The 72,089-nt window shown below is 34.9% G+C and overlaps 1 protein-coding gene and 1 long non-coding RNA gene across 9 annotated transcripts; one reads left to right on the top strand and one right to left on the bottom strand.

Annotated features, from left to right (window-relative positions):
• Nucleotides 1–20,186: 20,186 nt before the first annotated feature.
• On the top strand, nucleotides 20,187–44,312 carry LOC120091797 (uncharacterized). 8 transcript variants are annotated; one of them, XM_090318364.1, is made up of 7 exons: nucleotides 20,211–20,423; nucleotides 20,866–20,931; nucleotides 23,589–24,502; nucleotides 25,028–25,065; nucleotides 25,166–25,358; nucleotides 26,592–26,677; nucleotides 44,027–44,312. In XM_090318364.1, the coding sequence occupies exons 3-7, from the start codon at nucleotides 23,594–23,596 to the stop codon at nucleotides 44,109–44,111; spliced, it is 1,311 nt and encodes a 436-aa protein (XP_090174490.1). In that variant the 5' UTR covers nucleotides 20,211–20,423; nucleotides 20,866–20,931; nucleotides 23,589–23,593; the 3' UTR covers nucleotides 44,112–44,312. The 8 variants fall into 8 exon arrangements, 5 of the variants coding, with proteins under 5 accessions (XP_038905854.1, XP_090174490.1, XP_090174469.1 ...); XR_016532589.1 differs by lacking the exon at nucleotides 44,027–44,312 and adding an exon at nucleotides 25,673–25,762 and having other exon boundaries at nucleotides 20,213–20,423; nucleotides 26,592–26,836; XR_016532576.1 differs by lacking the exon at nucleotides 20,866–20,931 and adding an exon at nucleotides 25,673–25,762 and having other exon boundaries at nucleotides 20,214–20,423.
• A 1,653-nt stretch (nucleotides 44,313–45,965) lies between these two features.
• Nucleotides 45,966–47,834, bottom strand: LOC120070269 (uncharacterized). The gene is made up of 2 exons (XR_005479829.2): nucleotides 46,985–47,834; nucleotides 45,966–46,194 (listed from the first exon to the last, which is right to left on the bottom strand). It is a non-coding gene; the product is annotated as an uncharacterized LOC120070269 (long non-coding RNA).
• Between the last annotated feature and the right edge of the window lie 24,255 nt (nucleotides 47,835–72,089).

The following is a 72,089-nucleotide window of genomic DNA, read 5'->3' on the forward strand; positions in this document are numbered from 1 at the left end:
TTTATCCATAGAAAGTTACAATTTACCACGCATTATTCACGGAGTAAATTTCTAACTTATTAAACACTTAAATTTTAGTGATATACTATCGCTTATTACAACTTAATAAACTTTGTGAACCTTGAAACTCTAGTGACAATTATTAATTTATTATTATTTTTTTCAATAGAAAGGATATATTTTATTACGCCACAAAGGTAGATGAAGAAACATTCTTCACACTCCTAACCCGAATGGAAAAGGGATCGTTTACCTCACATTATTCACACAGTAAATTTCTAACTTATTAAACATTTAAATTTTAACAACCTACTAGACACTTATTAAACGTTAATAAATTTGTGAACCTTCAAACTTTAGTGACCAATTAATTAATTAATAGTAGAAAATAATTTTTGTTATGCGACGAGGGTAGATGAACTCCTAACCCAAATGATCAAACCAAAATAGGATCATACTAACAATTATTAACAATCACAAACTTAAGTATAACTGAATTAATTAAAAATATCATATGAATATCCTTCATATCGAACCAAAATATGATCATGCTAACAATTATTAACAATATCGATGTCAATGTATTACAAAATAAAATGTCATAGAAAAATTTTAGGAAAAAAAAAACATAAAAGCATTTAAAAACTAACGCATGAATATTTTGACATATTAAATAAATTAAAATTCATTTTTATTAATATTTATGTCTATTGTGGATATTCAAATCGACCTTTTTTAGTTAGATGTAACTAGTCTCGTCCAAACTGCACCTAATATAAAATTATTAAATGATAATTTGATTCTTTTTAAAAAATAAATTTTCTTAATTTTTGCACTCCATCATTGTCGTAATGAAAAAGGTTGATTCATCGTCTGTACATCTCCCAATTGTTTAACAAAAAAACTTTAAAAATATTATTTAAAATTATATATTTAGCTGTAAAGATGAAAAGAAACTAATAAATAATTTTTTTTTCTTTCTTCTTTCTTGAAAAAAAAAATGTGCCGTTAAGTAAGGGGGTGTAAAGGAAAAAGACCGTTGGGGGAACGTTGATGAATGCGTGAAACGGAAGGAAGAAAAAGGGGGGGGCCGGCAAGATGAGGAGCTTTTTTTTATGCCCCTCAACGGCCATATAATACTTATATTAACGGGGTTCTGACACGTGTCATCATTTCAACTACGTCAGTTAACTGCTGCTTTCCAAAATTGCCGTTGCTTTATTTAATTTCTCGCTTCCATTGTCATATCATACTTGTTTAAAGTATTGACGACAATAAACGTCTATCTTCTGAAGTCAAATAGTCAACTACAAAATAGTTACCCTTTTTTCCCTTTTTGAGTTTTGAATAATTCTATTTTCGCACAATTTTTTTCAATAATTTGCGTGTTTTGAATACAATAATTAAATTCTAAACTAAATTCCAAATTTTAAAAACATGTTTTGCTTAAAAAATTAACTTGTTTTTTAAAAATTGGTAAAAAGTAAATAACAAATCAAAGAGGTGGAGGGTGTTTATAGACTTAAGTTTTAAATCAAAAACAAAAATCTAAGGCCTCATGTGTTAACCGTTTTTTTTTTTTAAAAAAAAAAATAAGCATATTTTCTCACTTTTTCTTACGACCCTTTGCATTTTTCTTAACTACAAGAGTAGCCAAATTTCAAAAATAAAAATAAGTTTTTAAAAACTTTTTTTTTCTCAAATTTTGGTTTGATTTTTTAAAACACATGTGAAAAGTAGACGACAAAAGAAGTAGAGGTGTTGATTAAAAATTAAGCCTACGAATACCTCTTATACTTCTAGATTCATTACTTTGTTATATATTTGATAGTTTTTAAAAACTAATCCAAATTTTGAAAATTAAAATAGTAGTTTTTAAGAATTTGTTTTTGTTTTTAGAATTTAGCTAAGAATTCGACTTTTTACTTAATAAATATACATATGATTGTGAAGAAAATAAGGGAAAATATACTTAATTTACAAAAAAAAAAAAAAAAAAAAAAAAGATATCAAACGAAGCATAAATGGTTGTCAGATGGGACCTTGGTAAATAAAATCACTAATTATCATTTTAGATTATTCCATCTTCTAATTTGTAATTGTCAAGCTTACAAAATCAACGGTAATCTTTCTAGATCAAGACTTATCATTGTAATAACATCCCACTAATCAATGAAAGTGGAAAATTGAGGTCTCATTTGGTAACCATTTTGTTTTTTGTTTTTGTTTTTGAAAATGAAGCCTATGAACACTATTTCTACTCCTAAATTTCTTCATTTGTTGTTTACTTTTCACCCATGATTTGAAAAACCAAGCCAATTTTGATAACTAAAAAAAGTAGCTTTCAAAAAGTTATTTTTGCTTTTGTAATTTGGCTGAAAATTCAACCATTGTCTTAAGAATGAAACAAATCATGGTAAGAAATGTGAATGATATAGGTTTAATTTTGAAAAACAAAATGGCTACCAAACAAGACCTGAACTATTTGACTATTGAAATAATAATCGGCTTAGCGACGTGTTCGAACTGGCTAAGTTTTTTTTTTTATTTTTATTTTTATTTTTTATTTTTACTGTCACATTATCAATAATTATATAAGAATACTATAAGTTCATCTACCAACCTGAATACAACTCAATTAATTAAAACATATATTTTCGATTTTTTTTCTTAAAAAAAAAAACACATACCTAAAAATATTATAGGGAACAACTATTCACTCAACTTCTCGTTAAATAAGTCATAATTAGTTTGAGAATAATTAATTTTCTATAAAGTTATTGCACATTATTATTATTATTATTCATACAATAAAAATAAGAGTATGTATAAGTTATTGCTGAATAGTTTTTTTTTTTTTTTTTTTTTGGAAACAAATTGCTGAATGGTGTGTTATGGGCTATTATTGATTAGTTTATGTCAAATTAAGAGAACTATTCAAACTTGGAAGTAGTCAATTAATTAATACTAAAAACTATAGATTATTACTACAATGGTAATATTGACATTACAATTAGTTCATTAGAAAGAGTTAAACTAGTTTTATCTTGAAATAAAAAGGAAGTGATAATCGAATCAGATAATCTTTCTACTATTAATCACATGAACGAAAATCTCAATAAACAAAAAAAGAGTGTAGATTGAAGAAATCTGGAGACTCTCATTGCTGTTGGAATCAATTTTCTTTCAATTTGCTAAAAACATAATAGATTTGCTGATTATGTAATAATTTAAAAAAAAAAAAAAAAAAAAATACACTAGATTGGAAGCCACTTCTGTTGAGTGGTTGAATGATTTCCCTCCATGGATTTATAATTTGATTCAAATTTTTCCCTTGAGGCGTTTTAATGTATTTTTTATCTTAAAAAAAAAGTATTTGTTAACATGCAACTCACTAGTGTTCTTTAATATATATATTTTTTATACAACTCACAAAGAGAGAGTCACCAATCAGAAAAAATATTATTTAATTTACGAATAATTTTGAGTCTTCGAATTTTGAAAAATAGATGTATTTGGTTTTTAAATTTCAAAATTTATGTTTTTAATCCTCAAATTTTAAAAACTAAGCTTAAAAGGTCCCTTGAATAATTATTTATTACTATTTTAATAATTATATGACATTTTAAATTAGAAAACCATTTTTATAAAACAACATCTTCTCTCTAAAATTACTTCAAAAAAAGTATTTTTTTTCTTTCTAATTTTAAATATCACATATTAGTTTTAAAATTAAAAGATAACTCAATAACTTATTCTAAAAACTCAGAAACTTAAAAAAAGTATATTTTAAAAATTTAGGGATCAAATGCACGTATTTTTAAAACCCTAAGTATTAAAAAGATATATTTTTCATTTAAAAAAATGTACATTTTTAAAATTTAGAGACGAAACAAACCTATTCTTCAAAACTCAAAAACAAGAAATATAATTTTTCCATTAATTTATTTTACATGATAAAAAAATCTTTATTCGATGACGTAATAAAATAAAAAAAAAAGTTTTAAAATACATGAATTATATTTATCATTTGAGCAATAATTAGCTACACCTAATTTCATGCTCTCCTTCTTTTACATAAATAGAAAAAAAATCATCTTTAAAATAAATAAAAGAATACTACATGATAGTTTTTTATTTAATAGATGTCTGTGGACTGTCATAATTACAGCCGATGCAACATCTAAATATTTTTCTTATTTTTTAGGTTCAAATTTTATTTTATATCTCAACTTCAATGTTTGTTTTAATTTTCTTAAAAACTTTAAAATACTTATACTTTTGTTTGAGTCTCGTGGACAAATTTTCAAAAGCGACACGAGGTTACATACACACACATATTGATACAAATGGAAGGTAACACATTTATTAGGTTTTAAAATGGACTTGAATATTGAAATAGTTGTTTTTACACAAATGAATGAGACAATCAATCAATTAAAAGTTTTAAAAAGTGCAAACACTAAAAAATTTGTTGATTACATCAATATTGCAACTATATATATTGCATATGTTAGCATAAATGAGACAGATCCATATTTGGTTCACCTGCATATGCGTTATTGTTTTTCAGTTCAATCCTTGTTATGTTTTTTTTTAAGCATATCTGTTTCATTTTCAAATCAGCAGTTTGTGGATTCTATTTTAAATCTCTCTATGAGAATCTCTGTTTTCAGCCCAAAAGATCTTTGTATTTTAGTTCTTCATGGGTTTTATCTCTAACCCAAAAGTTCTTTGTGTTTTAGTTATTTCTGGGTTCTGTCTCTAACCCATATGTGCTGTGATTTGATTCGGAGTTTTATTCAGTTTCTATCGTTAGCTTTAGTCAATCGCTTCACAAACTCAAATTGTTTACACTGCCCTGAGGTTGAGGGAAGGTGTTAGCATAATTTATATTTTTTTTTTTCATAGTTTATATTTTTCCTTATAGTATTTTTACTTTCTTCCTTTTGTTGGATTTATTCGTGTCAATTTATTTGCCTTGACGTTGTATTCTAGTAAAGTTGATTATTCCATATAATATACAAAATTAATAGCATAACTTTTTTCATATTACATTTAACACCTCTAATGAACAATATAGACCATTTAAGTCAATAAATAAAAGTACATACGGAAATTTAAATCGATGCAATGGGCTAGAGGTATCAAGCCAAATCCATAATTAAATAAGAGAAATTCATATCTAAATTGAGAGAATATGTACCTCCAATAATAAAGAAAATGATAATAAAGTTCCCTATTACAACCTTAGAGTAGCTATTTAATCATAGCCTAACAAGGAAATAAAATAATTAATAAAGACCTATTACTATTTCGTTTATTATTTTTTGTTTTGAAAATTAATCTTATAAACACTACTTCTACCTCTAAAATTCTTCTTTTATTTATTTTTTTATTTTTTTTTTTATTTTTTACCAATGATTTAAAAAACGAATCCAAACTTTGAAAACTAAAAAACAAAGTAGCTTTTGATTTTTTTTTTCTTTTTTGGATTTTGACTAAAAATTCAACCACTATACTTAAGAAAGTGGCAAATGATTGTAAGAAATGAGGATGACATAGGCTTCATTTTCAAAAACCAAAAACAAAAAAACGAAATGATTAACAAATGGAGTCTAATTAATTTGAATATTGATTTAGCTACTTAATTATAACCTTACTACGAAATAAAATAATTAACTAATTAATTCTAAAATAACCCCTAAGCAATATGAAAAACTAAATTATACCAATTATCTTCTAATTTTCTTCATCTCACACAAACACATCATTAGATGCACGGTGATATTTTTTTATAGACACGTGTTGATATTTCAATTGATATTTGTACATTCTCATAAATCTTATGTTGACTTGAAGGATGAATTGACATTTTTATGATATCATACAAAATTCATGGAACATAAAAAAATGAAGAGAAAAAAATCACCTTTTTAGTCCATAGGCTTTGGTCCCTTAAGTTTTAAAATGTTACATATTTTTAGTTCTTAAATTTTAAGTTCGGTTTCAATTTAGTCGATAAGTTTCAAAATGTTGCAGTTTTACCTTTGAGATTTGAGTTCTGTTTCAATTTGGTCCATAGGTTTCAACATTTTACACTTTTGTCATCAATTTTTCATTACATTTTCAATTATTGACGTTAACGTTTCTTAATTAATTTTAAATAATTATGAAGTGGAATTTTAAATTTAATTTTAAAAGTGATGAAAAATAGTGAAATTTAATCTATTATAATTATTATAATAATTTTAGATTTATTAACATACAATAACACTAAAGACTGAAATGAGTATTTAGTAAAAAGTCGATGTTAAAAGTATAAATCTTGAAATCTAGGAACCAACTTGCAACAAAACTCAAATGTCAATGGTAAAATCGTAACATTTTGAAATGTAAGAACTAAATTGAAACCAAACTCAGAATTTAAGAATTAAGTACGTAAAATTTTGAAACTTAAAAGATTAAATATAAACTAGACAAAAAAATCTAAGGACCAAAAATATATTTTCTAAAAAAACAAAAATGTAACTAATTCGAATATAATAGAAATAATAAATAATATTTATTTACTAATTTAAATTTTTATTGGCATTTTTCCTAATACAAAATTGTGTATTCAACATTTTAAACCTTAGGTCTATATAATTTAATTTTGGTTCAAAAGAATAAATGCTAGAAAAATTTGTTATTTAAAGGAAGAAACAAACAAAAAGGCTCCACAATTTGTGGGGATAATAGAGAGATTGTTTGTATATATATTACGTGGGAAATAGCTGGTGCCTTGCAATATGTAAGAAATTTAGAAATTATAAAGTGATTGTTGAAATGGAAATGACAAAGCAAAAGTAACATGAGCTCCACCACCTTTTTTATTTTCATAAGACTTAAACAAACAACTTTGTTAAAAGGTCAAATTGTTGTTCATATACATTATCTAATTTATTCATGCCAGCTTTCTTCTTCTTCTTATTATTATTTTTATTTTATTTATTTCCTTTGACACTTCCCATTCAACATATTGGTTAAAATTTGTAGTTAAAAAGAAATAAAATTTACAGCAAAAATGTTAATATATAATCAAAGTGAAAAAGCTCGACTAAATTGAGTGTTAGGATTAAAATAAGTAAGAGATTAAATAAGAATAAAACTCACAGGCCAAAATGGTATTTTAACACAATTTTATCGTAGATTAATAAAAAATATCATATAAATTAATTCTATGTCTATTGATTTTTTTGTGTCCTTCTATTGAACTTGTTTTTTAAATAATTGAACAAGATCTGTTTTTTAATCAAATAGAAGAAAGTTTAATTTTAATGAATGAGGATTATAGGAACTATGACTTAATTAATCAATAAGATTCAGATTAATTTGGCTTAGATTAAACAAAATCTATTTTTAAAATAATTGAACAAAAAATTTATTGAAATCCAACCGAATCACCTAACCAAATAAAATTAGAAAATCCAATAATACAATGTTTCAAATATCTTTTTTTTTTGGCCCTCGCAAGTATCATATTTTTCTACTATATTCCAAAATAACTATATGTCCAACTTTTTAAACAAATTTCAAAATCTTCTATATTGTACAAAGGATCAATGTATACACTGTACATTGTGTAGTAGATTACGTTGATATATGATTTGGTTAGTGATCTAGGTTCGATGAGCCCCATCATTCTAGTTAGTTACTTTGATCGTTCACTCCGAGCTCACTTGCAAGATAGATCGAATGTCATACAAGCAGTTGCTATGTTTAACATGCTCCAATGTTAAGTAAGTATTATCTAGAATATGTCAAGTTGAGTACGATAGAATTACAATACTTTTGGTGGTGGGAGTGTCCCTTTATTTATATTACACTGCCTAACCTTCACGTTATTGGATCTCATATTTGAGACTTTACAATATCTATAAGTGGAGGGTGCTTGAGGTAGGTTTGACAAATTGTCAGTCGATTTGGAACTTATTTACCCCATTTATATAGTCAAAGGGCTACCTTGACTCAACCGTCACGACTCATGAGGCATCCTAACTTTTTTTCCCCCGAAAAATGCAAGTGTGACACGCCTTAAGATGATTGTCACCATGATAGATTTAAAAGTGTCACGGTAGTCAAAATGTGAAATTCTTTGAATACAAGTTATTAAGAATATGATGTCAACATGAGCACGACCCAACACTAATTAACATGTATTCCATTTTTTAAGATCGGAGATTCAAATATCCTGAAAAATAGAACCACCAATTAACTTCACTCGTCCATAATGTCAACTAAAGTCAATTACTAAGATTTTTAAGAAGTGTGACATTTTTCATTTTGGGCCTCCAAAATGGGTCACCTAGACAATTTTCTCACATTCGTATTACTAAGGAAAGTTACATTAATGTATTTTATAGGATAGCTATATATTTTAAATCATTATATAGTTATACTGATTATTTATCTAGCAGTAACAAAACCATATATCTCATCCCTCCTCTCTCATAAAAAGGTTTCTCGAGTCTCTCAACTTCAACAAAAAAATTTATCAAAGTACAATAAAGTTGATCTCCTCTTATGTCCAATCTACTCAAGGTTGTCTTGAAAGAACAATATTACAGGTACATTTAAAGAGAAAGTTGAACTAAATCATTTTGTTATACAATTTTTAAAAAACTAAACGATTAAAGCAAATTTGTCTTCTTTTTTCAAATTTAACTTAGATTTTTAAAAGAATGATAATAAAGTAGTGTTCTTAATAATAATAATAATAAATACTCCAAATAGAACCTAAATTTTACAAACGTAACCGATACAATCAACACAAAATCATTAGAAAAAGAAAAAGAAAAAAAAGGACTTAAAGCAAACTTAAAAAACCAAGAAAAGATGTCCAAAGTGAGTTCTTCATTTGACTTGAAATGAATTTCCCTTATTTCTATGTCTCCACAAAATGCAAGTTGAAGGGAACATGAAAGTAAGATATGTAGGTTTAGTTTTATGCATAATAATTGGGTTTTGACAAAGACATTTAAAAAAAAATCAATAATGTATATTCCAAAGATGAGGGAAAAAAAAGAGAGAATAACAACTGCTGTCAGATGCTAAAGTGACAGCTGGGTGACCACTAGATTTTCCTTTTTTCTTTTTTTTCTTTTTTCTTTTTTTCTTAAAAGAAGTTGGCAATTCCAGAAGATGATGAGCTGTTTAGTTTTTATTGATTCATTTTGAATCCCAACATGGACACCCATTATTTGATTCCTCAATCAAAGCCTTCATTTCTCCTCTAAATATTTAAAATTCTCATGCCATTATTTTGGCTATATAATAAATTACATCAAAATGTAATTAATTATTTCCTCTTTAGTTTTTCATTTTTGAAAATTCTCTCTTTTTTTTTCTTCCTCATTTCATAACCATTTAATTTTTTTTATTAGTTTTTTAAAATAAAGTATATTTCTTCTCTAGTTTTAATTTCTTATAATGGTTTGTTTCTAATTCGTAACCAAATATCAAAAATAAAATAAAATTTTTAAAAATTACTTTTTTAGTTTTTCAAAAATTGACTTGATTTTTTAAAATATCGGTAAGAAGTAGATAACAAAGTAAGATAAAGTTGGAAGAAGTGTTTATAGACTTAATTTTGAAAAAACTGAAAACCAATAACTCATATGGTTAACAAACACGATCTTAATTTTTAGAACTTTGCTTGAATTTAAAAAATATTTTTAAAATATAGATAACAAAATAAAGAAAGTCGTGGAGGGAAGTAATACTTATAAACTTAATTTTCAAAAAATAAAAAAATTTAAATGGTAAGCAAATTATGATGTTGCAATGAATGGATGGTCAGAAGTTTGGATAGTTTCTGGTTATGTGTCTTGTTAAAGTAGATTTTGTCGTCCCTTGAACATACATTAGATTAATATACTTTGATGAGTTAAGATTAAATCAAGAGTTATTACATTAGAAACTAAATTGGATAAATTGAGGTTGAGTCGAGAGTTATATCATAAACTCTAAAACCTAGCGCTATTTAGAGTGTTAGCGAGAGAGAGAAAAAAAAAAAAAGAACTAGGATAGAACATGCTCTTTACATAGTTGTGCAGAATTGTTGATCACATTAAACAGAATAAATATATCATTTTAAGTTAGTTTTCATTGTTTAAAAGTTTAGTTATTTTGCCAATATGAATATATTCAACTGATATATAATATATGCTCTTGACCAAAATATCTAAAGTTCAAATTTTCACCTCACTTATTATAACAAAAACTTCAATCATAATTCTTTATTTTATTACTTCTCAAAATTGGCTAATAATAAACTTCAATGATCGTATGATAAATTTTAACGAGTAGAGAGTCGACACTTGGCAAAAAAAAGGGATGAATTAAGACCCATCTAAAAGAGAGAAATTTTGATTAACTTTTTGCCTCGCAATTTTTAAGAAATTTGATGACAAGTATAGTTGAATTCTTCCTCAATTTTTGCTATAAACTCATTGAATAATACATGAACTTATGATCAACTATTAAATGAGAGAGTATATGAGAAATGTTAAAATGGAGGGGACGAAGGCTCCATTGGAGATAACAACGTTAAAAGTGATTACAAGAGAGTTCATCTTAATAACATCAAAAATGATTATAAGGACGATCCATGGATTCAGTTTACTCTAATTTGGTCCAATTCAAAGGTAAAAACTAGAAGACCCTAGATTGACCTTATATAAATGAAATATTATAACCTTAATACAGGTAAGCCTATTCTAGACCTGTTGCCTTCTATTTTTCATATTTAATTTCTTAATTTTATAAGTCGTTACATCTCAAAAAGGAGGATTTTCAAAAATAGAAAAATAAGGGAAACTATTTGCAAAATAACATAATCTAATCTTATTTGATAGAGGCTCATAGAAGTCTATCAGTGTCTATCAGTGATAGAACCTGATATAAGTCTATCATTGATACTATATGATATACGTTGATAGAAATCTATAAGTGTCTATCGACGATTTTTTTTGGTTATTTCTGTAAATTTTGACATTTTTCTATCTATAAAAGTCTTCCTGTCAAGAATTCGATTAACACAGATAAATTAGACTAATTTAATTTATCTAAGCCAAATATGTAAACCAATATTATGTATTGTATTTTTACTACAACATGGAGTTCGACATGCTTGATAAAGCACAAATGGGTGACTTTCTAGGACCAAAGGTCTTCATATTGGGTCAACACAACTAGGTCTTGTTCCCTTTGATTCCAACAATCTTGTCCCTTTGTTGGTATGAGTTCATTTTAGTTGTCTTCTTTGGTTACTGTAACTCTCTGGAAAGTTGAGTTTCCATGAAAATTGACATAAAAATTGGACTGAAACTCAATGTTCCTCTTGGAAGGCTCTTTAAATTAGAAGAGATCTTGTATATCCACCCCTTTAATCAATTACCTTCAATCATTCAAGTTCATAACCTTGCCTACACAAGTTCATAATCACACCAAAAATCAATTAGCAACGAGAAGCTTCGAACAATTATAACCAAGATTTTAAATGTGGCAAATTAATTGAAATGTCGAAGTCTCAATTTTATAGATATATCAACAAGATTAAAATACCACTTTGATCAATGCACTATATGTTTCATTCAATTTTAGCCCATTTTAAATCTTCATCTTCCAATTATGTATTTTTAATAAATCTTAAAATGGATCATTTAATTTGATGTCATTTGGTTAATCATGAGAATATTTTTTATGTAACATGTTGATGCCAAAAAATGGATCAACCGTGAATTTGTTTATTCGGGAGAGATTCCTTTGAGTACCTACAAGACAGAAGAAAATTAACACCGGTGTAATGTCTAGCCACGCACACTCCAACTCTCTAGTTAGTCTTATGTTTCTGATTAAGTTGACAAATAGGAAAATAATAGGGTATATTGGCCGACCTTCGACCAATAGTCTCAGTCATTTTTATAAGGTAGTAGGATGTAATTGATGTTGAGGGTCATAATGATCCTATTTAATCCTTGAAATCATCAAGTTAATTATTTGAGTGGTTACATCATTATTGCTGCAACGAATGTATCACTTACATTCTCAATGTCTTATTAAAGACCCATCTATTATAAATATGGATAACTTCATCCACAATTTCTCAACCGAGTTCGACTCTCCTAAGCTTTCTTCTAGGTTTAGGCTCCTCTGAGCTCTCCTTAGTTGAACTATTCTAGGCTCGAGCTCGACTCTCTTAAGCCTTCTTCTAGGCTTAGGCTCTTTTGAGCTCTCTTAGGTTCTTCCCCTAAGCTCAACGCATACTCTCCTAAGCTCTCTTTTAGGCTTAGACTCATCTGACTTACACTATGCTTACCTCACGGGTCCCATTAAGCTTTCTTTAAGCTCTTTTAGGCTCTCTTATAGGTCCTCTTTGTTGGGGTCGATGTCCTAAATCTCATAGGGTTCTGTAGTTTGTAAACACCTATATGAACAAAAGCTTGTGATGTAATAATATGAGATATTTTCTTCACTGTTGTCTATGAAATATGAGATATTTTATTTACATTTACCACAAACCAATAAACTAAGATCCCTGGTTATCGTTGTAACTTAAGCATGTATGTGGAGACATATAAGTGGATCATGCCTTAAGTGATAGCCTAAATGGTCTGTAGTATATGGATATAGGAGGGAAACCTTATCCTGTAACACTACGGATACGACTCGCTTTGTAGATGTTACAAGTGTTGTAAAGTGCTACAGATGGTTTGATCCTGATCATTCATGTGGAGACATGCGAGCGGGGGTCCTATACAAAGGAATTTGTATAAGACCGGACCACGAAATATTTAGTCTCGTTATATAACGCCGTTCATGACAAAGACTTTTATTTCACTAGGAAGACCATAGGTAACATGACCTTAATCTTGAGTGAGTTGGGAACCATTGCCTATGAGGGCGGTCCTTTGATTTGTATGTGTGTGAGTGGCCAGATTGCCGACTCAAACCTACCACTTTAGGGATTCATCTTATTGGGATGCTGGAAACTCAGCTACACAAGATGGAATCGATTCCTTCCCCGAAGTAGGGGTAAGTAGATAGATTGCTCCCTTAAGGGTTGATTCTGAGGCTTGAACGATGTGGCGCCACACACTTTCTCATGGCCTGAGAGGTGTTCACTCATAGTAGGACTATGATGTATTGTTCATTAGAGGAATCAGTGGTACTTAAAGAGTTAGATGTAACTAAAGGGGCAAAATGGTAAATTAGCCCAGCTGTACTTACGAGCAATCTGTGAAGGGTTATCGTGCTATTGACTGGTTATATCCAATGGACACAGAAATATATATGTAGTAAGAAAAGTGCAGCTATCGATCTTTAGTGGAGTGTCCGGCGGTTAACGGATGGCAGATTTCGTGATTAAAGAGTTTAGTCAGTTATTTACGTACCGTTGAAGCTTCAAGCTACAGGTTCATAAGGTCCCCTTCGTAGCTCAATGGATTCAAGTTGAGAATCAGTTTTTGGGTTAGTTTGAAGTGTTCAAATTAACAAGAGGGAGTTTGATTATATATCACATATAATTGATATGATGTACGAGATACATTAATGGGAGGATTTTGATATAAATATGATTTATATTAAATTAAGGAGAAAATAACTAAGGCTTAAATATTACATATGATATGATATTAAAACTATAAGTTATAAATATAATATGATAAGTTAGTTATTATATTTATTTATAATTAAACAATTATATGATAATTGTGGTTGGTTATTTTCTCCATTAATCGTGAAAGTGAGAGGTTATTTTCAGTAATTGAAGGATAAAATGATAAGAGTTTTTATTTTGGAAAAAAGATCGCTTCATTAGTTGCATTACTAACCGTTTAGCTCACGTGAGACTACACGATAGCCTTCAAGCGAGAGACTAAACAGTCGTGTAAAGCGACACTTACTAAATGATCGTGTAAACGATCCAGTGGTAGAGCGACTTTTACTAAACGATTGTGTAGGTGATCCAACATGTTTTACTAAACGATCGTGTACTAACCGAGTTTTACTAAACGATCAAGCATCTCAGTCTATGCGATAGACGATACCTTCTCCCACTTGCTCGATCGTGTAGTTCGATCGTTGCCTTCCTCCATTCCTCTACCAAATTCATACAGAGCCCACACCTCTTGGATTCTCACTCCGAGAATACCAAGGTTGCCGAAAGGTAGTGTTTAAGGGTGCTTGTTCGTGGAGAAGACTGTTAGTGATTATTAGGCGATTGGTTAGGCAGTCAGAACGAGATCAAGAGGTTGTTGTCCAATTCTTCACAAGAGCGAGAAATATTCAGAAGAAACGTTCTTCAAAGGTTTGTTTCTCATTTCTTTTGTATTTAATTACTAAAGCATGTTGTAATTTGTTCTAAGATGCATAACTATTCTGTATATTAGTGAAGCCTTTATTCTATCACAATGGACTTGAAAAGATCTTGCTTCTGCTCACTGGTTCTCTTGAATAAGAGTTCCTTCACTCTTGAGCGCTCTCCTAGGATCATTTGAGATACACTAAGCTAACCTCAAGGGCCCTACTGAGCTCTCTCTAAGCTTTCTTAAGCTTTCTCGTGGGTCTTCTTGAGCTCTCTCCTAGCCTCCTCTGAGCTACACTAAGCTTACCTCACGGGTCCTACTGAGCTCTCTCTAAGCTCTCTCATGAGTTCTCTTGAGATCTTTCCTAGGCTCTTTTAAGCTACAATAAGCTTACCTCACGGGTCCCCATTGAGCTCTTTCTAAGCTCTCTTAGGCTCTGGTTCTCTTGAGCTTCACTAAGCTTAGGCTCTCCCACGGGTTCTCTTGAGCTTCACTAACTAAGCTTACCTCATAGGTCCCATTGAGCTTGGGCTCTCCCATGGGTTCTCTTGAGCTTTACTAAGCTACTTCATAGGTCCAACTGAGCTTGGGCTCTCTCATGGGTTCTCTTGAGCTTTACTAAGCTACCTCTGAAGGAATCGAATTCCTCAGTAGAAGCACATGAACGTGTGTGCTCTCGAAATTCGTTTTGAGAATGGTGAAAAAACATAGAAAACATACAAAAATAGGATAAACATAAAAACAAATAAGCATGCTTTTACAAGGGAAGAAAATAAAAAGAAAACTAACCCTTGAAGACAACCTTTAATGCTTTCCTTTCCCTATCGTGAATACCTTGTTTCACAAGAAATTTCTTTGAATTCAACGTACAGGAACACCACCACTGGGCCTTCCTTACTATTCTCTAGAATAAGCATTGAAGAAGTCGTGGGTTCTTCGATTTTGGTAAGGGATGATTTTTTTTAGAGAGGGATTGCTTGAGAGAAATTTTTCAAGAACTTTTCTTCTTTTTTCATGAATCTCATAAAAAGACACATTCTTCTGTAAATTATAGGTGAGAGCAGAAGGAGAGATAACTCACCTCAATCGTACTTAACTCCCTTGCTAACTGTAGGGGAGTTAACTTTTATATTTAATTTAATATTTAATTATATATTATTTAATTTAATTAATATTAATTAAGCCAATTAATTATTATCAATTAATTAAATATTATTTAATTAATGTCACATTTGAATCATATCCATATGTATTTCCTCTCGTATACTATAGTTTTAATATGAATCTCATTCACATTAAATTTAACATATAGTTTTAATATAAATCTCATTCATATTAAATTTAACCTATAATTATAATATGAATCTCATTCATATTATTCGATACTTGAATCTTATTCAAATACCTTATTCTCTCATATAACCTATAGTTTTAATCTGAATCATATTCATATTAATTTTAACTTATAGTTTTATACGAATTTCATTCATATAAATAATATTTGAATCATATTCAAATATTTACTGCCCTCGTATAGAGTATTAATTATAAATCATATTGATAATTAACTATATATTAAAATGTATCTATATACATTATATTGACCGTAACTTATACAATTAATTCCCTTATTTAATTTGAACAATTCAAATTAATCTAAAATTAACTAATTCCTATTTACCCTTAGTGAGCTAGCAAAGGAACTTTATGGACATACACATTAGAAGCTTCATTGATTCGAGTTTAATTAATTAAACTCTTTAATTAAATTAATCAACATTCATTAACTGTGGGTCACTCCACTAAAGACCCACAACTGCACTCTTCGCATTGTAGATATATTTATGTGTCCATGAATATAACTAATCAACAATAATTTGACCCTTCACGAATTGCTTGTGACTATAGCTGGGTCAAGTTACCATTTTACCCCTATAATTATTTCTAACTCCTTAAATGTCACTGATCTCTCTAATGAACGAACAATTTATAGTCCAACTTTAAATTAATCTCTCTCAAGCTAGTGAGAGGGTGAGACTTCATCACTACAAGAAATTAGGTTCTTAGCGACGAATTACTAGCGATTATTCTACAATCGTCGCATGATTAGCGACAAAATATTATTTTTGTCTCTAAACATGCAATGAAACAAATAAAAGTTGTAGTAATACGACGATTAACACCAATAGTCGCCGTTGATGATGCTGGATGCGACGAAACATACATTCAGTGCAAATGCCTTTGCCACTAATTGAGCTTTAGTCGCAAGCCCAATTAATGGGTGGGAGGTTTGACACTTTAGGACATGTGACGAAAACCCCTATCGTCAAATTATGGGACGAATCATCCTTTTGTCGCTAGTCTTTTTACGTTCGATGAAAGGCTTTTTACATTTTTTTTACTAATTGGGCTTTGAGACTAATTGGGCTTTAGTCGCAGGCCCAATTAATGGGTGGGAGGTTTGTTGTTTTAGGGCATGCGATGAAATCCCTAATCGTCGCATGATGCAACAAATCATCCATTTGTCGCAAGGCTTTTTACTTTTCTCTTATTTCTTTCACCCAAGAGCGAGGGTTTTCATTTTAGTTTTCCCCTTTGTTCGACCGTTCGTCTGAAAGAAAATAAATCTGTTGTTCGTTGTTCATCCAACATTCATTGAGAGCTCATTCATCGTCCATCTAGCGTTTGTTTGAAAGCGGGGAGCTCTTTCATCGTTTGTCAGAAAGTGGAAGGTTCTTTGTCCATTCACCGTTCGTCTGAAACTAGGGAGTTCGTCCGTCGTTCGCCATTGCATGTGTCAAAAAGGTTGGTATTTGTCTGCCGTTCACCTTTAATTTCTTCTCTATTTCTTAAATGTAGTTAATGGAAGTGGAATTTCTATGAGTTTATTGCCCAAAATTTATCTATTTGATATCATAGATAAACCTTTTTATTGTTTATTGTTTGGCTTTAATTATGAACATTGTTGATATATATATATATATATATATATATATATATATATATATATATAGCTTTAACCTAATTTTTTTTTTTTAATTTCATCAATTTAAATTTCAAATTTAACCCTGAAACTTTTAGTTTCATGAATTTAAACTTTATAAACATTCAAATTTGTGGTTTAACTTGATGAAAATGAAAATTTAGGGTTAAAATTGTTATAATATGTAAAATTTAAGATTTAAATTGATGAAATTGAAATAATAGATTTAAAATTGATATAACGTGTCAATGTTTAGGCTAATGAGAATCGAGTCCCTCATCTAAAGACTACGAGAGATTATCTAAACTCCGATGAACTCATTTCTTTGATAGCCATCTCATGATCATGAAGGAACTCTTTTGACAGAGATCCTATGAGCGGAAGTGGATCATCCAAATCTCATTTAGATCGAACGCATACATTTACAGTAAACAGAACAGATTATGCATAAAACTAAATTACAACATGCTTTTTGAAATAAAAGCAGAGGGTTGAGAGACTATACTTTGAAAAACCGTTCTTCAAGTTAATCCCTCAAACTAACTCGTTCACGAACGCGTCGGACAAGTCACGAACACTCTTCGAACAATAATGAGAAACTCAAACCAAAGAAGGACACTACCACTTGGTAACCTTGGTATTCTCGGTGTGAGAATCCGGGAGTAGTGGGCTCTGACTAATTTTGGTTAGAGGGGAATTTAGAGTTGGAGGAGGAAGATGATCGAGGAATGAACAAAGTTATCGTGTAGGCGATCAAGTCTATCGCATAGACTTTCTTACTCGATCGTATAGTCTCACAAAGCGTGAATGCTTATCTCTGGAATAATAAAAATCAAATTTTCATTTATCCCAACTTTGCCATAAAACCAATTAACTTCCCACTAAGGGTGGTTAGAGAGAAAAATAGTTTAATTAACAAATAATTAATAATTATAAATAAATATGATAACCAACTTATCATATTATATTTATGATATTTAGTTTTAATATTGCATCATATACAATATATAAACCATAGTTATTTTTCTCTATTTTATGGCATTTAATATAAACCATATTTATATTAAATTTAATAACTATGAATCTCATTCATAGAAAATATATTTAAATCATATTCAAATATTTGTTCATCCAATTAAACAATAATGTATCAAATAAATTATATTAATTATATCATATATAATTGAATTATATCATATATAATTAAATCCCCTCTTATTAATTTGAACATTTCAAATTAACCCAAAAACTAATTCTCAACTAAATCTATCGAGCTACCAAGAGGACTTTATGGACAGGTAGCTTGAAGCTCCAATGGTACGTGAATAACTTATTAAACTCTTTAATCACATTATTCACCATCTGTTAACTGTCGGGTACTCCACTAAAGACCGACAACTGCACTCTTCGCACTACGGATATATTTTTGTGTCCATTGGATATACCAATCAACGGTACGATGATCCTTCACAAATCGCTCGTAGGTACAACTGAGCCAAATTACCGTTTTGGCCATGTAGTTACATCTAACTCCTTAAGTACCACTGACCCCTCTAATGAACAATAGATTATAGTCCCACTATGATTAACCCCTCTCTGGTCAAGAGAAAGTGTGGTGCCACATTGTTCAAGACTCGGAATCAGGCCTTAAGGAAGCAATTTATATATATAACAAGGTGGTTGTTATATAATTATATATTGATTAAATTAAAATTGTTTTAATTTAATTATATTATATTTTTTTGAATTTAATTAAAGAAGGAGATACTTAACTCCCTCCCTTTATATCTCTCTGAAATAATCGTTGGAAGTTAAGAAATACGTAGGATCTTCTTCTTGGTTGATTCTCCCTGCATTTTGTGGGTGAAAAAACACAAAACTTCTTACCTGAAAAATTCTCTCTCAAAGAAAAGCTCTCTCTCTTCCAAATTAATTATAGAGTCCACACACTATTGTAATTCTCAATCCTAAAGAGAATATAGCGGAAAATCTTGTGGTGGTGGCCATTTTGATTTTTCTGTTCGTGGAAAGGAGATCGTGAAGAATTATTGATTTCAAGGGTAAGTGTGACTGAACCCTAATTTCTTCTCTAATATTATTATTTTGCATGTTGTAAATTTTATTAAATATGCATAATTTTATTCTCTGTAATTTTTGTGTTATTTGAAGTTTAAAATTGGGATTGATCCTTGCTTATGCATTGGCCCTCACAATCCTTCAGGGTGACCTCCTTGGAATTTTCATAGGAAACATGTGAGTGAAGACAAAACATGCTAAAAGGACCCGTATTGATTTTGAGGGTAATTTTCACTTTTAGGAGCATGCAAGACAAGCAAGAATGATGTTGCCAGGTCATAGAGGAATGCCACGGTCGAATCCAGATTCCAAATCTTGGGCCTGGGACATTATAGAGACGATTGACAAGAGGTGACTCGAGATGAGGTAACTTGTTAAAAGAGAAAGAGGTGCACACTATTATCATGCTTATGCTAGTTAGCTTCCATGCTGAAGTTAGACAAGAGAACAATGATGTAGCAACCTCATAGGTAATTAGAATGAACCTACCTACAATGGAACTATTTTTAGGTTTAGATCACCATAAAACCTAACCTATTAAAAAAAATTAAAAATCAAATGATCTAACCGATATGAATTTTGTGCTAATTTGACCATAGTTTTTCAATTTTGTATCCAGTGTGTATGAGATTTTTTTTAAAAAACATTAGATAGTAAAAAAATCTATTAAATACAAAATAAAGAATGTAGGGACTCAAAATTAAAAATCTTAAAATTTATACACTTTAAAATACAAAATTAAAAGTCGAAAACTAAATTGGCAATTTAACCATTTTTTTACTAAAGAAAATAACCATTGGCCATGATACTAGTTTTCAGCAGCCAATGAGAACGAAGCTCACTGTTCGGATATTATTCCGAAGAAAAACTGAAAATAGAAATAGAAACCATGGCCATGGGTGTTTGAGAATTAAAGATCTCGTTCTACAAAATTCTTTCCTTAATCGTCTCTTCCCAATGTAAAAGTTCGACAGATTCTTACTATCTGCTCGCTTTCTTGGACAATTTCTAGTCAGGTACCGTAAATCTTCTTCCTCATTTCCCACTATTTCCCCCCTTTTCGGTTCTAGTTTGTATTCTTTCTCTTTGCTGCCTGTGAAGACGTAGATCAAGAATTTTGTGTACATTTTTCATTTTCTGCAATTTTACTTGGTGTGTCAATGGAATGTAGATTTTGTTTTGACTGAGAACCCAATCTGTTCATTCTATTTCAAATTTTGTCATTTCCCCATTTTCTCGGTACCCAAACGGATTCGTGATTGTGAAAGATAATGGGGACTTCTGACTTTCCGAAGTTGGGTTTTTAATTGGATTTACGGAATTGAGTTCGTTCACCATGGCTCGTTGACTGGAAGTGGAAGTGGGTGGACTTTGAATTTGGGAAAGTCGTCCTGTTAAGTTTTCTTTTCTCAGCTGAACATAGTTTAGATTATTCATCTGGTTGTTTATTCGATTCAGGACGATGATTTCTCTTTGGACGTTGTTTGTTGTCCGACTGTCCCTAACACTGAATTCACACTTCAGGTCTTTTTAACTTTATTATTTATTTATTCTTCATGATTAATGACCTGTCTCTTACAAATATATTCTAACCTTTTATTTACCTGATAGCACACTATGCACTAACGCATTTTATAACGTATCACGTTATGAATAACTAATCTATTGTAGCCCTAAAATGATGTCCATCTCTTTTGTGATAAAAAATTTCTATTGTGTCGTCCTCATTTTTCTTACCGTTTGTTGCATTCTTTTGTGTTAAGAAAAATGAAGATCGTGATAAAGATTATCATCGCGTTAGGGTTACACATGGTCATCCCTAACGTGATGTATTCTAAAATGTGTAAATTTGTTGTGTCCCATTTTTTCACACTTTGTTGTGATTTTTTTTTTTTTTTTTTTTTTTTAAATTTTTTTTTTAATTTTATTTATCGATAGAGTTACGTAGGCATGGCCATTTCTAACGCGATATGTTATAAAAATACGACAATGCACTATGACGTAAACAAAAGGATTGATTTCATATATTTGTGAGGATTATTAATCATAAAGAGATTTGGGAATGGGTTATCCGTCAAAAAGAAAACTCCCAACTTTGTGTGGTTTTGTTCATATTCATGTGTTGTTTGTTGAGATTAGAAGTGATGTTGGTTTTACTTGTAGCAATTTACTTAAGATTTTGGATCTTTTTGATATGTTGAATGTGATTTGGAACTAATTTTTCACCATTGCGTAAGTTAAAGAAAAAGAGAGGAGCTGCTTTGGCTTTATCACAGTGCTCCAGAAAATTCCAAGAGTTGTGTTCTTTCAAGGTTTTTCATTGCCTCCTTATCCTTTCCAAACCGACTTGGAACTTGGAAGCCAAGGCAATCTGTCTGTAATCTAAATTCACTATTCTTAAGCCCCCCCCGCCCTAATGAAACTTCAGTGCAACTCACAACCGACTTGAAGATTCTCATACTTTTTTCTAACTCCTTGATTACTTCACTTGGCATTTTGAAAAAAGGGCGTAGAGGAGCTGGCCACACCGGCAAGGCAAGATTGTTTTAAGATTACTTTACATCTTTTGGGAAACTTTTCTTTAATCCATTTCTATAATCTGTTCTTGATTCTATCCAATATTTAACCTAAAAAATTGAAACTTGAAGGGTCGAAGGGGAAAATAATCCATGTAGGATATAGACCCCCCCTCAGACTACACCCCCAAAATGATCATCCTGGAGAACCTTCGGTTGATCAATATTGACGCACACAATTATAGTCTTTCTTGTTGATATTCTCATACAAACAACCTTTTGCAGATTTTCCAGGATTTTAGAGGCAGTTTCCAATACTTTTTTTTCCTTAAAATAACAAAATAAAGTAAAATAAAGAAAAAACATTATCAGCCACTAGTGATGGTTGTCCGGAATTGAATTCTCCCCTATCTCTGTTCCATTACTATGCTTTGAGAGCTCTTTCTGAAACAACCTTCTTAAAAAATCTGCAATAATCACAATGAGGAATAGGAAAAGAAAATCTCCATGTCTAAGACATTCTTTAACTTCAATTTTACCTCTTGGTTTACCGTCATGAGAACGGAGAATCTAGTTTTTGATATGCACTTTAGCAAGGAATTTACAAACATTGATCACCAAACTAATTTGGTGGATATCTATCCTGCTAGCTGTTACTTTCGTAGGAAGACATATAAAGTTCTCTTTCAGGGAAGCATTCTGCATCTCTAAAGAAATTCTAAAATTTGACAATTTAGTGTAAAGAAGAAATCTCATAATGTCGAGGGAAAACTTAATTTTAAATCGTTACTTGTAATTTTCTTTCAAGAGGACATCCAGTGGTCCAAAAGAAATTTTTGATGTGCATTAAATTGATTTTTTTCTATTTAAAACTTAACTGCCTTATATAAAGGATCAATACTGTGGTAGCTTTAAAATTTTGGTGGCTTGGCTCAGTTGTTGAAATCAAGAGTTATGTTTAACAATGCCAACACAGAGTCTGAAAATTATGATTTTGTGGTCTCCTGTTTAGTATTTTATAAATATATTATTGATCGAGTACCTATAAATCAGAATGTATCTTTCAAGTTTTAAATAATTATTTTTAGCTCAAGTCCCGTTGTGATTCATCTACCTCCAGATCTTTGCTTGCCAATGACACAATATAGCAGGAATCAAATTAACTGCACACAGGCATTACTATTTATCATGTGATTCCATTGACCCCTTGCAATTTTTAACTCATTGCACCGTTTGGAGCAAAGCTTCAATTCTTCTTTGGTGTATTGGTCTTTCCTCCGTGTAATCTGTCCTTATGCATGTTCTTTATCCTGATAATTCATATTGCTGTCACATAAAGAAATGGATGAAGATCTTTTTCTTGTTCTAAGTCTTACTCTTCAGGGAGCCAAATGAAAAACAGTAGGGGTGGTCAAATCAGCTAATGTTTGTCAATGGATTATTTCCTGCTTTTGTGAAGGAGTATTTATACGTTTAACATCTATTTTGCAATGTAATATTAGAAAAACTGTCCTTTCTGAATAATATCTGTACGCAGAATTGCTTTGGCAGTTAAAAACACACATTACGGGAAATCCTGAGCATAAGCTTTGATATGACTAATGTAGTTCTCGTAAAAAACATAGTGTCCCAAAGAGTAACCCTGATTAGCATTATTGGTTTCAGGTGATATGACTGGAAACATACCTGAGATTCAAAGTAGACGTGTAGAGCATACATGTCTAGCTGAAAATGTAAATGCTTCTGCTGGTTCTCCTAAAACTTCTCCAGAAGTCTTTCCATCAGCTATTGAATTCTATGTCTGGTCGGATGAGGGAATTAATCTTTACGTGGATTTAAATTCTAGCCCTTTGGATTGGACCGAAAGATTAAAAAATGAGGTTTACATCTGTGAGAGCATCTACAGAGACAAATGTCTGCAACAAAACCTCTGTTGGTTTAAAGGTCATAAAGAATTTGCGAAATCTTTTCAGTGGAATAATCATGCTAGCCTAATCAAGGGTGACTATGTACGGAAGGAAACTCCCTCCTGTTCAAACCTGATGACAAATAATTGCACGGAGACTGACCGACTAGATGAAGCGGATGGATATGTAGTCTTCTCTGCTGTAACGTCTCATGCCTTTAATGCAGATGGTTCTGAGAATTTAGATGAAGATCAGACAATCATATCTTCTGAAACTGATTTGGATATGCAGAACCAGAAACTTGCTGGGTCTGAATCTTGTATTGAAGAGGATAACCGTGCAACGAATCTTGATTTTGAGATTGATAATGTTTTACAGAAAAAGGAAAATTCTGATCCAATTTCTGGTGGTCAATCTAATCTTTCCACATTAGTCCATCAAAATTTTACGCTTGAAAGTGAAATGTGTGCATCTTCAACACTGCAGTACAGCTGCAGTATTTTAAACCCCTTTGTGGAGAATCCTGGAAGCTCTGCAGCTGGTTCTATGGACATGGAATCATCAGATATTGACCAATGCTCTAAAGACGTCTCTTGTTCACCTTGTAGACCATTACCACAGAGAGACTCGAATGTTTCTGATTACAGCTTGCAAACAAGTGCAGAAAAGTCGGTAAGGTGTTGTTTCGTTGCCAATTTCCATGTGTTCTGCAATTAAGAGTATATCATGGTTTCTAACTTTCTAATTTTCAACAATCCTCAAATTGTATATGACTGTCAACCTGACGATGGTCATCCTCCTAGGCTGTTACTCAACACCTCCACCCCCCCAAAAAAAAACCCAAATACGCTGTTTTTTATTAAAATAAAATTGTGTATGATTATAGATAGGGATGAAGCATTGGAGTTGGTTTGCCTGTAGCTTCAAATTTTAACTATTATTTCCTTGATAGCCAGTTGGGGAGGCATTTTAAGATCTCCTTTGACCTTTCGATTTGGGATAATGTCTTCTTTAATATTTCCTATTTCCTATCTTCCTTTTTGTACATGGTTCTTGTTTGATGGATATTTCACGTATATGGATATGGATATAAGAATATTTTTTCGATGGAAATCTTCTTCAGCCAGCAGAAAGGACACCTATTTTTTCTCGCTTTAATCACTCCTTGGATTGTGATATGGTTTTTTTTGCTTGCAGGAGAGGAACAACTTAAGTGTTGCAACGGAGAGTCCAGAGTAAACTTTTTTCTAATGAAAGCCTTTTAAATATTTTAACTTGTGGTTTGATACCATCATTCCCTTTTTCTTTTTCTTTTTCCTTTTTTTTTTTCTCCAGATGCTCTCGGTTCCCTGAATCTATGGAGAAGACGTTGCCTGTATCTCATATTCCCGAATCTAATGGAGCACATAAGAGGAGGAAACTCACTAAAACTGAAACAAGTTGTTATAGTGAACCTGATAGGAGAGTTTTAAGAAGTGTTACCAATAAACTGAGGCTACCTAGAAGATCCAGGCGGCTCATTTTAAAGGTCTAGTACTCTATCCATTAAAACCTAATATGTGTAGCGCTTTTGTTTCATGGGTTGATTTACTCCAATCTCCATATTTGAATTATCTTATTTTTCCATCTACAAACATTTATCGTCAGTGAGCCTCCCAAATGCCTACAGACTTCCTCTTTCTCTTGTCTAATTTTCTTACTGTTTCACTTTTTTAACGGACTTGAAGTGCTAGAGTGGAAAAAAAGAATGTAGGAAAGTTTACAAAGATTTGGAAATACACATACATGTTCTTGTATTAGGTCTTACCATTTGATGCAAACACTTATATTTCTTTTTATTAGACCGTGAGTTCGTAAAGTGCATTGGGCATTGATGGAACATGGATCAGTTTCTTCACATCTTCTGTGGTCTAAGGAAGAATTACATCAATTGTACGTATGAATATCTTTATCATATGTTTGCTCCTGGAAAAGCTATTCGTATTAAGAAAACGAACAAATTTTCAAAATGAAAATCAATCAGCTTGTTTTAGGATTGTATTATTACTCCAACAATAGTTCTTACTTTGGAACTGGAACTGGCTAATTAGTTCATCATTTCCCATAGATGGTAATAGATGTAGGCATCCAGATTTGAGATTAGATCTTATAGTACCATTAAATTAGTACCAAACGTGACTCATTGGTTCCAGAATTGTGGATTTTTTTGTTGTTGTCATGGGATTGCTTCCATATGAAGAAAATGCTTAAAAGTTACAAGTATCAACGACTGAAGATGCACACGACTCAAATGTAAATTTTTGTGCTTATGAATAGCGAAACCAAATCACCCAATCTCGGAGTCTGTTTGGTATGATTTTCCAAGTGCTTAATAGAGGATTTTCTAAATAATAAAAAGTCATTTCAAACAAACTATTAGTTCATCTCGATAAAACTAGCGTGCATAAATGCTTACATTCTAATAGAGCTGTCAGTATCTTTGATTCATAACATGTTCGAGATTGCTTTTCTACCACAAAATTGTTTTCCTTAGATTTGGTTTTCTGTCAAAATATAGCCTCATCCATAGGCCATTCTCAACATAAAGAGGTAGATCCCTAGCACCCGTAGGATATAGACTGTTTTTTGAACTTTAAATGATGTGTTTTTTCCCTTCATCCCGTTAAATACCAATCAAGCTTTTTGGTCTCTGATGATGCTTCTTACTGCCCCAAAGAAGATTGACATTTTTTGTGTAACTAATGATTCTAACTTGTTGCAGGTTGTGTTGCCACATTACGAATCGACATTTTTTTTTCCTGGGAAAGTACAAGCTTTTGTATCCAGGTTTGTTCTTCAGTTTGATGGGTAAGAACTCTTATCATTCTATGAAAGAAATCAAGTCTGTGTAATGCCGATCAGTTTCATAATGATTCGTATAATCGAGATTCTTTAGGGACACATTTCTGAGATCATTATATGATACACTTTAAAATAAAAATGACTTGGCAGTTTCTGCTGTTTGCAGTTTTGTTTTTTGTTTGTTTTTTTTTTTTTTGGTCCTTTTACATGTTGATATTGATCTAGCTTAGGTAGGATTGGCAAAATTCCCAGGGAACCCGATTTGATCAGGGTGGGGAATCCCCGGTTTGACTGGGGATGAGGTCAAACCGGAGACCTCCCGGGGATGGGGACGGGGAGGGCGACCCTGTGTCGATTAGATTTTTAATATATATATATATATATATTAGGTATTTTAACTTTTTACATATAGTTAGTTTTTCATTTAGTCCAACTAAAGTGGGCTGACCCAGCCTCGTTGTCAACCCTAAGTTTATGGCATGTTTGGGAATGATTCCAAAATTGTTAAAATCACTTTTGTCATTTTCAAAATCAGTCGAAAAATAATTTTAATCATTCAAAATCAATTTTAATAGTATGAAAAATGAGATTAAAAGTATAAAATTAAATATCGAATTGATTTTGAGTGATTAAATGTGTATTTTAGAATGATTTTAAACATGAAAAAAGTGATTTTAATCATAAAATCACTTCTTATCATGCACTTATTCTCTCTAACACTCTCATCCTCTCGGAAGACTTCAAGAGTTTGTGTAATAAATTCATTTTTACATTTTATGTTTTTTCTCCCAAGTTTTCAATTATAATTTTCAAATGTCCTAAAAGAAACACTTGAATCTCACATTAGGGTCGAGTTCTTATGCATTAAGAGTTGGGATAGAGGTTTATAGACTTAATAAAAAGTTGGGCAAATCGTAAAAATCACACTTAAATTATGGTGGTGATTGTAATTGTACTCTCAAATTTTTAATGGTAAAAATTGAGTCTAAAATTTATACAAATATTAAAATTAGTTTCTCAAATTTACATAATTATAGAAATTGTAAACATTGTATACATTTGAGGGTTCAATTATTATTATTTGTAGGTCCAATTTGTACAACTTATACAATTTTAATATTTGTAAAAGTTTGAGGGCCTAATTTTTACAATTGAAAGTTCGAATGGCAAATATCACTATTTTTTAAGGGTAACTTTTACAATTTTTCTTAAAAAGTTCAATGACCTTTTTTTCTTTTTTTCTTTCTTTTTTCTTTTTCTTTTTTTCAAGAGTTGCTTATAAACTTTATAAGGAGACTAAATAAATACAATATGGAAGATCAATAGTGGCCAATTAATGTTCTATATTGCACGTTCTTGTGTAATACAAATTATAGTTAGATCTCTGTTACATTCAATGCGAAAGATGGATAAACTCCTAGGGATCATTTTATTATAGGATAATTACAATAGATAACATTTTTAGAGATAATAATAAAGTGTATAGCAATATTTCAAAAATTACAAATATAACAAAATTTATAAGTGAGATGTTATTGTTGATAAACTCCTATTAGTGATAAACTCGAATGCAGATAGAAATTGCTAATAGCTAGACTCTGAAAGTTAGATCTAAATTTTACTATATCTACAAAATCTTTTGTATTTTCTATATCTACTGATACTTTGGGCTCAACAGTTATTTTATTATACTCTTGGTAAGATTTTAAATTTCTCAATTAATTTTATTTGTTTAGGTTAATTAGAGATTGAGTAGAGGGCATTTTTGTCTATGTAGCTAATAGGTATATCTAACAACTATGGGCCTTGTTTTTTAAAAAATAAAAAATGAAAATGAAAGACGTATATATTGCTGTTTTAGACCCCTATGTATTGGGTCTTCAATTGGCTATCTATGCAATTGACTCATTTTTGTTTAAGAGAATGTTTGAAAAGAAAATTGATTTATTTTATTAAATAGAAATTGAGTGCTTTCAGCATACTAACTCTTTTTCCAACTTACCGATATAACATAAGCAACAACTGAAACAATATGTCTTTACATAATATTTTCAATTCTGTGTCATTTTCAATTATGTGTCATATTTTATTGTTTTTAGTTTGGGAATGTAAGCTTGAAAATCTTCTATGATAGGTTGTTAGAACAAAATATTCCCAATTAAATGATTTATTTGACTAATCATACCATGTTGGGTGAAAATTTAACTTTCAAAATAAGGAGGGAACCAACTTTTTTGATTGGAGAATCCCACATTGAAAAATTTGGTGTTGGAATTCTCCTTTTATGTAATCCAACCTTGTGTTTTGGGTTTGGGCCCCAAGGGGTACCCATGTTTTGGAGGAAGTAAGGAGATAGACTAATGTGAGTTCAATAGACATCCCATTTGTGTCACGGTCATGCTTGTCCAGGGCTTGTTGCCCATGGCCGCATGCCCGATCCAACCGGAGTAGTACTCTATAAAGTTGTTGTTGTTGCTTATTGCTTTCTAGCCTATTACAATCTTTCTTTCTTTATTCACACTTACAAAAATTGCTTACGAAAACCTTTTCTCCAAACCTTTTCCCTAAAACGGGGGTGGAGGTTGCGAGAGGCACTCGATGTGCCATCGGCAGTCCGTATTCGAGTTGGCTGACTTGTTCGTGAGCGGGAATAAGTGCCGCAAAATTGCTAAGAGAAGCTTCCGAAAGAGAGATTGTGACAGTTGGTATCAGAGCCAAGTCGGCTCACAGAGGGAAAGATCAGTGATCATGTCGGCGACGAAGAACCTGAACAAGTCCCATGTGGATAGGTTGGTAGAGATGGAAGAGCAAATGCTCTACCTGAGGGAGGTCCCGGATAATATCCGTTTCTTAGAGACTCGGCTATAAGAAGTTGCTGAGAAAGCCAATGGAATTGATGCGGTAGTGGGCCGCCTAAACGGATTACCCGTCAGAGAATTGATGATGAGGGTACAGACCAAAACAGCACGGTCCGGCAGCTTTGAACGTGGCGATAGCTCATCGGGCTCTGTTGTCCAAATAGAGGAGCGCGTCGAAGATTTGGACGGCTCCCAAAAAGCAATACTTCAGATGGTAACCGATTTTTCTGAAGACTTTCGGTCGGCCCTTGACGTCGTCAGAGTCGAGATAGCGGATGTGAGCGCAAGGGTGAATTTCACCATCCGAGCGGTAGGGAACTAAGCCCCATCTGGGGGAGCAATGGCAGTAAGCAGAATAAAAATCCCAGAACCGAAACCCTTCTGTGGGGTGCGGGAAGCAAAAGTCCTGGAAAACTTTATTTTCGACCTTGAGCCATACTTCAAGGCGACGAACACAGTGACTGAAGAGTCGAAAGTCACACTAGCAACGATGCATCTGGTTGAAGATGCAAAACTATGGTGGAGATCACGATTTACAGACATACAGGAAGGACGATGCACTATTGATACTTGGGATAGATTGAAACAAGAACTTCACTCGCAGTTCTTCCCTGAAAATGTCGAGATCTTGGCTCGACGAAAACTCCGAGAGTTGAAGCAAACAGGTAACATCAGGGACTACGTAAAATAGTTTGCAGGACTCATGTTGGACTTACGAGATATGTCCGAGAAAGACAAGGTCTTTTGCTTTGTCGAAGGGCTGAAACTGTGGGCGAAATCAAAATTATATGAATAGAGAGTACAGGATCTCCCCTTTTCCTATGCGGCAGCTGAACGGCTATACGACCTTAGCACTGACTCGCAAGATGTGAGGAAGCAGTCAACTTCCTCAAATGGGGGAAACAGAAACAGTCATTCCAGTCCTCCTAGACCTGAGGGAGGAGACAAGAACACAGGGGGGGACCGTAAACCATCCCAACTGAGATCAGGAAATAACTGGGTGGGGCCGCCGCAACAGCATAACAATTACAATTGCCCCCTGTCTTGTTTCATATGTAGAGGGCCATACAAGGCGGGCGAATGTCCAAATCGGACCGCATTCAATGCTTTTCAAGCCACATTAGCCTCTAGCTCCGAAGACAAGGCTGAACTGGAGGAGACAGCAATCGAGCCAGTTGCAGAAATTGAGAATCCCAAGATGGGGGCATTGAAATTCCTATCTGCGCTCCAGAAGAAAATGGGAAAGGCGACGGAGCCATTAGAGAGAGGACTCATGTATGTGGACGCTTGGGTCAACCAAAGATCGGCCAAGAGCACTATGGTCGACTCTGGGGCCACCCATAACTTCATGACTGAAACGGAAGCCCGCCGCCTGAACTTGACCTGGGAAAGAGATGCAGGGAAGATGAAAGCTGTGAATTCTGCAGCCCTACCGATTACGAGGATAGTGAAGAGAACTCCGGTGAAGTTAGGAGACTGGAAGGGCCTCATTGACTTCGTGATTGTCAAGATGGATGATTTCGACGTGGTATTGGGGATGGAGTTCCTACTTGAACATAAAGTTATACCAATGCCCTTCGCCAAATGTCTAGTCATTACCGGATCTACACCCACCGTAGTTCAAGCCAGTATCAAGCAGCCAAATGGGGTGAGAATGATCTCAGCCCTCCAATTGAAGAGAGGCCTAGCCCACGACGAACCCACGTTCATGGCCATCTCGATAGAATCAGTTGAAACCACCGAAGAGGAGATCCTCCAAGACATTCTATTTGTCTTGGAAGAGTATCGAGATGTCATGCCTAAAAGCTTGCCCAAGTCCTTACCCCCACGAAGGGGGATTGACCATGAGATCGAGTTGTTACTAGGGGCAAATCGGCCCGCCAAGAATGCATATCGGATGGCCCCGCCAGAATTGGCCGAACTCCGAAAATAGTTAGACGAATTGTTAGATGCAGGATTTGTCAGACCGGCAAAGGCCCCTTACGGAGCCCCAGTACTGTTTCAGAAGAAGAAGGATGGGAGCCTCCGGTTGTGCATCGACTATCGGGCCTTGAACAAGCTCACAGTTCGCAACAAATATCCCCTTTCTATCATTACTGACTTATTTGATTGGCTTCACGGCGCTAAGTATTTCTTGAAGCTGGATCTGCAGTCGGGATATTATCAGCTCCGAATTGCTGAAGGAGACGAACCTAAGACGACCTGTGTCACGAGATATGGAGCCTTCGAATTCCTCGTGATGCCCTTTGGCCTCACCAATGCTCCAACAACTTTCTGTACCTTAATGAACCAAGTGTTTCACGAATACCTCGAAAAATTCGTCGTAGTGTATCTCGATGACATTGTGGTCTATAGTGCCTCGCTGGAGGACCATCGACATCACCTCCAACTAGTCTTCGAAAAGTGAGGAAAAATCAGTTGTATGTAAAGAGAGAGAAGTGCTCCTTTGCCCAAGAACGCATAAATTTCCTCGGCCACGTGATTGAGTGTGGTCGGATTGGTATGGAAGAGGGCAAGGTGGCCGCGATCAGAGACTGGAGGGTACCATCATCCGTGACCGAACTACGATCCTTCCTCAGACTAGCCAACTACTATAGGCGGTTCGTAGAAGGATTCTCAAGAAGAACAGGGCCATTAACCGAACTGCTGAAGAAAGATAGCTAATGGAGCTGGACTCCTGAATGTCAAGCCGCCTTTGAGGGATTGAAGAAAGTGATGATTGAGGGGCCGGTCCTCGGAATTGACGACGTGACCAAGCCATTTGAAGTAGAGACTGATGCTTCTGACTTCGCGTTGGGCGGTGTCCTCCTCCAAGACGGACACCCCATCGCGTATGAGAGTAGGAAACTAAATGACGCCGAACGGAGGTATGCCGCCTCCGAGAAAGAGATGTTAGCAGTAGTTCACTGCTTGAGGGTCTGGAGACAGTATCTCTTGGGGGCCAAGTTCGTGGTCAAGACCGACAACAACTCGATTTGCCACTTCTTCAACCAACCAAAGTTGTCGTCGAAACAGGCACGGTGGCAGGAGTGTCTAGCGGAGTTCGACTTCTAATTCGAACATAGACCGGGGAAAAGTAACCAAGCGGCCGATGCTCTTAGCCGAAAGAGCGAACATGCGGCCCTGTGCATGTTCGCCCGCCTACAAGCAAGTACGTTGAGTGCAACAGTACGAGAAACTGTCAAAACTCACTTGACAAATGGCACAGCGGCGCAGGCCATTATACAGTTGGCCAAAAAGGGGAAGACACGCTAGTTTTGGGTGGAAGACGATCTACTATACACCAAGGGCAATCGCCTCTACATCCCCAGATCCGGGGAGTTACGAAGGTCGTTGATGAAGGAGTGTCACGACACACTGTGGGCAGGACATAATGGTTGGCATAGGACTTATGCCCTCCTGAAACAAGGCTACTACTGGCCAAGCCTTCGAGACGATGTCATGCAATTTACCAAGACTTGCCTTGTCTACCAACAAGACAAGGTCGAAAGGGCGAAATTAGCGGGTCTGCTGGAACCCATACCGTGCCCTCTAGACCATGGGAGAGCATGTCTCTCGACTTCATCACCCATTTGCCCAAGGTGGGAGAGTTCGAATCAATCTTTGTTATCATCGACCGGTTCTCAAAATATGCCACTTTCATCCCGACGCTGAAAATGTGCACAGCCGTGATGACTGCCCAGCTGTTCTTCAAACACATCGTGAAATTATGGGGCGTCCCTGCGAGCTTTGTTAGCGATCGGGACGGAAGATTCATTGGGACATTTTGGACAGAATTGTTCAAAATATTGGGGTCAACACTGAATATCTCCTCTAGCTATCATCCCCAAACTGACGGCCAGACGGAACGCTTCAACAGTATGCTCGAGGAATATCTGTGTCACTTTATCGACGCTAGGCAGTAGAACTGGGTCCAGTTGTTAGATGTGGCTCAGTTCAGCTTCAATAGCTAGCAGAGTTCCCCGACCGGAAAAACGCCCTTCGAAGTGGTGTGCGGTAGACAGCCACTCATGTCACACTTGGTGGACCACCCTTATGCAGGCAAAAGTCCTTAGGCACATAACTTCACTAAAGAGTGGAGCAAAACCTCTGAGATAGCTCGCGCCTACCTAGAAAGAGCATCAAGAAGGATGAAGTAGTGGGCTGATAAGAATCAGAGGGCCCTCGAGTTTCAAGCTGGGGACAAAGTCCTGATCAAGTTACGATCGGAACAGTTTCGTTTCCGAGGCCAGAGAGACCAACGACTAGTAAGGAAATATGAAGGTCCAGTGGAGGTAATTGAGAAGGTCGGGAGAACCTCATATAAGGTTCAGTTACCCTCATGGATGAAGATTCATCCTGTCATCCATGTGAGTAGCCTGAAGCCCTATCATCCCGATCCCAAAGATGAACAACGAAACATGTTAAGGCGCCCACCGATCACGATGAAGAATTCCGCTGAGAAAGAAGTTGCATAAATCCTGAATAAACGTACACGCCGTATTGGAAGACCCAGACGAGAACTGACAGAGTTCTTAGTGAAATGGAAGGATCTCCCCGATGAAGAGATCAGTTGGGAGCGGGCCGAAGATTTAAAGAATGCAGCTTCAACCATCGTAGATTTTGAACAAGGTCGGTTGACGGGGACGTCAACTAATTAAGTGGGGGAGAATGTCACGGTCATGCTTGTCCAGGGCATGTTGCCCATGGCCGCATGCCCGATCCAACCCCCTTCTAGTATACTTTCATATCATGTATTGTATTAGCTTGCTCTCTTTACATTTTCATTGTAAGTGACCACTCGCCCTTTTGCATATGCAAGGGTGCCAGTTGGCTTTTTTGTTCAAAATGCACTATATGGGGATAAGACTAATCATCACTTCCCCATACCCGGAGTAGTACTCTATAAAGCTGTTGTTGTTGCTTATTGCTTTCTAGCCTACTACAATCTTTCTTTCTTTATTCACACTCACAAAAACTGCTTACGAAAACCTTTTCTCCAAACCTGTTTTCTAAAATCGTTTTCCCTAAAACGGGGGTGGAGGTTGCGAGAGGCACTCGGTGTGCCACCGATAGTCTGTATTCGAGTTGGCTGACTTGTTCGTGAGCGGGAACAAGTGCCGCACAATCACTAAGAGAAGCTTCCGAAAGAGCGATTGTGACAACATGCTCGCCGCCTCCGCTTCCGCCTTCGTTCCTCAGACGATGCGCGTGTGTGTGATTATTATTTTTAATATATATATATATATATTATTATTATTATTAACCCAAAAAAGGGGAAAATGGTCCGTTCGTCTGTACGTTTCGTCTGCCTATCTCGTTCCATTTCGTCCGTCCATCCGTAACGTTTGCGCACGTTTCGCTCCCTACCCATGTTTTGGAGGGAGTGAAGAGATAGACCAATGTGAGTTCGGTGGACATCCCACCGCCTCCGCCTCCGTTCGGTCGGACGAGGCGTGTGTGTGTGATTATTATTTTTAATTTATATATATATATATATATAACCCGAAAAAAGGGGGAAATGGTCCGTTCGTCTGTACGTTTCGTCTGCCTATCCCGTTCCATTTCGTCCATCCATCCGTAACGTTTGCGCACGTTTCGCTCCCTACCCATGTTTTGGAGGGAGTGAAGAGATAGACCAATGTGAGTTCGGTGGACATCCCACATGCGCGCCGCCACCGCCTCTGTTCAGTCAGGTGAGGCGCGTGTGTATGATTTTTATTTTTAATAAAAAAAATATTATTATTTTTAACCCGAAAAAGGGGGAAACGGTCCGTTCGTCTGCCTATCCCGTTCCATTTCGTCCGGTTATTTGTAACGTCCGCGCACGTTTCGCTCCCTACCCATGTTTTGGAGGGAGTGAGGAGATAGACCAATGTGGGTTCGGTGCACATCCCACATGCGCGTCGCCGCCGCCTCCGTTCGGTCGGACGAGGCGTGTGTGTGTGATTATTATTTTTAATTTATATATATATATATAACCTGAAAAAAGGGGGAAACGGTCCGTTCGTCTATACGTTTTGTCTGCCTATCCCGTTCCATTTTGTCCGTCCATCTGTAACGTTTGCGCACGTTTCGCTCCCTACCCATATTTTGGAGGGAGTGAAGAGATAGACCAATGTGAGTTCTATGGACATCCCACATGCGCGCCGCCGCCGCCGCCTCCGTTTGGTCGGGTGAGGCGCGTGTGTGTGATTATTATTTTTAATTCGAAAAAGGGGGAAACGGTCCGTTCGTCCGTACGTTTCATCTGTCTATCCTGTTCCATTTCGTCCATCCATCTGTAACGTCCGCGCACGTTTCGCTCCCTACCCATGTTTTGGAGGGAGTGAGGAGATAGACCAATGTGGGTTCGGTGCACATCCCACATGCGCGTCGCCGCCGCCTCCGTTCGGTCGGGCAAGGCGTGCGTGTGTGATTATTATTTTTAATAAAAAAATATTATTTATTTATTATTATTATTATTAACCCAAAAAAAAAGGGGGAAATGGTCCGTTCGTCCATACATTTTCGTCTGCCTATCTCGTTCCATTTCGTCCGCCTATCCGTAACGTCTGCACACGTTTTGTTCCATACCATTGTCCATCTGTAACGTTCGCGCACATTTCGCTCCCTACCGTTGTCCATCCGTAACGTCTGGGCACATTTTGCTCCCTACCATTTGATGCTGAAGGCCTATAAAAGGCGAGGCCTTCAGCAATTCGTAACACATAATTTTTTTTTTAATTCCCACTTCATTTTCCTCTCCTCCTCCATCTTAGCTTTCCGAGTAGTGTCGTTCGGTCGGACGAGGCGCGTGTGTGTGATTATTATTTTTAATAAAAATATATTTTTTTTATTATTATTTTTAACCCGGAAAAAGGGGGAAACAGTCCATTCGTCTGTATGTTTCTTCTGCCTATCCCGTTCCATTTCGTTCGTCCATCCATAACGCTTGCGCACGTTTCGCTCCCTACCCATGTTTTGGAGGGAGTGAAGAGATAGACCAATGTGAGTTTGATGGACATCCCACATGCGCACCGCCGCCGCCTCCGTTTGGTCGGGTGAGACGCGTGTGTGTGATTATTATTTTTAATAAAAATATTATTTTTTATATTATTATTTTTAACCTGAAAAAGGGAAAAATGATCCGTTCGTCCGTACGTTTCGTCTGCCTATCCCGTTCCATTTCATCCGTCCATCTATAACGGTCGCGCACGTTTCGCTCCCTACCCATGTTTTGGAGGGAGTGAAGAGATAGACTAATGTGGGTTCGGTGCACATTCCACATATGCGTCGCCGCCGCCTCCGTTCGGTCGGGCGAGGCCCGCGTGTGTGATTATTATTTTTAATAAAAAAAAATATTATTATTATTATTATTATTATTAACCTGAAAAAAGTGGAAAATGGTCCGTTCGTCCGTACGTTTCGTCTGCCTATCTCGTTCCATTTCATCCATCTATCTGTAACGTCCACACATGTTTCGTTCCATACCATTGCCCATCCGTAACGTTCGCGCACGTTTCGCTCCCTACCGTTGTCCATCCGTAACGTCTGGGCACATTTCGCTCCCTACCGTTTGATGTTGAAGGCCTATAAATGGCGAGACCTTCAGCAGTTCGTAACATAGAATTTTTTTTTTCTTAATTCCCACTTCATTTTCCTCTCTTCCTCCATCTTAGCTTTCCGAGCAGTGTCGTTCGGTCGGACGAGGCACGTGTGTGTGATTATTATTTTTAATGAAATATATATATATATATATATATTTATTTATTATTATTATTATTATTAACCCGAAAAAAGGGGAAAACGGTCCATTCGTCTGTACGTTTCGTCTGTCTATCCTGTTCCATTTCGTCCTTCCATCCGTAACGTTTGTGCACGTTTCACTCCCTACCCATGTTTTGGAGGGAGTGAAGAGATAGACCAATGTGAGTTCGGTGGACATCCCGCATGTGCCCCGCCGCCGCCTCCGTTCGGTCGGGTGAGGTGCGTGTGTGTGATTATTATTTTTAACCCGCAAAAGGGGGAAACGGTTCGTTCGTCCGTACGTTTCGTCTGCCTATCCCGTTCCATTTCGTCCGTCCATCTATAACATCCGCGCACGTTTCGCTCCCTACCCATGTTTTGGAGGGAGTAAGGAAATAGACCAATGTGGGTTAAGTGCACATCCCACATGCGTCTCGTCGCCGCCTCCATTCGGTCGGGCGAGGTGCACGTGTGTGATTATTATTTTTAATAAAAATTATTATTATTATTATTATTATTATTATTATTAATCCGAAAAAAGTGAAAAACGGTCCGTTCGTCCGTACGTTTCGTCTGCCTATCTTGTTCCATTTCGTCCATCTATCCGTAACGTCCGCACATGTTTCGTTCCATACCATTGCCCATCCGTAACGTTCGCGCACGTTTCGCTCCCTACCGTTGTCCATCCGTAACGTCTGGGCACATTTCGCTCCCTACCGTTTGATGTTGAAGGCCTATAAAAGGCGAGGCCTTCAGCAATTCGTAACATAGAATTTTTTTTTTTTCTTAATTCTCACTTCATTTTCCTCTCTTCCTCCATCTTAGCTTTCTGGGCAGTGAGTTTAGAAAGGGTGTACGTTCCGGTCGGTAACGATGCATTTCCAATCGGCTTTCATTTGGTTGTTTTATCCTGGGGACGACGTGAAAATTTTCAGACCTGTTTGCACACTTATGTAGACCTGTGAAACGTCTTAAAGAGAGCGAGCTTTGCGACTCAGCCTATAACGAGTTTCTGTTTTGCAGGTTTTGCTATTCGCTTGACCGCCATGCCTTAACGGTTTACAGTTCGTCGTTCTGAGGGCCTTGCCGTTTCCAACAATTTTAAGACGTTTCGACATCATCAATGGCCCTCAGTAGCAACAATGACATATCTGACCTCAACCGTCCATTCTGGTTCGAAGGAGCGAACTTCAAGCGGTGGAAGCAAAAGATGTTGTTCTTCCTCACCATTAAGAAAGTTGTCGAAGCTTGTACTAGTGCTAAGTCGATCGTCCCTTTAGAAGAACCAACTGAGCAACAGATAAAATAAGCTGCTGACTGGTAGGAGAAATACTTTCTATGTGAGAATTTCTTTTTAAATGGTTTGACTGATGGTCTGTATGACTACTATAGTATAATGAAGACAGCGAAGGAGGTCTGAGATGCCCTGCAAAAGAAGTATGACACCGAGGAGGCCGGGTCGAAGAAATATGCAGTTAGCCGTTATCTCAAGTTCTAGATGACGGATGACAAATCCGTGGAGGCCCAATCCCATGAACTCCAGAAGATAGCCTAAGAGATAATTACCGAAGGTATGTCTCTAGACGAACAATTCTAAGTTGCTGTTATTATTGATAAACCGCCCCCATTGTGGAAGGACTTTAAGAACACTTTGAGGCATAAGACCAAGGAGTTCTCCTTGGAAAGTCTTATAACTCGGCTAAGGATTGAGGAGGAAGCCCAAAAATAGGACCAGAGGGAGGAGGTGAACGCGGTACCTAGGAAACCCGCCTCTGCCATGGTAAAACCTGACCAAAAACCTAAGGGGACAAAAAGGAAAGGTCAGAACCGTGGCTCCAGCAACCAAAATCAACAGAAAAAACAGAAGCCCCTTTCAGGAGAAACGATACAGTTTCTCTGCTTTAATTGTAATAAACCTGGGCATATGGCTAGGAACTTTAGGAATAGGCGTCGTCCTGCTGGCCAGGCGAACCTGATAGAAGAATCGTTAGTCGCCATGATCACAGAAGTAAATGTGATCGATGGTTGTGAAGGGTTGTGGATAGATACTGGTGCACCGCGTACTGAAACTAAGGATAAGAATATTCTGTTGGGAGATCACCATTCCACGAAAGTTGCTGGAACCAGCAAGGTGGAACTAAAGTTTACCTCTGGGAAGATCCTCACGTTGAAGGATTTTCTGCACACTCCGGAGATACGAAAGAATTTGGTTTCGGGCTATCTCCTCAACAAAGCCGGGTTTACTCAAACTATAGGGGCAGACCTATATACTCCTTACCAAAAATAATGTATTTGTAGGGAAAGGGTATGCAACTGAGGGAATGTTCAAATTAAATCTAGACCTAAATAAAATGAAATCTTCTGTGTATATGTTGTGTTCTATGAATATTTGGCATGCTAGACTCTATCATGTGAATAAGAATTTAATTAGTAACATGATTATGCTAGAAAAGATACCTAAGTTATCCACGAATGTTTTGATAAATGCGAATATTGTGTCAGGCTAAAATTACTAAAACTCCGCATAAATCTGTACTTAGGAATTCTGAGCCTCTAGATTTTATTCATTTTGATGTCTGTGAATTTGATGGCATATTGACTAGGAACAGTAAAAGATATTTCATTACTTTTATTGGCGACTGCTCTGATTTTACTTTTGTATACCTGCTGAAAAACAAAAGTGATGCTTTTGATGCCTTCAAACTTTTTGTTTATGAAATAGAGAATCAGTTTAATAGAAAAGTTAAAAGACTTCGTAGTGATAGGGGAACCGAGTACAACTCGGAAAGTTTTAATGAATTCTTTAACTCACATGGAATAATACACGAAAAGACCGCACCTTATTCTCCTGAAATGAACGGAAAAGCCGAAATGAAAAATAGAACTTTAGTTGAGCTAGTAGTTGCTAATTTACTTAGTTCAGGAGCCGCGTCTTATTGGTGAGGTGAAATCATCCTTACCGTGTGTTATGTCCTAAATAGAATCCCGAAATCTAACAATAAAACTTCACCTTACGAAATTCTCAAGAATAAGAAACCAAACTTATCCTACTTTAGAACATGAGGTTGTCTAGCCTTTGTAAGGATTCTTGACCCAAAAAGGAGAAAGTTGGCTAGTAGAGCTTACGAGTGTGGCTTTATAGGTTATGCCTTAAATAGTAAAGCTTACAGGTTCTATGATCTAGTGAACCAAGTGATCGTTGAGTCAAATGATGCCGACTTCTTTGAAGATAGGTTTCCTTTTAAATCAAGGAATAGTGGGGGCTCTGGTTCAAGTGGTATAATCCTAGTTAGAAATCTTAACCCTAGAGAGGAAACTGACCCAAAACCTAGAAGAAGCAAAAGAGCTAGAACCGCCAAAGATTTTGGAAATGACTTCCTGACCTACAATGTAGAAGAAGACCCTAAAGATCTAAGAGTTGTCCTGTCCTCACTAGATGCCAACCTATGGCAAGAAGCCATAAATGATGAGATGAACTCACTTGAGTCAAATAGGACTTGGCGCTTAAGGAGGAAACTTAGACCTGATGGGACTGTCGGCAAATTTAAAGCCAGGTTAGTAGCGAAGGGCTTTAGACAGAGAGAAAACGTAGATTTATTTTACACCTTCTCCCCCGTCACTCGAATTACCTCTATCCATGTCCTGTTCTCTCTCACTGTCCTTTATAACCTCGTAGTACATCAGATGGATGTAAAAACCGCTTTCCTAAACGGTGAACTTGAAGAAGAGATTTACATGGAACAACTTGAGGGTTTTGTTGTCCATGGTCAAGAAAATAAGGTGTGTAAATTAGACAAATCTCTTTATGGACTAAAACAAGCTCATAAGCAATGACATGAAAAATTTGACAACCTTATCCTATCTAAAGGTTTCAAGGTCAATGAAAGTGACAAATGCATCTACCATAAGTTTGATAATAACCCCTGCACTATCTTGTGTCTATATGTAGATGATTTATTGATCTTTGAGTCGAACTTGCACGTCATAAATGATGTAAAATCAATATTGAGTGTGAACTTCAACATGAAAGACTTAGGAGAAGCTAGAGTAATCTTAGGCATAAAAGTAAATAGGTCTGAAAAAGGAATTTCTTTGGATCAATCTCACTATATAGAAAATATTCTAAAGAAATATATTACTTTGAGTGTAAACCAGTCTGTACTCTTTATGACCCTAGTGTCAAGTTGTTCAAGAACACCGGTGACAATGTTAATCAATCTGAGTATGCGAGCATCATAGGCAGTCTTAGATACGCTACCGACTGCACTAGGCCTGACATAGCTTATGTTGTAGGACTACTTTGCAAGTTTACAAGCAGACCTAGTAAAGAGCATTGGAACGCTATAGAAAGGGTCATAAGATACTTAAAGAAAACCCAAAACCTAGGATTACATTATCAAAAGTTTCCCGCTGTCCTGGAAGGGTTTAGCGATGCTGATTGGAACTCTCTTTCGGATGATTCAAAGGCTACAAGTGGCTATATCTTTAATATAGCTGGCGGAGCTGTCTCTTAGAAGTCCAATAAATAGACTATTTTAGCCCAATCTACGATGGAGTCAGAAATGATAGCACTAGCGACAGCTAGTGAAGAAGCAAGCTCGCTTAGAAGGTTGCTATTAGAGATTCCCTTATGGGAAAAGTTAGTACCAGTCATATTGATCCATTGCGATAGTACTGCAACAATCGCAAAAGTTCAGAATCGTTACTACAACGGAAAGAGACGTCAAATACGTCGTAAGCACAGTACCATTAGAAAGTTTCTCACTACTAGTGCAGTTAGAGTGGATCATATACGGACTGATGAAAATTTGGCAGATCCTTTGACGAAAAGGACTGGCCAGAGAAAAGGTTTTTAGAACCTCAGAAAGGATGAGATTCATGCCTATCGAAAAATGAATCACAGTGAGGAAAACCCAACCTGTAGACTGGAGATCCCAAGAAACAAGTTCAACGGGTAATAACTGATCACGAGTGATATATAGTGAATCATGCTAAACCAAACACAGAGTTCCATTCCTATGACTTAAAGTCTGAGCATGATATCCTGAAGCGTAAGAAAGGTTGAACTCAGTTCTTAATGAGATCTATACTTGATGACAAGTGGGGTACCCAACTATAGGAGTACCCTTGATAGACTCACCTGTGTGAATGTGGAAGTGAGGGCTGCTTCCTATGGAGTTTTTAGCTCTAGAGCATTCACTAAACCGGGATTCACTTGCTAGGCATTAAAAGCATGGGCTTTCGTACTACACCCTAATGACACTCTGTGTGAGATGCTGTTTAAGATAGAGTTCAAAACCAAGGGTTACTCTAGTATATTATGAATCATCTACACTATGTAAAGGTTCAAGTCGTAAAACACATTTGCTTATGTAGTGTTGTATTGATTGAAACTGCTCGATGAAAATCTTCCCTCTCTTTTCCTTTTGTTTAAATTTCCAAGTGGGGGATTGTTGGGTGAAAATTTAACTTTCAAAACAAAGAGGGAACCAACTTTTTTTGAAGGAGAATCCCATATTGAAAAATTTTGTATTGAAAGTCCCCTTTATGTACTCCAACCTTGTGTCTTGGGTTTGGGCCCCAAGGAGTACCCATGTTTTGGAGGGAGTGAGGAGACCCACCAATGTGGGTTTGGTAGACATCCCACACGCGTGGCGAAGCAAGGTGTATGTGTGATGATTATTTTTAATAAAAAAATATTATTTTATTTTATTTATTTATTATTATTATTATTTTAACCGGAAAAATGGGGAAACGATTCGTTCATTTGTGCGTTTCGTCCTCCCATCCCGTTCCGTTTCGTCCGCTCATCCGTAACGTCTGTGCATGTTTCACTCCCTATCGATGTCCATCCATAACGTCCACGCACGTTTCGCTCCCTACCATTCGACGCTGAAGGCCTATGAAAGGCAAGACCTTCAGTAGTTCGTAACACACAAATTTTTTTTTTCTTAATTCCCACTTCATTTTCCTCTCTTCCTCCATCTTAGCTTTCCGAGCAGTGAGTTTAGAAAGGGTGTACGTTCCGGTCGGTAACGGTGCATTTTCGATCGGTTTTCATTTGGTTGTTTTATCCTGGGGACGACGTGGCAATTTTCAGACCTGCTTGCACACTTGGGCAGAGCCGCGAAATGTCTTAAAGAGAGTGAGCTCACTCAGCTTTTAACGAGTTTCTGTTTTGTAGACTTTGCTCTTTGCTTGACTGTCGTGCCTTGACGATTTACAGTTCGTCGTTCTGAGGGCCCTGCCGTTTCCAACATATCAATATCAACTCTCAATGGTTATAGCAATACTTAAAGAAAACCAACCTCAACATAGTTCAATATATGTCTTAAAAATTGAAAAAGGAGAAAAAAAAAAGATGAGGATTAATTATGTAATTTCGATCCGTTAAAAAGAAAAGTTTTCTTAATTTAGTACCATGTAACAAATCATAATTTAAAAACATTTTTTTTGGAAAAAATTAAAAAATATTTATTGGCAAGAACATTAACAAAAAATCTGAGGATTATGTTCCACCGTAATTTGAAACTTTATCTAAAAATAAAGCCAATCTGCTATTTGGGGCTTCGTAATAGAATTGGTTTGGATTATAATGTAATCGGAAATTCATGTTTGGATTAAGTATTTTGGATCTTATTTGTAATATTAAATTCATTATGTTTCGACAGTTTTTAACTCAACTTTTTTTTTTCACCTTTTTCACGTTTTACAATCCTATTTCTCTTTTGTCCTCGATTCCGACACTTTTCTGATTCACAGTAATTTCGATTATATTGCAACATCTCAGGGACTCTTTGAGGAGCAGAAATGTAACCAATATAGGAATCAGATTATGGTGGGGTTTGTTATCTGGAAATTGGATTATTTTGTAGTGTAGGCATGAGTGGAGCCACGTAGGGGCTAGGGGGCACATGCCCCCTACAATTTATCTGTCTTTTGTATTCTTTAATATAAATTATGAAGTAAAAAATATATATATATAGAAGTTAAGTTAGAGTAATAAAAATGGAGTTGTAGTGTTGTTTGGATGGCAATAGATGCCCATTTTTTAATAAACAACGTGACATTTAAAATATAATAATGTGCCTTTTTAATAAATAATCAAACAATATTTTTTTTTATCAGCAACAAGAATGGACAGTGTATATATTTTTTTCTTCTTTTCGAAATTCTTTTTTCAATCTCAAGAATGTTCAATTAAAAAGGTATCGTTCATTTTTTGCCCATGGTTTTTATATTCACATTACACTTTACATATTTTCTTTTGTTTTCATGTTATCTTTACATTTAAACTTACTCTTATAAGTTTTTAAAATTAATTTCAGAGTTTAAACAAGAGGATTATTTGTTCTCACTCGTTTAAGTATACAAACTTGACAAGTAAGTTTTAAAATCTCTTTAGATTTTAAGTTTTTCTGCTTTTAAATCTATATAATATAATATAATATTCTTATTATTAGTACTTTTGTAGAGTTAATTCAAAATTAATATGGATAGATATAATAAAAGGAAAATAACAACAGAGACTTTAGAGGTATCATCTTCAAAGAAGAAAAATGTTTTAGATTCTAATGGATCTTATACAAAAATCAATCCAGAAAAACTCACATCTTGGTCTAAGATAAAAATTTATGATTATAATTATAATATTCGAGATCAAGTTCATATAGCATATTTATTAAAAAGTCCTTGTTAGCTTCGAAATCATACTTTTTCACTTAAGAATTTTGGTACAAAGTCGAGACGATTTAATATATCTTGGTTAAGTGAATATTCAAATTAGTTAGAATATAGCTTTTCAAATGATGCTGCATTTTGTTTATGTTGCTATCTATTCAAACCAGAAGTAAATGAAGAGTTAAAATCGATTTTAAAACATGAAAACTTGTAGAAGGCAATTGAAATGTAATAAATTAGTTAATATATGAAGTTATGAATATTTTTTTTTTTAGATTTGTGTATAATGTCCCTATATAAAATTTCTAGCTCCGTCACTTAAAGTTGAGTTTGTTGTGTTACCGATTACATATTAGAATTGCAGGGTTGAAATTGGGTTGAATTTGGTTTTTTTTTTTTTTTTTTTGTTATTATTATTTTAACTTTTTTATATCTTTTTTCTACAACAAACTATTAATATATCCTAATTTCATGAATTTTAAAATACAATATGCTACCTCTAAGTTTGAGTTAAATCTTTTTTTTTTCCTTCCTAAAATTCAGTTTCTATTTTTTTTAATGATATTGTTATTTTTAAAAAATAAATTTATTACTTTTTATTAAGTTTTTTTTTTTTTTTAAAAAAAAAAGTTGCAAAGTTTCTGAGGTTTTTTTTTCTTCCTTTCTTTCGTTTCTTTTTCTTTTTGTGTAACTAGTAAAAAAAATGATTTTCTTTCAAATAAACTTGCTAGTTTTTTTTAGTGAACTTGCAAACTTACTGGTTTTTAAATAAACTTGCAAACTTGCTCTTTTTTTATTTATTTTTTTTAAATGAACTATTTTTTTTTGTTAATTTGCTATTTAAATGAAATTATTTCTTACATTTTTGCTTAAATGAGAGAGAGATTAAAAATTGATTGTTTAAACAATCTACCTTTTTGTTTTGCATCAGATTCTCCATTTATTATTACCATTTTAACATCCTAAATTTAAAAGAGGTACAACAAAGATTTACACAAATAAGTAGGGGAAAAAAATCAAGTAATGCAATATTTTGATTTACTAAAAAATCAACTAATAATGTCATTTTTTTTATTAATAAACAAAACATTTAGATATCATCACAATGATAGAGATTATGAAATCACGAATAACCTAAATATTAGGTTCAAAAAGTATTTCTAAAAATGTATATTACATATAAAAGAAACTTAAACAAAAAAAGTATTAAAAAATATATCATAAGTAGTACAAATAAATTATGTAATACGTGAAGACCAATACCGCATACTTCCCAACCTACAATGTCATAAATTGAAATAAAAGGCAATAAAACTAGCATATATAACAAAATACAAAGGATAGAACATTATCGTACTTTAATTAGGTTGACCGTGCACTAGTTTAGTTATAATCAAACTAAGTCATCACATTGTCCATAATCACACCAAAAACATAAGTTGGAAACAAAGCAATATGACTCACGTATGAAATTTTGATTTGCTCATAACAACAAACATGCTAAGAAAATTGAATGAATATAACACTTTTTCAAATCGAGTATAATGAGGCCTCAGGTATAGGATCAAATCAAAGGATAACTTATTCAAAGGAAAAACATACCCAGATTTAACAAAGAAACAAGAGAGCAATAGAAAGTAGATTTATAATGGAATAGAGCATGCTGAAGAAAATGTATTAAAAAATAGACAAGCATTGCATAATAGAACACATATCCAAAAAGGGACAACCAAGAAGAAGATACTTATCATCGACTTGAAAACAGTGAAAATTTTTCTAGGTTGAGATTACAAATCGGACCAAATGCATCAGTCCAAGTGTGAAAAAATTACAATAAATTACAAACTATGGAATAGATTCGAAACAAAACAGGACCAAAGAATAACAAATCTAAAAAAATCAAAACATTACTGAAGAAACAGATTTGAAACATTCAACCCAATACCAAATCAAAACATATTTGAAGCAAGCCAAATAAAACCAAATCAAAATTAAAGAAAATTAGGATTGAAATCACATAGACGCAAAATAGAACCATCATCATCAACTTCAAAGATAAGCAACTTACCTTTGGGGAAGGAGCTCTCCCCTACCAAGCTTCCAATCGACCCCTCCTACCAAGATTTTGATGGCGGCAAGAGATGTAATTTTTGGCCGTTGAAGCGGTAAGAAATTCGATGCTCCCTTTGCGTTAGAGATTCCATAGATTAGGGTTTCAGAGACAGGATGGACATGATATCAAAGAGGAAGACGAAGATCGAAGGAGCATTCTTGGTTAAAATCAGAGCATAAATTAGGGTTTCAGAGAGAAGAAGATGGAAGAAGGAAAAAACGTATGGAAAGAAGAAGATAGGAAGAAGAGAAAGAGAGAGAGATGTGTCTAATATCACAATCAATTTAGGAAACTTGATTACAAATCGGTGGGAATGGCAGTGGGATATAAACCGAGGAATTGAAAACGGTAATGAGTGAAACGTGGGAATGGAAAATGGGATGGATTACAAACCAGACTTTGATTACAAGTAAACCAAATACGGGCTTCGAAACCCAACCCATTCCCATTCCCCGGGGTTGTTTGGATCTTGTAATGGAATGAGTTTGTAATGTAATATAATCTAAAGTCCATGTTTGAATTGAGCATTTTGAGCCCGATTTGTAACATTAAATTCATGGGATAACAACACACAATGTCCTAATGAATGCCCTATATTTTACTTTTGTCTAGCTTTATTTTTTTTTTAAAAAAATGTCCAAATGGCTTCTTTATTACACAAAATTAGGATCCAATTATTTTTTTCCTTGACCTATAATGAATGTCACCAAAAAGAAAATTCAAAAGTTTTCTTGATTTACGTTTACCTTTTATTTTAACCATCCCCCCCTCCCCCTAAAAAAAAACCTCATTCTCTCTCCCTCCATTGTTCTCTCCACCTTCACAATAACCCACGGCGACCAAACCGACGAGCGATTCCTCGGTGACCACACTGGACGATGAACTGCAAATAACGAATGACAGACATGGAGCGAAACTTGGGCGGCGAACAACGAACTCGAAGCGAAAAAGGGAGCAACTCGGCTTGATAGTGGACGACGATGCAACTTGGACGATGGAACACACTCGACAAACTTAGATAGTGCGCAACTCAAGATTGGACGGCTAGAAGAAGACCTCGAGGTCGAACGGACGACTAACTCACAATGAAGAGGAAAAAGAAGAATAGTTTTGGTTTACGCAAATCAAGGCTAATTAATACCTTTTTTCCCTTTATATATATATATTACTTGTCTCAAAGTACGATATATACTGTGATATATGATATATACTATAAATTATGTTGAAAATTGAGTCCGTCTAGAATTTATATATTGTAGTTTAGTTTTTGTTTTATATCCGATTACTTTGAATTAATGATATATACTCTGATATAAATGGAATTTATGATATATACTGGGATTCATATTACAGATTGAGTATTGAAACCATGATGTAAATAAAATTTATGATATATACTATGATTTATGTCAAATATTAAGCCAATATGAGATTTATATACCGTGATATATTTCATATATTGGTTTATGTTATGATTTATATCAATGATTGAGGCAATCTCTAATTTATATATTGGGAGTATATTTCATATATTGGTTAGGAAATTTTCAAATACCTAGCAAAAAGTTCTAAGGTATATTTAAAATAATCATGAATCGGTCAGATAAACCAATAAGTTGATTTGTGAGACCAAAGTAAAAAGAAAATAAAATTTCATTAAATGCATTTTTTGTTTCCAAATAAACAAAAGAATAAAATCTCAATAAATAAATCCATTTTCTCTCTCCAATTAAACAAAAAGGAATAAAATCTCAACAAATTAATGTATTTTCTCTCTCTAACATTAAGAGTGCTTCGTAACATGGAAAATTTTTCTCTTTGTCAGATTCTCTCTCTAGCCACCCACCACACAAGGGTATTTTAGTTCGAAAAATCCATTAAATATTATATACGAAAATATAAAAAAAGTTTGGACATTTATAAAAATAAGTTTTGAAAATGAATTGTATCTATAATAATCCCTAAATTCATTCCGCTCCGACAGACAGTTTTAAACCAAACCCTCTTTACCACCATTTCACATTTTACAATCTCATTTTTCTGTTTCGTCCTTAATTTCCCACGCATTCCAACATTTCTCCGATTCTCAGTAATCGTGATTACATTCCACTCTCCCAAATAGCCCCTAAAAGCCTTTCACTAAAAAGTAATAGGTTCCAATATCACATGTTAATTAATAAACAAACATTTCAACACTAAGAAGTATCATAATTTTTTAAATTTAAGTATACTCACTGAAATATTGAAAAAAAGAAAAGAAAAGAAAAGAAAGACCCCATAAATCAGCCCACGATTCTTAAGAAAGGAAAAAACTTAGGGAATGTTTGGTGCGCATGTTTGGAATCTTAAGCTTAAAGGTTAAGTTGGGAGGTTTAGGCAGTCTGGGTTTAAGGAAATTATGTTCCGAGTGCAAATTTTGGAAGTCTGAGTTTAAGAAACCTGTGTTTGAATGGGGGCTTAGGAAGCCTAGGAATGAAGTGTAGATTTACAAATTTTTAGTTTGTGAAGTATTTTCTTGTGTTTAATCACTGATTAGATTTTAGATTAGTTCAAACTTGTCGTCTTAATTATTTTAATATAGTTAAATTTATAATAAACTAACAAATATAGAATGTTGGGATTGATGCTCTAAATCTCGTAGGATCCCATAGTTTGTAAACATTGTATGAAAAAACTCTTATGTGATTAATAATAAATGATATTTCATTCACTTTGTCTATAAAATATGTGATATTTTAGTTGCATTAACCACAAACCAATAAACTAACATTCTAAGTTATTATGGTAACTTAAACATGTACGTGGAGACATACAGGTAGATTATGTTTAAGTAATAACCTAAATGGTCTGTAGTAGATGGATAAGGTTGGGTACCTTATCATGGTGACACTACAAGTATGACCTGCTTTATAGGTATTATAATTATTGTAAAGTGCTACAAATGATCTAATCTTGATCATTCTTGTATTAGACATGCAAGTGGGAATATTCTATACAAATGAGTTTGTATAAGACCAAACCACGGAATGTTTAGTCTCATTGTATAACACTGTTCATAATAGAGATTTACATTTCACCAAGATGACCATAGGTAACATGACCTGAATCCTGAGTGAGTTGTGAACTCCTGCCTATAAGGGCGATCCTTTGATTTGTATGGGTGAGAGTGGCCAGATCGCTGACTCAACAAGCCTATCATTTTGGGGATTCGTCTGATTGGGGAGCTGAGAACACAACTACACAAGATGGAATTCACTCATTCCCCGAAGTAGGGGTAAGTAGATAAATTGCTCCATTAAGGGTTGATTCCAGGTCTTTAACAATGTAGTGCCACACCTTCTCCTGGCCCGCGAGGGGTTTAGTCATAGTAGGACTATGATCTATTGTTCATTAGAGGAATTAATGGTACTTAAGGAGTTAGATGTAACTACAGGGGCAAAACAGTAATTTGGCCTAGTTTTACTTACGAGCAATTTGTGAAGGGTCATCGTACTATTGATTGATTATATCCAATGGACACAAAAATATATCTGTAGTGCGAAGAATGCAGCTGTCAGTCTTTAGTGGAGTGCCCGACAATTAACGAATGGTGAATAATGTAATTAAAAAGTTTAGTTAAGTATTTATGTACCGTTGGAATTTCAAGCTACAAGTCCATAAGGTCCCCTTGGTAGCTCAAAAGGATTTAGTTGAGAATCAGATTTTGGGTTAATTTGAATTGTTCATGTCCAACTATAAATTTTGCGAGAATATTAGGGTGTCCATAAGGGCTCTCTTTCCATACTAATTCAACAATGTCACTGACCACAATGTATCAAAATTATTTTTATAGTTATAATTGGTTGGACGTGCCTATCAATAGATATGATACAAAATAGATCTTGTTCTATCGTTTATAAGAGATTTCTCTATGAACAAAATTAATAAGAGAGATTTAATTATATATGATATAATTGTCATAATGTATTTGATACATTATTGTTTAATGGAAGGAAATAAATATTTGAATGAGATTCAAATATATTTTCTATGGATGTGATTCATAGTTGTTAAATTTAATATAAATATGATTTATATTAAATGCCATAAAATAGAGAAAAGAAATATTGTATATGATGCAATATTAAAACTATAGGTTATATGTTATATTTGATATAACATATAATTTAATATAAATACAATATAATAAGTTAGTTATCATATTTATTTATATGATTTTATTATTTTTAATAATAACTTCCATTTTTTCTCTCCAACCACCTTAATGGGTGGTTATTGGTTTTGTGGTAAGAGGAACAAAAGAAAAGTGGTTTTTTTCTTCTTTCTCTACGATTGAACGTTACACGATTTGCCATTGAGAGATTTACATAAAAGTTCTATGCATTCTTATGAGAGTTCTCTCAATCTCCTTCCTCCACCCAAACTATCCCTCCTAACCAAAATAGTCAGAGCCCACTACTTCTGGGTTCTCACTCTGAGAATATCAAAGGCTCTTTGTGGTAATGTTCCTGTTTCTATTCGAGGTATCTTGAATAAGGTATTCAAGAGTTGTTGTTTCTGTTCGAGGCTCGTGACTGTTCGAGGGTGTTTTATGTGAAGAAAAGTTCTTCAAGGGTAATGTATGTTGTACCCTTTATTTCTTGTAAAAGTATGATGTAGTTTAACTTTAAATGCATATCTACTGTATGTTTACTGTAAATTATGTTTCAATAGTTAATGGAATTTAGACGATATGCTTCCGCTCAATGATCTCTTAAAAAACGAGTTCCTTCATAGAAGAATATTTGTTTTTTTGTTTTTTTTTTTTAAATTTTGAAATAGAGATGTGACTAAATTTATAGTTTTATTTAATTTATTGTTTTCATAATTTGGTATTTTTATTTCAGTAGGTTTTGACAAAACTTCATAGACTTTTGTCACTTTAACTAATTTGAAAATCATCGATTTTTTAATCATAACATGATAACTTCAAAGTGAACTAAACTTGTATTTTAGTCTTAAATTCAATTATTGAAAAATCTTTTTTTTTTTGTATCAAATTATATTTGAGGAATAAAAAAATACCATAAAGTTTAAGTTTCATTTTTATTTGGCGTTGAGTTGTTACTAACATTTTAATCCTTTATGTTTATAAAATAATTCTAAATCTTCGAGCTAGTTAAATTGATCAACGAACAAAAAAAAATGTTAAATTAAACTAATGTTAATATACCTAAACAGTTATAGGGCTTTGAAGGGAAGTTTATGTGGTTATGAACTTTCCAAAATAGATTTCTTTTTAGAACCTATACAAGTAAGTAAAATATCTCTAAGAATCCAAAAATTATTGCCCTCATAACTGAAAGCAATAATCGACAAGAAGCTTGAAGGAGAAAACGAGGTATATTTAATATATATAACAATATATATTTGAATTTTCTATAAATAAATCAGTGTATATTTATAAGTGCATGAACAATATAATTTGTATTATATATTCTTATATATCGAACAAAATATTCGATGTAGATTTACATTTTTAAGTATATTTGTAAATACACTAAAAACTAGACCATGGTATGTGATGTATATTTACGTTTTCCACTATGTTACCGATATATTCGACATATACTTGAGATCTCAATAGATATGTGATGGATTTTTAACTATAAAAAATAAAAAAATAAATGAAATCTCCTACTAATTTTAAATAAAGAATGGAAGAGAGAGAATTAAAAAAAAGACAATCTAATAATAATAATAATTAGAAAAACTCTAAGAGAAAAATAATTAGAAGAAATAGAAAGTGTATTTAAAAGATATTATTATAATTAAACCACCGGTCTCTTTGGAATGACTTAGAAAAAAAATGTTTGTCGGTAGAGGCCGCGGGATTTGGTGGCCAAAGGTTGGCTAGCAGCGATCGCGGGAAGTGGTGGTTGAAGTTGGCCAAAGACGGTTATCAGAGGTGGTGTCCAATTGGCCGATGAACTTCTTAAGTTAAATTTGGGGGGGGGGGGGGGGGGGGGCGAGTTGTAGGAATCCAAGCTTCCTAGGTCATTGTTTGCACGAGATTTCAATAGAAATTTATTTCGTGGAACTTGAATTTGTATTTTTATTAATTTCGTACAACGCGAGTACAGTAGTACATAGTATTTTGATGCTTTCAAAGTAAACTATATACTTTAAGTTGGTTGATCTTCTTGAACGATAGACCTTTGGGCTTATTGATCTTCTTGGGTGATCGGCCTTTGGGCTTGTTTATCTTCTTGGATTATCGACCTTTGGGCTTGTTGATCTTCTTGGACAATCACCCTTTGGGCTTGTTGATCTTCTTAGAGGAATAGTGTTTGCATGAGGCTTCTGGAGAAACGTGTTTCGTGGTGTTAAACTTAAGTTGGTGTTAATGTTGAGGTTGACTTGATGTGATGTGGTTCGATCTCTAGTACTTGATCCTCTAATTCTCTCTCGATTGGGTGGATTTGCTTGACTTGAAGAAGAAAAGCACCGAACGTTCTTGAAGTAGAAGTCTTGTAAGAGTGTTTGTGTCTTCAAGGGTCTTCTGTCTTCTAGGAGTGCAGCTTCAGTTGTTTTGGGAGTCTTCTACTTGTTGATGAATTCTCTTTGGGCTTTCTGAATGTAGAATTGCTTGTATCTTCAAAGGATTTTAGTCTTTAAGCGTGGTTAGAGTGCTTGTATCTTCAAAAGACTTCAGTCTTCATAATGCTTGCATCTTCAAAGGACTTCAGTCTTCAGAATGCATGTATCTTCGAATGACTTTAGTCTTCATACGTGGTCAACTTCAGGAGTCGAGGAGTCTTCTGATTGTAGAGAATTCTCTCTAAGCTCTCTGAAGTGTAGAATTGTTGACCTCTCCAAATGAGGAGAGATTCTCTATTTATAGAGTTCACAAGTGGGCTTGGACTTGGTTGATCCATCGGCCTGGTCTTTGGGCCTAATTAGTAGGACTTGGGCTTGGTTGGTCCATGGGTCTGGCCTTTGGGCCCAATTAATCAGATTTAGGCATGATTTGACATTTGGGTCAAATTCAACCTATTTTTGGGACTTTGACCCAAATAATAATATCAAATTGGGCCAAATTAATCTTATATAATTTGTCTTCAACTTCAATTCGGGACATAACTCCTAATTGAGTCCAAATTTAATGATTTGGAATTTTGTCATTAATTTATTAATGACGTGACAACTTGTGATTGATCCAAAATTTCTCATTCAACAGTCCTTACCCAGGTGTTTGTTTCAAGAGTTGAGATTGGATGAGTTAGGCATCCTAGCCCAACCCTTCTTTGGGACAAAGATTTAGGAAGCCCACCATTTTCCCATGGGTTTGAATAGTAAACACTATTCAAACTCATGAGTTATTTTATTTCCCTCTAATTTAATCTAGGAAGATCATTAGCCAACTTCCAGACACACCTCTGGTGATCACCGCTGGCCAACTCTGACCGCCACTGGTCACCAACACCGGCGACCCCTCCGGTGAACATTTTTTCCTAAGTCATTCTAAAGAGGTCCTTAGTTTAAATACAATAATATTTCTTAAAATACACTCTTTCTTATAATTATTTTTTCTTATGGAGTTTTTTTAATTAATTATAATTAAATTGTCTTTTTTAATTCTCTCTCTTCCCTTCTTCGTTTAAAATTAACGTTTCCTTAATTTTAGGAGATTTAATTTATGTTCTATTTTTACTAGTCGAAAATTGATCAACTATTTATTGAGATCTCAAGTGTATGTTGAATATACTGGTAATATAGTGAAAAATGTAAACATACATCGCATACTACATAGTTTATTTTTTTGGCATATTTACAAATATACTGAAAAATGTAAATATAGATCAAATATATTGTTCGGTATATGAGATAATATATTATACAAATTGTATTGTTCATGTACTTATCAAATATAAACTGATTTGTTTATAGAAAAATAAAAAAATATATAGTGATACATATATTAAATATACCTCGTTTTCTCTTCAAAGTTTCTCGTCGATTCTTGCTTTCATTTTTGGATTTTTGGAGATATTTTTCTTAGTTATATATGTTTTGAAAAGAAAAAAAAAACTATTTTGGAAAGTTCATAACCAAAAGAAACTTCCTTTCCACCCCTAACCATTCATGTATCTTTTTGTTTTAGCAATTCGGTTCCCCTCTCTTGACTCTCTTTTATCTTCTCTGAACAAATAAGCCTAATCATATATAGGTTTATATTTTTATACTCAGCTAGGCAATTGAAGGATGAAAGGTCTTCAGAATTTGAATATTGTGTAATAATAGGGCGTTAAGGGAAAATTTCACAAAATGACCCGAAACCCAAAAAATTTTCTATTAATGACCTCTTCCTAAAATCTTTTCTACCACTGACCTTTTGCCCATGCGAAATTCCAAAATTACCTCCAGTTTTTAAAAAGTCTTCAGACCGTTTGATGAACGCGTGACTCTACGAATACTTTACAACGATAAGGTCTCCCTCCATTTCGTTCATTTCCTAATCATTGAGAGAATACTAACCGATCGGATAGAGAATACTAAGCGAGCGTTTAAATAATATTAAGTGAGCGTTTAGATATTACTAAGAAATCGGATAGAGATTACTAAGCGATCATATAGAGAATGCTAAGCAATCGTTTAGCTAACTGTTATGTGATCGTTTAGACATCTATTATGCGATTGTTTAGCTAACTGTTACACGATCGTTTAGATATCCGTTATGCAATCGTTTGGTTAACTGTTACACGATCATTTAGTTTTTGTTATACGATCGTTTAGATATCTATTATGTGATCATTTAGATATCTGTTATGCAGTCGTTTAGTTTTTGTTATATGATCGTTTAGGTTTTGTTATGCGATCGTTTGGCTAACTGTTACGCGATTGTTTAGATATATGTTTATATGATCATTTAGATATCTTTACTCAATGCAACACGATAGAGTAAAACTCTTTACTCAATTGTTTAGCATAAGTCGTGCGATCGTTTAGTAATTACTACACAATCGAGTAGAACTTTTCTACATGATCGTTTAGTCAAATTTAAACGATCGTTTAGCCTAGGCTACATGATGCGACCAACCTTTGGTCTTCTTCCTCGAAGAGCACAATATCTCTATGCACCTTTGAAGCCTCATCATGAACGAATCAAAAAACTCCAAACACTTTGAATACAGACTCGATTGCTTGTTAATTATGCCCAAAAACACAGAGGCCCTTATCACTTTGTAAATTTAAAGAAAGCTTTAAACAGAAGCAATCATCCCATAAACATCCATCAACACATCTACAAATACATTTAACTCTTAAATGCATTGTAGAACACTTAAAACCCACCATGACTGTAAAGGAAGTTCAATAGAGCAATGGAATTTGGAATATTAGAACAACCTAGCTCTGATACCAATTGAAGAAACTCTAAATAGAGCACTTGTGAACGGAAGTGGATCGTTCCAAATCCCATTAAGAAAGAACACAAGCAATTACAGTCCAACGGAACATATTATGCATAAACAATAAATTACAACATGCTTCTTTAAATGAACAGACAAGGGATAGAGTATGCAACCCTTTGAAGAACCTTTCTTCAAGTATCCCTCGATTGTTCAGCAACTCGTTCAACAACACGAACTCGAATGCAACGAATGACTGGATGAACCTCGATCATAATTGAGTTCAACTCGATCCTCGAACAGAACTAGAACACAACCACAAGAGTTACCTTGGTATTCTCGGTGTGAGAATCCAGGAGTTGTGGGCTCTATGTGACTTTGGATAGAGGAATGAAAGAGGTAGACGATCGAGTAAGTGGGAAATGGATAAGTCTATCGTATAAACTAGATACTCAATCATTTAGTAAGAAGAAGTCTATCGTATAGACTTGCTACTCGATCGTGTAGCAATAAGCAAACGAGTAACTATCGTATAGTAAACTCCGTACTCGATTATGTATGCTCTCTATGTTATTGTTTAGTAAAACAATTTTACTCGACAGACTTTGTGTGAGACTAACCCAAATACATCAACTCTGAATTTAGAAAAACCATTTTTCTTTTATCTCACAGTTACTATAAAACTTCCAATAACCTCCCACTCAATACGATTATTAAAGAAAAAGATTACTTAAGTATCACATAATTAATATGTTATAAATAAATATAATAACCAACTTATCATATTCTATTTATAACCTATAGTTTTAATATTTCATCATATGAAACATTTAAATCATAGTTCTTTTTATATTTTATGGTATTTAGTGTAAATCATATTTATATTAATTTCTCCAATGATAATGTATCAAATACATCATATCAATTATATCACATACAATTGAATTTCCTCTTGTTAATTTGAACACTTCAAACTAACCCAAAAACTGATTCTCAACTTGAACCCATTAAGCTACCAAGGGAACCTTATGAACCTGTAGCTTGAAGCTCCAATGGTACGTGAATAACTTATTAAACTCTTTAATCACGAGATCCACCATCCGTCGACTATTGGTCACTCCACTAAAGACCGACAACTGCACTCTTCGCACTACAAATATACTTATGTGTCCCTATGACCAATCAATAGTGCGATAACTCTTTACAAATCGCTCGTAAGTACAGCTGGACCAATTTACTGTTTTGCCCTTGTAATTACATCTAACTGCTTAAGTTCCACTGATTCATCTAATGAATAATAAGTCATAGTCCTACTATGACTAAGTCCTCTCGGGCCAGGAGAGAGTGTGGCCACTATGTTCAAGACTCAGAATCAGCTCTCAATAGAGTAATTTATCTACTTACCCCTGCTTTAAGGAAGGAATAAATTTCGTCTTGTGTAACTAAGTACCCAGCTCCCCAATCAGACGAATCCCGAAAATGGTAGGCTTGTTGAGTTGGCAATCTGGTCACTCTCACCCATACAAATCAAAGGATCGCCCTTATAGGCAGGAGTTCCCAACTCACTCAGGATTAAGGTCATATCACATATGGTCATTTTAGTGAAATGTAATTCTCAATTATCAACGACATTATATAAAGAGAATAATTATTTCGTGGTCTGGTCTTATACAAACTCTTTGTATAGGATACCCCTGCTCGTATGTCTCCACATGAATGGTCAGGATCAGACCATTTGTAGCATTTTACAACACTTGTAACATCTACAGAGTGGATCGTATCCGTAATGTCATCAAGATAAGGTATCCCTCCTTTATCCATCTACTACAGACCATTTAGGTTATTACTTAAGGCATGATCCACTTGTATGTCTCCACATACATGCTTAAGTTACATGAAATAACCATGGATCTTAGTTTATTAGATTGAGTAAATGCTTATAAAATAATATTTATTTTATTAATAATAATATGTTTACAGAATGTTTACAAAATACGAGACTACCAAGAGAATTAGGACACCAATCCCAACAATTTTCCACTTGTCCTAAAGCCTCAAGAGACTAATGTACAATTCAAAACAGTACAAAATACAATAAACTAGGGCATACTCTATACCCCAGTATCATCTCCCACTTGCCCTAGACAAGGTGTCGCATATCCCGTAGACCCAGACTCTTCAGGTGACCCTCGAACGCTTTAGCCATGAGAGCCTTTGTAAATGGATCAACAACGTTGTGCTTGTTGGGATTGGTGTCCTAATTCTCCCAGAGTCTCATAGTTTGTAAATAGTTTGTACACATTGTTATTATAAACTAAGAGTTATTTCATTTGCATTTACTCATATCCAATAAACTAAGATTTGTGGTTATTGTATGTAAACTTAAACATGTATGTGAGACATACAAGTGGATCATGCCTTAAGTAATAACCTAAATGGTTTGTAGTTCAAGGATAAAGGAGAGATACCTTATCCTGGTGATGCTACGGATACGGCTCACTTTATAGAGGTTTACAAATGTTGTAAAGTACTACAGATGGTCTAATCCCGACTATTCATGTGGAGACATGCGAGCGAGGGTATCCTATACAAAGAGTTTATATAAGACCGGACTATGAGATAATTAGTCTCTTTATATAACGCCATTGATAATTGAGTCTTACATCTCACTAAAACGATCATGGGTGATATGACCTTAATCTTGAGTGTTTTGGGAATCCTGCCTATGAGGGCGGTCATTTGATTAGTATGGGTGAGAGTGGCCAGATTGCCAACTCAACAAGCCTACCTTTTTGGGGATTTGTTTGATTGGGGAGCTGAGAACTCAGTTACACAAGACAGAATTCACTCCTTCCCCGAAGTAAGGGTAAGTAAATAGATTGTTCCCTTAAGAACTAATTCTGAGTCTTGAACATAGTGGCCATACCCTCTCTTTGAAAGAGAGGACTCAGTCATAGTAGGACTATGACTTATTGTTCATTAGAGGAATTTGTGGTACTTAAGGAGTTAGATGTAACTATAGGGGCAAAACGGTAAATTGGCCTAACTGTACTTACGAGCGATCTGTGAAGAGTTATCGCACTGTTGATTGGTTAATATGGACACAGAAATATATATGTAGTGAGAAAAGTGCAGCTGTCAATCTTTAGTGAAATGATCGGTAGTTAATGGATGGTGGATCTCGTGACTAAAGAGCTTGGTCAGTTATTCACGTACTGTTGGAGCAAGTTACAGGTCTATAAGGTCCCCTTGGTAGATCAATGGGTCAAGTTGAGAATCAGATTTTGGGTTAGTTTGAAGTGTTCAAATTAACAAGAGGAAATTTGATTATATATGATATAATTAGTATGATGTATGAGATACATTAAGTGGAGGAATTGATATAAATATGATTTATATCAAGTACCATAAAATAGAAAAAGTATTATTGTTTATATATTTCATGAGATGAAATATTAAAACTATAAGTTATAAATATAATATAATAAGTTGGTTATCATATTTATTTATAATAAATTAATTATATGATAATTAATTCTTTTTCTCAAATAACTGATTGAGTGGGAGGTTATTGGAAGTTTTATGGTAATCGTGAGATAAGAGGAAATTTGTCTTCATAAATTTAGTAGTTACTTCATGGTATAGGTTATCAAGTAAAATTTTTTTACTAAGCAATTAGCTGTTGAGAGACTACACGATCAACTAAGCGATCGCTTAGAGTTGACTATACGATAGTCATTCAGCTGATAGTTGCTACACAATCGAGTAGCAAAGTCTATGTGATAGACCAACTTCTTATCTCCCATTTGCTCGATCATCTACTCGATCTTAGACCTCCAGTCTCTTCCTCAAGCCAAGATCATATAGAGCTCACAACTCTTGGATTCTCACACCAAGAATACCAAGGTAACATTTTTGGTAGTGTCTTTACTCTGTTCATGAATCGAGTGGGACTCAATTGGGTTTAAGGAGCATCTGGACGATCATTGTGTTCGTGTTCATTGGTGTTTCTATTTGTTGCATTCGAGAGTTGCCGTGGACGCATTGTGGACTATTCGAGGGATACTTGAAGAATGGTTCTTCAAAGGTATGCATACTCTATCCCTTGAGTTATTGTAACATGTTGTAATTTCGATTTATGCATGACTTGTTAGTTTCCGTTTTAGACTGTAATTGTTTGTGTTCATTTGAATGGAATTTGGAACGATCCCTTCCACTGCTCAGTGCTCCAACGATCTTTCCCCGTGTTTTATTTCCTTCAGTGCTTCAACGATCTTTGTGACAATCACATCACTGCGATGCACAATCTCCCTGATCAAATGATACTTTCTTTCTATATGCTTGCCTCTTTGGTGACTCCGAGATTCCTTAGAGTTTGCCATAGTCTCGTTGTTATCACAACAGAGTGTGATCGACAAAGACATATTTGGAACAACTTCCAAATCGGTAAGAAACTTCCTAAGCCAAACAGCCTCTTTAGCAGCTTTACAAGTGGCTATGTATTCAGCTTCCATAGTGGAGTTCGTGATGCATCCTTGTTTGATGCTTCGCCATACTACAACTCCTCCATTCAGAGTGAACACGGACCCTGACATCGATTTCTGAGAATCTCTATCAATCTGAAAGCCGGAGTCTGTGTATCCTATAAAGATCAAATCCTTATCTCCATACATGAGCATATAGTCCCTCGTTCTCCGAATATACTTGAGGATCGTTTTGACCCCATTCAGTGATCTAATCGTGGATTGTATTGATATCGACTGACAATCCCTATTGAATAACAAATGTTAGGTCTAGTACTTAACATTGCATACATAAGGCTACCAATAACCGATGCATAGGGAATCCGTCTTATTTCCTCAACCTCTTGAGGTGTCTTAGGACATTGTTCCTTAGACAAAACAATTCAATGCCTAAAAGGTAATAAACCCCTCTTGGAATTCTGCATTGAGTACCTGATCAACATCTTGTCAATATACGATGCCTGAGACAAGGCCAACATTTTGTTCTTACGATCCCTATAAAAAAAATGCGCCTCTCCCAAATCTTTCATTTCTTAATGTCAGTCAGAAGCCTACATCATTCCCAATGAGTAGGATATCATCTACATATAGCACAAGGAAAGCTACTGAGTTGTCGATGATTTTCTTGTAAACGCAAAACTCATTAACATTTTGATCAAAGCCAAATGATTTGATCGTACTATCAAATCTAATGTTCCAAGATCTAGATGCTTGTTTCAGTCCATAAATGGACCTATTAAGCTTGCAAACTTTTTACTCTTGATCTTGATCAATGAATCCTTCTAGTTGAGCCATGTAGATGGTCTCTTTAAGATTACCATTCAAAAAGGCATTCTTGACGTCCATTTGCCATATCTCATAATCATAAAATGTGGGGAGAATCCTGATAGACTTCAACATGACAATAGGTGAGAAAGTTTCCTCATAGTCCACACCCTCGACCTGGGTATAACCCTTTGCCACAAGTCTAGCCTTAAAGATCTGCACCTTTCCATCTACACCTTTTTTCCTCTTGTAGATCCACTTATAACTTATACGTTTTACCCGATCAGGCTGATCCACAAGTTCCCAGATGAAATTGAAGTACATAGACTCAATTTCCTGATTCATGGCCTTAATCCACTCATCTTTGTCAACATCCTCCATTGTTTGCTTATAAGACAATGGATCCTCAACTCCATCATCAGATATGATGTTTTGGGCTTCAGTTAAATCCATGTAGCGTTCAGGTGGGTTCGCAACCCTCCCACTACGTTGAGGCAGTCTCAAATCTTGAGATGGTTGACGAGATGAACTGACATCAACAACTCTTATTGATCTATCAACTTATTCAACAACTCTTGTTGAACTCTCAGTAGTCTCATTAGAAATCTCATTTAAAACAAGCTTACTTCATGGCTTATGATCTCTTATGTGGTTTTCTTCCAAGAAGATAGCATTTTTCGATACAAACACCTTATTCTTTCTTGGATCATAGAAGTATCCACCCTTCATTTCTTTGGGGTAACCTACAAATAGGCAAACTTTCGAACGAGGTTCCAACTTTTTAGGGTTAGCCAAAAACATGTAGGTTGGACATCCCCAAATTCTAAAGTGGCGTAAACTACCTTTACGACCTCTCCATAACTCAAAAGGTGTTCAGAAACACTTTTCAAGGGAACATTGTTCAAAATGTAAACTACAGTCTCTACTGCATATCCCAAAACGAGTTGGAAGATGAGCATAACTCATCATAGACCGAACCATGTCCAACAGTGTTCTGTTTCTCTTTTCTGATACACCATTTTACTGAGGTGTACTGGGGCTGAGAGTTGGGACGTGATTCCATGTTCTATCATATAGTTCTGGAACTCTAAGTTCATATACTTTCCACCACGATCAGATCATAGTGTTTTTATCTTTTTACCTAACAAGTTTTCAACTTTAATCTTATACTCCTTGAACTTTTCAAGAGCGTCAGACATATATTGCATTAGGTATAGATACTCATATCTTGAATAATCACTATGAAAGAGATGAAATATTCATACCCACCTCAAGCTCTTACACTCATCGGACCACAGAGGTCTGAATGTATAAACTCCAAGATTTCTTTGGCTCTATAACCTTTTTTAGTAAAAGGTCGTTTGGTCATTTTGTCTTCAAGGTAAGATTCACACACTGGCAAAGAGTTTTCTTTTAAACTATTTAGATGTCCACATTTCACAAACTTCTCAATCCTATTGAGATTTATGTGACCTAACCTTAGATGCAAAAGATGGGCATTTTCCTTAGGAGAAGCCTTTGGTCTTTTTGCGGTTGTTGATGTTTTGAACATTTCAGTATTAAGTAAAGCTTTTATGACTATCGACCTTAGTACATACAAGTTATTTTCCATTGAACCAAAACCAATATTCATACCATTCTTAAAAATAAACACTTTATTCTCAGAAAAGAAGATGGATTAACTCTGTTCAATCAGACAAGAAACTGAAATTAAATTCCTTTTAATATGAAGAACTACATAAACATTATCCAGTAACAGATAACGTTTCTTGTCCAAAAATAACTTAAGTCTACCTACAAAAATAGTTGAAACGGCCTCACCAGTGCCGACTCTAAGAGTCATCTCTCTATTTTCCAACATTTTACAAGAATTAAATCCTTGATAGGAAGAAATAGAACCTGAATCAAGTATCCAGGCAGAATCATTATTCTCTACCAAACACGTCTCCAAGACAAATAAATTCACATTTTTCATCTTTATACTTCTTCCTCTTCTGGAGAGTAGTGGGATCAAGATCAAAACCTATATAAGCTCCAAGTTCCATTTCAGAGAACAATTCTCTTCGATGAACTTCATCTGAGTCAGCAACAATTGCTTTCTCTTTTAGTCCCTTGACATTCAAGAAGGACTGAAGATTATCTTGGGAACTGATACCACTAGTTTTACTGTCATCAATCCCATTTTGCTCAAAAAATGAGAACTTGCATTCAAACAATTCTTGCAATGAGTCCATGATCTCACGTGCAATGACCACGTTCTCAACCCTTTTGGCCAATGCATCAGGTATGCTTGACAAAATGTGAAGTCAGGCTATCGAATTAGCCTTCATGCACGCCTCATATGCATTACGAACATTTTGCGTTGCATTAAGGTTTGGGACTTGAGGACACTCCTCAACTATGACAAACTCGAGGTCGTTTACCACGAAATACGTTTTAATGGACTCTTTCCAATGTATGAAATCGGTCAAATTAGAAAAAGCAACTAACAGAAAATCAAGCATTGACATGTTACTGAAAAAAAAAACATATTGATCTACGTTATATTTTGAGCAAATACTCTTTTAGAACAAATCCAATATGGTTTAACAAAATATAAATGAACCCCATAACACATCTAGTTTTGCAATGACACTTCAGTGGTTTAGAACAAAAGCCACCGAAGAGTAGTCAATTTATCCCTTCTCTAAATTGAGATACTCTCAACAATCGTTACACCAGAACAACTCTTGTTCCAATAACGACTAGCCATCATTGATTTGGTCAAGAAATCATTAACTTGCTTAACAATTTCTCGTAAGTGTGACTCTTCATTTTAGATCCTAGAGTTCAGCCCAAGCAACCAATTCGAAGGGAAAAAAATCCAATTGGAGCAAAAAATAAAGCTACCCTATCCATTTTTGAAGTTTGCATTTATTTGATCAACTGCACAAACCATCCAAAGGGGGGCGCGCCCAAGGTGCCTCGAGGCCGTGGAAGAAGGTCTCACGGTGCAAACCAATGAAGGAGACTGCAGGACATGTTGACACACATCCTTCTCCCACTTACTATAAATGCTCTCTCCATTCATCTTGATATTGACCCATGCAAACACTATCTGAAAGGGGACGCTCCCAGGGCGCCATTGAAGGAACTCTTATACAAGAATACCTATGAGCGGAAACGGATCTTTTCAATTCATTGTGACAGAATTTCCACATATACATTCACACATACAGATATGCATTAACAACACTAAATATTGGCATGCTTAAAGGATAAATAAACAAGAGATGAGAGAACATATCAGTTGAAGATTTTCTTCACAGAAAATCTCGCGTTCGTTGGAACGACAAGCTATCATTCAACAATAACCAATTGTCTATCACGAACAGTCTCCACTCGAACAGATGAAGAAAAGGGATGACACCACCACTTGGAATCCTCAGTATTCTCGGAGTGAGAATCCAAAGAGTGGGCTCTGTTTGGATTTAGTAGAGGGGATGAGGAAAATAGATCGTATACAACGATCAAGCAAGTGGGAGAAAGACTCGTTTATCGTATAGACAAAATGCTTGATCGTTTAGGTGAAGTATACGATCATGTAGGAAAAGCTAAGCAATCATCTATATGATCGGTTAGTAAATCTCAGGCACTAAACGATCGTTTAGTAAAAGATAAGCGATCGTTTAGTAAGTAGCGCACGCGGGTGTAAGCGATCGTTCAGTAAACAGTACTATCGTATAGGCTCTGATTTACTAAGCGATGACTTTCTAGAATCGCAACACATTGTGAGCTATTTAAGTATTTCAAAACGATTCTTCATCTTACTCATCAGTTACGAAAATAGAAGGGACGCCAACTAATTATCCCATAAGTATCCAATTAATGAATAGTAAATAAAATTACATTATATTCATAACCTATGGTTTAATATCATATATTAACTATAGTATTTTTCCTTCACTAGATATAAATCATATTTATATCTAATTTCCTCCAAATTAATATATCTCATACATAAAGTCAATTATATCATATATAATTAACTAGTTCAATTATATCATATATAATCGAACTCCCTCTTGTCAATTTCAACATTTCAAACTGACCTAAAAACTAATTCTCAACTTGTATCCAAGCTACCAAGGGGAACTTATGAACCTATGGCTTGAAGCTTTAACGGTACGTGAATAACTGACTAAGCTCTTTAGCCACGATATCCACCATCCGTTAACTGCTAGGCATTCTACTAAAGATCGACAGTTGAACTCTTTTTACCACAAATATATTTCTATGTCCATCGAATATAACCAATCATCAGTACGATGACCCTTCACAGATGCTCGTAAGTACAGTTAGACCAATTTACCATTTTGCCCCTGTCGTTACATCTTACTCCTTGAGTATCACTAATCCCTCAAATGAATAATACAACATAGTCCTACTATGTGTCCGAAGGAACTCTTGTTCATGAGTACCTACAAGAAGAAGCGTATCTTTCCAATTCATTATGACAGAATTGCCGCATATACATTCAAACAGACTTTCATATGCTAAAGGGATCAAGAAATCATACCAGATGAAGATTTCTTCTTCACAGAAAGTCTGAAGCCCAACCGTCTACCTGATGCGTGGTTAATGTGATGAAATAAAGGTATATAATGTGATAGTGGAGTATGCATTGTGCATGCATGTTTTCTTAGCAAGATCCAAGTATAAACCCCACTAAATTGCCCGATAAGCCTAGGGTCGAACACAGGGACTATAGACACAGTATGAGATGGTAATTTCAGATCTCTTTGCGGTGACAAATAAAACAATGCGTTGGTTGGTATGTTGTTTAAGGTATAAAGTCTATGTGGCGGATTTGAGAAAAGAGTTAATAATACGAAAATACAATGAGTATGCAAGTGAACGGGTTGAGAAGAGATTTAATTAACACTTCCTAAGATTGCGCCCATGTTATGCAATCATGCTACACACATGCACTAGCAAGTCATCTCTCAATACAAATGCTAGAGCTTCTAGTTTTAGAATGATGTATGTGATGATGTCTATAGGACTTATTCCTAAGCCTCTATTCTTGTCTATGCGATGAGGAATGACACACACATACACAAGGCGACCGCATACTACCGTATCGCAATCTCTAAATGCGCTCGGGCGCTAAATTCTTTGGATCGCAATTCCGCCTTGCGTCAACTCATTTTCCTGCACAAAATACATAAGTTAGCTGCTTTAATGCAATGGACGCATGCGATTGCAATGTCCTAAACTTAATGCTTTTGGACGCGATTTTATATACTTTTACCGTCGCAATCCTTCATTGTTTTATATCTTTGCGCTATAATAACGTGCATTTCTACCCATTATCACTACCTCGAACAATCACCACTTGGACAGAAGGAAACGAAGAAGACAACACCACTCAGAGCCTCAGTATTCTTGGAGTAAGAATCCAAAGTGTGGGCTTTGTTCAGATTTGGTAGAGGGAAGGAGGAAGAGAGACCGTACACAACGATCAAGCAAGTGAGAGAAAAGGTCATTTATCGCATAGACAATATGCTTGATCGTTTAGGTGAAGTATACGATTGTGTAGTAAAAGTAAGTGATCATCTATACGATCGTGTAGGAAAAAGTAAACATCGTGTAGGAAAAGGTGAGCGATCGTCTAAACGATCGCATAGGAAAAACTAAGCGATCGTCTATACGATCGTTTAGTAAATACCGAGAGTAAAATGATCGCTTAGGAAAAAGGAAAACGATCGTTTAGATAATAGCGCGCAACGGTGTAATTGGTATGCGATCGCTTAGCAATATCGTATATGTAAGCGACCGTGCATTCACTATCATATAGGCATTGATTTTCTAAACGATGACACTATCTTTTTCACAATACCCGTGCACACCGAGATCAACACACCGTCTGCTATTTATAAAGCACTCATCCGTTATTTAGAACGAAGAGGCGTCTTCCCATTTCCTTTATAACCGTCCAATGAATGTGATCTTATCACATTCATAACTTATAAATTAATATCATATATTAATTATAATATTTTCCTCTACTAGATATAAATTATATTTATATCCAATTTCCTCCAAATTAATGTATCTTTCATACATAAAGTTAATTATATCATATTTAATTAACTCGTTCAATTATATCATATATAATCGAACTCCCTCTTGTCAATTTGAGCATTTAAAATTGACCCAAAAACCGACTTTCAATTTATATCCAAACTACCAAGGGGACCTTATGAACCTATGGCTCGAAGCTCCAACGGTAATAGCTGACTAAACTCTTTAGTCACGATATCCACCATCCGTTAACTGCCAGGCATTCCATTAAAGACCGTAGTTGAACTCTTCTTGCCATAGATATATTTCTATGTCCATTGGATATAACCAATCATCAGTACGATGACCCTTCATAGATGCTCGTAATTACAGCAGGCCAATTTACCGTTTTGTCCCTGTAATTACATCTTCCTTCTTAAGTACCATTGATCCCTCTCATGAAAAATACAACAGAGTCCTACTATGTGTGAACACCTCTCGGGATATCAGAAGGTGCGTGGTGCCACATCGTTCAAGCCCTGGAATCAGCCCTTAAGGGAGCTATCTATCTACTTCCCCTGCCTCGGGGAAGAAGTGAATTCCATCTTGTGTAGCTGAGTTCCCAGCTCCTAAATTAGATGAATCCCCAAAATAGTAGGTTTGAGTCGGCGTTTTGGCCATTCGCACTTATACAAATCGAAGGATCGCCCTCAATGGCAGAAGTTCCCAACTGTACTCAAGATTGAGGTCACATTACCTATGGTCATCCTAGTGAAGTGAAGTCTCAGTTATGAATGGTGTTATATAACGAGACGTTAACACTTTGCGGTCAGATCTTATACAAACTCTTTGTATAGGACGTCCTTGCTTGCATGTCCCCTACATGAATGATCAGGATCAGACCATCTGTGACAAGTCACAACACTTGTGACGATTCCACAAAGCGGGCCGCATCCGTAGCGTTACCAGGATAAGGATTCCTTCCTATATCCATATACTACAAACCATTTTGGTTATCACTCAAGACATGATCCATTTGTATGTCACCACATACAAGCTTAAGTTACATACAGATAACCAGGAATATTAAGTTTATTGGTTTGTAATCTAAATGTGCAAAGTCAAGTAGTGAAGTAAATATCATTTATATTATACATCACAAGTGTTCGTACAAAGTTGTTTACAAATTATTGGACAAGAGACTTTAGAACACAAACCCCAATAGTGTGAACACCTCTCGGGTCATAAGAAGGTGTGTGGCGCCACATCGTTCAAGTCCCGGGATCAACCCTTAAGAGAGCAATCTATCTACTTTCCCCTACTTCAAGGAAGGAGTAAACTCCATCTTGTGTAGCTGAGTTCCCAGCTCTCAAATCAGACAAATCCCCAAAGTGGTAGGTTAGAGTCGGCGCTCTGGCCACTCATACCCAAGCAAATCAAAGGACCGCCCTCAATGGCAAGAGTTCCTAACTCACTTAGGATTGAGGTCATGTTACCTATGGTTATCCTAGTGAAGTGAAGTTTCTGTCATGAACGAGGTTATATGACGAGACGTTAACACTTCGTGGTCAGGTTTTATACAAACTCTTTGTATAGGACGCCTCAGCTCGCATGTCCCTTACACGAATGATCAGAATCATACCATATGTGACAAGTCACAACACTTGTAACTATTCCACAAAGCGGGCCGCATCCATAGTATTACCAGGATAAGGTTTCCCTCCTATATCCATATACTACAGATCATTTTGGTTATCACTTAAGACATGATCCACCTGTATGTCACCACATGTTGAGAATGTCCTAAACTCGCAGTTCGTGTTAAACATTCTATTTATCAATAATAATGACTTGTTGATTTTGCATCTTATTATGAAAATCCAATAAACGTATCTTTAGCTATAGTCTGAATACTGTAACTTTATGTAGTGACATAAACAAGATCAAGTTGATAGTATATCGCCTAAATGGTCTAATAAGTATATGAATAAAATTGGGTATCTCATCCTGGTAACACTATTGGATGCGGCCCACTTTGTAGTTATTACAAGAAGTTGTAAAGTGCTACAAATGATGTGATCCACAAATCGTTCATGTTGAGACAGTGAGTGGAGGCATCCTATACAATAAGTTTGCATGCAGATTGGACCACGAAAATAGTCACTTTTCTTTATAATGTTCGTTTACTATTAAAACTGACTATTTCATTTATCAAATAACCTAGGTTAACTCGATCTTAGTCCTGAGCTAGCTATGAACTCCTATTTGTTCAGGATTATCCTTTGACCTGCAAACGGTGAAAGTAGTCCAACAACACTGCTCAATAAGCTTCCCATTTTGGGGATAAGGCCGGATGAATAGTTGGGGACATAGCCTTACAAGATGGAATTCACTCCTACCCTATTTAGGGTTAGTAGATAGGTTGTTCTCTTGAGTACTGATTCCAGGTCTTGAACAATCTGGGCCCCGCCTTCTCATGATAGAGAAAGAATTTGATTTAGAGAGATTATGAATCAGAATTATTCATTAGAGGGTCAGTAGGAACTTAAGGAACAAGTTGTATTCACAAGATTAAAACGGTAATTTTGACCTAGCTGTGATTACGAACAACCTGTGAAGGATTGACTTACTGATTATGGTTATTAAGTGGACATATATATCTACAGTGAGGGGAGTTCAACTATGAGCTATAGTGGAGTGTCCCCTTAGTTTACGAATGAGGGTTAGATCAGACTAATGAGTTTAGTTGATTAATCTTGAATCGTTAAAGCCCATGATCTGTAGGTCCGCGAGGTCCCCCTACCAGCTCGTAAATGGTTAAGCTTTAGAGTAGCTTGAGAAATTAATTTGAAACGTTTAAATTAAACAGAATAGGAGAATATATATTTAATATGATTTAAATATATGAAGATGATTATTATGCAAAAATTACTTTAATATTTGATATTAAATTAATTAATATTTTAAATTAATTTATGAAACTCTTTACTTCAGCAAGAATACTTGTCTCATTCCCAATAAGCAAGATATCATCAACATATAGAACTAAGAATGCTACAATTTTGTTGACTATATTCTTGTTTACACAAGGTTCGTCAACGTTCTGTTCAAAGTCATAAGATTTGATCGCAGTGTCAAATCTTATATTCCAGGATCTGTACACTTGTTTCAACCCATAAATGGATCGATTAAGCTTACAGACTTTCTATTCCTATCCTTTTTTTATGAACCTTTCTGGTTGAGACATAAAAATACTTTCATCAAGATAGCCATTCAGAAAAACTGCCTTGACATCCATTTTTCATATCTCATGGTCATAATATGTGGCAATGGCAAGAAGTATTCTTATTGATTTGATCATGGCAACGGGAAAAAAGCTTCTTCATAATCAACTTTTTCTCTTCGGGTAAAACCCTTTGCCACGAGTATGGCTTTATAGGTCTGTGCCTTGCCAGTTTGGTCTCGTTTTCTCTTGTAGATCCATTTACAACCTATAAGTGTAACATCATGTGGTTGATTTACAAGTTCCCAGACAGAGTTGAAGTACATAGACTCCATTCCATCGTCCATGGCTTTTATCCATTGTTCCTTGTCGACATCTTCCATTGCCTTCTTAAAGGTTAATGGATCCTCTAAACAATCATCTTGTATGATGTCTTGAGTTTCTATTAAACCCATGTAGCGTTCAGGTTGTTGAATAACCCTCCCACTACGACGAGGCATCCCTAACTCTTGGGATGGACGTGACGAGACAACAACGTTGTTGATGGACCAGTTTGATCAACAACTCTGGTTGATCTTACTGTAATATCTTTTGTCAGTTCTTGCCATATTAGTTTACTACGAGGTGGATGATTTTTAATATGATCCTCTTCCAAGAACGTAGCATTTGTCGATACAAATACTCTATTTTCTTGGGGATCATAAAATAATCCTCCTTTTGTTTCTTTGGGGTATCCTACAAATAGGCATAATTGTGAACGTGCTTCCAATTTCTTAGGATTCTGTACCAACACATGTGTTGGACAACCCCAGATACGGAAATGACTAAACTCATTTTGCGTCCTTTCCATAATTCATATGGTGTTTCTGAAACACTTTTGGATGGAACAATGTTCAGAATAAATACTGCAGTATGTACTGCATACCCCCAGAAGGATTGAGGTAACTGAGCATAACTCATCATAGACCGAACCATGTCCAACAAGGTTCGATTTCTCCTTTCTGCAACACCGTTTTGTTGTGGTGTTCCAGGTGCTGTGAGTTGGGATTGAATTCCATGAGCTACTAGATAGTTCTAGAATTGCAAATCCATACAAAACACTTAAATCTGATTGA

The sequence above is a fragment of the Benincasa hispida genome, chromosome 1 (assembly GCF_027475165.1).
Source record: "Benincasa hispida cultivar pf3 chromosome 1, pf3_genome.v1.1, whole genome shotgun sequence".
NCBI classification, from domain to species: Eukaryota; Viridiplantae; Streptophyta; class Magnoliopsida; order Cucurbitales; family Cucurbitaceae; genus Benincasa; species Benincasa hispida.

Excerpts from the sequence above, each read along its gene's own strand:
- LOC120091797 (XM_090318364.1), top strand. The coding sequence starts at position 23,594 with ATGACTGGAAACATACCTGAGATTCAAAGTAGACGTGTAGAGCATACA. Across the intron at positions 24,503-25,027 it reads AAACAAGTGCAGAAAAGTCG|GAGAGGAACAACTTAAGTGT; the intron begins GTAAGGTGTTGT and ends TTTTGCTTGCAG. Across the intron at positions 25,066-25,165 it reads GTTGCAACGGAGAGTCCAGA|ATGCTCTCGGTTCCCTGAAT; the intron begins GTAAACTTTTTT and ends TTTTTTCTCCAG.